Source organism: Hordeum vulgare, chromosome 2H (genome assembly GCF_904849725.1).
Source record: "Hordeum vulgare subsp. vulgare chromosome 2H, MorexV3_pseudomolecules_assembly, whole genome shotgun sequence".
Lineage (NCBI taxonomy): Eukaryota > Viridiplantae > Streptophyta > Magnoliopsida > Poales > Poaceae > Hordeum > Hordeum vulgare.
In genome coordinates, this window is record NC_058519.1 from 339,908,028 (window position 1) to 339,980,116 (window position 72,089).

Sequence of the window (72,089 nt, forward strand, 5' to 3'; positions counted from 1 at the left end):
CATTTTTTGTTTTCCATTTAATTCTTTTTCATTTAAAACATATCTTACGCTGCGTACTACATATTGTACACGTTATGCATATATAAAAATAGAATTTCTCGTATAACCGATCATATATATATATATATATATATAAGTATATATATATTTCCTAAAATTTGCAGTTCATTACATGGAGGCATTACAGCTTGTAATGGTATTCTACTTCGGGATCAATGACCTGGTTGAGCAAAAATCCCGCTATTTCCTCTTGAATATTGCTCGTACACGGTCCGTTGGTAGGAGCCGATCACGCATGCCTTTCATCTTTATTAAAAAATAAGATCAATATGAATATATTAGTTGTGTGTATATATATTAGATCATGATAAAAAGAATTGTGAATGATAAAAATGCTTGGATTGTGATTTCTTATATACGAGGAACCTTTAGTCCCTAGCTAGGAATAGAATTCAGAATCATAACGGATTCTCTTAACCTTAAAGGGATTTAACAAAATGGCGACATTCTGGATGTGCATAAAATGGTCCATATTTTTCCTGATCTCATCTACCTTCTATATGTTACGTTGTCTATTGTCTAAGGATTCAATAAAACCATGACTTCATCATTAGCTAGAAGTAATAGGTGCATGATGCTATGAAGCTCTCCAAAGTTGTTTTGGAACGGAGTCCCGAATAGGCTAATTAGCTTTTTGGTACGATGCTCAACAAGAGCCATCCGAATATCGCTATTTGGAAGGACTTTGCTAAACTTCGTACCAAAAAACGAATTATCCTATGAGGAACTCCGTTCCAAAACAACTTTCGAGAGCTTCATAGCATCATGCGTCTATTACTACCAGCTAATGATGAAGCCATGGATTTCTTCAATACTTTGACATACAATGTGACATATAGAAGCTAGCTAGCTAGGGTACGTAGATTAGATAAAAAAAATTGGATCAACTTGTACACATGCATAATGGGGACATTCTTGATAAATCCATTATTAAAGGACTAAGAGAATCTATTGTCTACATATATGTACTAATTAATTGCAAATTTCAAAATTCATCAACATTTTTCTATACATTGTATTCATACATACCCTCTCAATTCCTAAATATTGTATACATTTCTTAACTATAGACAACACAAAACAAAACTTAACTGTATTATTTTTTCAAATAGTGAAACTTGTCAAAATTTAATTATAAATCATTATATGTTTTGCTATAATGTTGGTCAAACATAGACACGCTTTAACTTTTTTAGCCGGATACAAAAATTTCTGAAATGTCAAAATTCCTTAACTTTTCTCTATACATCTAATCATCTAGTGAAAAAAATATCAAAATTCTTCTGAAAAAGGTTCTTCTATGGTTTAGCTACATTAACCTCTTTTTCTTAAGCCAGGTTATTTTCCTAAACAATGTTTGATCACAATGGAATTATATCTCTTTTCAAAATTCCTATTGATTTTCAAAATTCTTTTAATAAGTGGTTTAAATATTTTTGCAAACCTGGAAAAAAATCATGTTGGGGTTACAAATATTTTCTGGTATTTATAAAATCGAAACTAACTTTTTATCAAGTATTTTGGTGCCTTAAAACATTTATAACAGAGGCCAACACTATTATTTAATTGCCTTTTAAGTTATAAAAATGCAAGACAGTTTCATTTGCCCTCAAACTTTTTATGGTACTATCTATTATTGCATTCGTAATTATCCATAAGTTACCTAAATTTTTGCATAAAACAAATATGGCAGTCAGCTGGTATCTCAATACCAAAGTTGTGCCTCATCTTGAGCTTGTCGTTCCTTATATCAACGCTAGCAAAACGTATGCCGCTGCGAAGGAAGTCCATGAGTACTGGACACTGCTTGTCATTTGTGCAACAACAATAAACTAAAATGGAACAAATGTTACATACTGCTGCAACAAGGATAATTGTTTCACTACAACTAAAGAGAAATTGATATTTAGGATTCAAATGAAACATATTGCTATCCTATGCAATTTTCATATCTTATGAATTGATGAAGAAACCCTAAATTAATTATGACATATATATATATATATATGTTCTCCCACGGTTTTTCCAATATGCAACAAGGAAAATTGTTTCACTACAACTAAAGAGAAATTGATCTTTAGCATTCCAATGGAACATATTGGTATCCTATGCAACTTTCATATCTTATGAATTGATGAAGAAACCCTAAATTAACTATGACATATATATATGTTCTCCCACGGTTTTACCAATATGCAACAAGGAAAATTGTTTCACTACAACTAAAGAGAAATTTATCTTTAGGATTCAAATGGAACATATTGCTATCCTATATGCAACTTTCGTAACCTTTGATCAAAGAAAAGCCTCAAAACTTACCTTGCCCATTGGAAGACCAAGACATTTCTCTTGAGACAAAGTTGGATGACGGCAACACCTTCTTGATTGGCCGTGTACTTGAGATCAGGCCCCATGAACTTGTCTTTCTCCTCCGCATCTTCAAGTCGTTCCTCGAAATAGGAAAAACAAACGCGGCACCATGGCGTTGTTGTCTGTGTAGACGCCACTGAGTTCAGTCGTGCCATGTGTGAGCACCTCTTCGTAGCGAGTGATTGGATCATTCATGGTGGAAGAAGATAGGGGAAGAAGAGAGAGCGAGAGAGGAGACGAACATAGCGAGAGAGAATACTCTGCCTCGCGGTACGGTTCTGTTTTCAACGCGTGAAACGACGCGGAATGCAAACCGTTTGGACCTTTAGTCCCGGGTTATGCCACCAACCGGGACTAAAGGGGCAGCCGAATGGTCTCCACGACCCCTTAAGTCCCGGTTTGAGACACTAACCGGGACTAAAGGGTCTCGCATCAGGCGAACGGTTGCCACCAAACATTTAGTCCCCGTTCGTGGCACAACCCGGGACTAAAGACCCTTAACGAATCGAGACAAAAGCCTAGCTTCTCGAACCGGGACTAATGGTGACATTAATCCCGGTCCAAAACCAAACCGGGACTAAAGGGCCCAACATAAGACTAGTTTTCTACTAGTGTTAGTTGCTCCCAAAGAAATCGGTATCAATCCCTACCTGAAAATTTTACACGCCTCTAGGATATCATAAGGGCCACGAGTAGTTCGGTAGTTCCCTTGAGAACGGAGCGTTCTCTAATTAAGTTTTTCATTAAGTATATTACAAATAATGTAGCCAAATAATTATTTTAGATCTAATAATACCAAAAGAGCCCTTGCAACGGGAGAAGATAATAATAAGTGCCAATGGCTATGGTCATATTTTGCTGCATCACCGGGATACTCTATCTCTCTTTCTTGTTGAGACATAATGTATTCACAAACAACGTGCAGGTATGAAATTCTACACTTCAATCATAAAAGCATGGAACGGCTTCCCGTGCATTATATTGTGTTGTTATCCATTGCATCCTTAGGCATGGACTAACAAAAAGAAAAGGTGGCATTTCCATTCCCACTGTATATAATTGGTTAGTTTAAATATCTAAATTGCCTTTTGAGTTAGTTAACCAAGTGTAAGGAGGCATTACCATCATTACCTTGTATATTATTTAGAGCCTAAAATCATGAGGATTGTACATTTATGTGTAGAAATTAAAGAAATAAATGAATATATGATAACTTGATGTTTAATTGGTAAGTTACCAAATGTCTATTAGTGATTACAAATTTTGTTTCCTGCCTTTTTTGCACATCAGTCCTATAAAGCTCAATGTACAATTCTATTTTCTTTGGGACAATAGGAAATATAATAAGTAAATCTGCACGCGCCATGGATAACAATTTTTCTCTTTGAGGAGCGTGCAAAGAGTATTACCCTACTTATACTAGGTTAACTGAATATCACCTGCTAAACTTAATCAAATAGCAAGGTTTCATGCTTGGACGGTAAAGAAAGGCAAAGTATTTCAGGCTTTGTACCAACAAGGATTGTTCATATTGTTGATAGGTTACAACAGAACCATGGGAAAAAAATATAACCCACAAGTGGCCTCAAGAGGATTGCGACTCGGGATTGACACTGGCTAGAGACCATAAAGAAAGGCGACGGCATGGGATACGCTGTCGACTGGCCGTTCGTAGCCGAAGCGTCATGATAGTGCTTCTTAGGTCAACTTCACCGCACGACCCTAAATGGACGTCCGTTTTGCTTGGATTCTGTCCGTTTGGATAGGGCGATCGGGTCATGTCCGGGCCTGTCCTGGGATGCGGTGGCCGTACGCCCAGCGCGCGACCGCATCCTTTGGCCCCATCTTGTCCGCCTCCAAAAGAACAACGCTTCAAATACCAGCAGCCTAGTTCACGCCGACAACACAGCCACCGGCCTACACGTACTCGCCGGGAACAAAGCCAGCGGCCGGTAACACAGCCAGCCTACAAAATGAATAGTTTTGTTCGCCGGCAACACAGCCAGCGGGCGGCACCCTTGCCAGCCTCCAAAAAAGAACGGCCACGGCCAATCGGACGACCTAGTTCAGGCCGTCGGCGTCGAGCATCTCCTTGTGCATGGCCTCGAACCAGCTTCTCGTCTTCTCGCTCATCTTGGTCAAGTCCACACTCATGATCGCAAGGACCACCTCCTTCGCTTCGGTTGCGGCATTCGTGGCCTCGATGTCGAGCTGCCTCTTCCTGGCCTCTACATTGGCGGCCTCGATGTCGAGCTGCCTTTACCGGGCCGCCTCCGTCAGGTCGATCTTCCTCTTCTGGGCCGCCTCCTCCATCTCAATCTTCTTCCTTTGAAGCTCCAGGTACTGCTCTCGTTCAAAAAACTAGGCCCTTTTGTTGCGCTCCCGTCCTCAGATCTTGGCTAATCTCCATGCAACAATTGTAAATCAACTTGTCCTCATCTTGTGTGTATGAACTCGTGCAAATGCTCTTCTTCCTCTTTTGTGCTTCCGCTCTTTGGATGAGCTCGTCGATGAACAATGGCTCACCACTAATATCAATGTCATTGCCTTCATCTTCATCACCATCACCATCACCTTCGCAATAGATGTCATGGTCTTCATGCCACGAGTCACCATGGTCGTAGTCAGCACGGTCATCGGCCTCTTCATCGGCAACGAACTGGGCGTGGCCATCCTGACTTTGGGTCTCCTCGGGATCGTAGGTAGGGACATGCCCACCGTTGTAGATCACATCCTCCATGAACTGGGTGCAGTAGGGGTCATTGACCAGTGCCATTGGTGTTGGCATTTTTTCGAACAAGACACGGGGGGACGACATGGTGCCCGCAAACGGCGGTCGTGCTTGCTTTCTTTGCATCTTGACGGACAGCCGGCCGCCGCTGCTGGATCCAGGTGTGACATTGAGGTCGATGCAGGCCGAGGGGCGTGGGGTGGAAGGCGCGATCACGCTCATGTACGGCGACCCCGAGAAACGGGTGTGGGCGTCGTGCCTTGGCGGGGGGAAGCCGGGCGACATAGGCGTGGTCCGCGACGTCGGCGACTGGTAGTGCGGAGACCGGGCGACCGATGAGCCTGTGCTTGCCGGGCCGATGGCCGCTGCAGAGAAACCGGCCGGATGACAAATGCCAAGCATGAGGAGGGCGTGTGCTTTGTTGACGATGGCCTCCTTCTCCTCGACCTCGGCCTTGCGTCGCGCGGCCTCAATCGCATTGCGCTCGGCAGCGAACTTGCGCGCGACGGCGTTGTCCTTCACAACCGCCCTCCGGTTCCTCCTCTTCGCCGATTCCGCGTCCAACTCGGCGATCTCCTCCGGCGTGCACTCCACCAGCGGCTTCCTTGGCGCCTTGACCTTCTTCTTCTTGGCCATTCCGGGCGGGTCGACGAACGGGCCACCGGAATTCGACTGGGCGTCGGCCATGGACGGGGGAGAGAGGGGGACGGCGGGACGTGGGACAGTTTGGGGGGAAATGTCTCCAAAGGGGGTGGGGTGGGTTTTCCTCTCGTAATAAAATATAGCTTGAGGCATCTATATTAACTTTTTCTCTCCAATGCAAGCTATCATGAGGGATTTTTTCACTGTTCTGACCTATGGTTTGAAGTTGAGCACAAAATGAACCCAGTTTGAAAAGATTTCACGATCTAACCCTTTCTGCAACACCATAAGCCATGGCGTTTCTGCCCTACAAAGAAACGCCAGTCTAGTGTCGCGTTTCCTACCACCACCAAAACGCCTGTCTACCATGGCGTTTTCATTTCCCTGAAACACCACACAGCTTGGCGTTTCTGAGAAGAGCTGCAACGCCATCTCTGTTGGCGTTTCTTAACGACAGAAGCTCTCAACGTCGGTGCCCTCTGGCGTTTCTGGATCACCTTGAAAAGCCAAGGTGCCTGGCGTTTCTTCCTCACATCCAAACGCCATGTTGGCTGGCGTTTCCTTAGAACAGAACATAGAAAGAATTCTCCTTGGCAAAGAATGATCATAGTTCAACAGACATCACAGCATAGAAAGAATTCTCCTTGAAATAATTCACAGCATAACACCATAATTCAAAGCATAACACTCAGCATAACATCATAGTTCATAGTTCAACAGACATAGTTCATAGTTCATACTTCATACTTAAGAAGATAAAAACTTCATAGTTCAACACACAACATCATAACACTCAGAATACTACATAGGTCATAACACTTCACTTCCTCCCTCTCTTCGCAGCCATCTTGCCCTTAGTAACGTAGCCCTCTGGAGTGTTCTGCCAGCCAGGACGTCTGACGTTTCTTGAGCTAGCTCGACGTGTTTCTTCCGTCGGCTGAGTGGGTTGACTTGGCTGTGGAGCATCTTCCATCTATGAAGCCCCAAACTCAATGAAGTTCGGATCCGCGGCCTCGTTGTCTCACTCCTCTTCTTCTTCAATCTCCTCAACATGTGCTCGGCTAGAAGAAGCATGTGCTCGACTCGAATACGGACGAGTGGAAGAGGCCTGTGGCCGGCTGGAAGACGGACGAGCGGAAGACTGCACATCCATCGTGTAATGCACACGTGCCCTCACATCGGTGGGCGAAACACCGTGGCAAGAAAGTAAAGCCGCTAGTATGCGACACCGATTGGCGACCTTCTGCGCAAGGAAAAGATAATGACATGTTAATATGCTAACAAAGGTACAACAAAACAAAGGTTAACAAGGCATCAAACCTGCAGAGTAGTTCTAACAAGTCCGTCCGTTTGTGGACATGGGGCACGGCCAAGGACCACGTTACTCTCGTTGATACATCTCCATAGCTCCGTGCCCTGGATAAAACACATGTGACATACCACCCACGAATAAATGACACTTGTTTATATTTTAAAGGAGGGACGTACCACTCGGTCATGGAGAGGACCATAGTCAAGATGCGCTCCAACTGTCTCCCTAATTGAATTGTTGAATGCAGCATCAGCAGCCTCACTCGGCAGTAAGTCCAAGCAATCGGAATGAGTCCAGGAAGCCTTATGGATAACTCTGTACTCTGTACGCATCCACTCCAAATGCCTTAAGTATGCCGCCTCGTCAGTGTCGGGTGTTTGATCATTTTCAACTCAATGTTGTCTCTAAGCATTCCACATGTCCACCCAAGTCATGTGGTGCTCCTCCCAATTGATGACAGTCTTATTGCTTTGCCCATTTGTCCTACAAAGCATTAGAGTACAACATCAGTTTCATTTTTTCATGTTAGACATTGATCAACAGGAGAAACACGTGATACAAAATACTCACTTATGTAGCTTCACACTTGTCTCAACGTAATCCGGCGGGGTGTGTTTTTGCACCCCGAACTGCTTTGAAACACGATGAGGAAGATGTCACTCCACCGCATAAAAGCATATCATGGGGCACCGCACACGCCAAAGATGCTGGTCACGAAGGCACATGTTGCTCAGAGGGAACTGCCTAAGTACCATGTACGGCCTCCAATTAACCTACATAACAACAAGTCACTCAACCATCCATGAAAAAAATCAGCAAATTTGATAAAGCATTTACCTGTTCGTAAGTTAGCATGTCAAGCTCGCTTATGTATGCCTTATACCGCCCCATAGCCGCGATACTCGTCCATTGGACATTAGCCCATGTGTATGCGATAGTGGGGTATCGCTCCTCATCCCCGTCAAATGGGTACTTCCAGGGTTCTTCCGGAGCAAGCCTAAAGTTCCGGCTAACAGGGATACGCTCCCACATCCAAACCTGTAGGGCCCAGACGAAACCTCCAAGACTGGACGTCGGCTTACTCCTCATACATGCTCCATCCAACTACAGATTTAATAAAATGAAAATGCATCATATCCCATTGAATAAAATGAAAATGCATGATATTAAGCTATACCTGACGGTACAAGAAGGCTAGTGACGCCGAACCCTAACTCCACTTAACATCCCAGTCACGAAGAGGATCCAAGAACATCCATGAGGCTGTGTCCCCAGTGCCATCCGGAAACACCACTTGGGTCAAAAGATTCCAGAGATAAGCTCTTGCGAACCTCTCCACAACAAGCGGACTAGCATCCTTTGGGCATCTGCGAAAATGTCTCTGTATCCAAGAGAACAACACACCGGATGGCCTAGGATCCTTCCTAGTTTCATCAGTCCATGGCTCGGATTCAACACCAACCAATGCTGCAACCCGTTGTCGCCACCCATTTGACCTAACCTTCCCTGTAAGAGCCCTGCCCTCGATAGGAAGCCCGGTGATCATAGCAATATCCTCCAAGGTTATGCTCATCTCACCAAGAGGAAGGTGAAAAGAGTGCGTCTCCGGCCTCCAACGATCCGTAAGTGCGGTTAGGGCCGTGGCGTTCAACCATGGTGGTGTGCCTTTAAAGTTGAGCACAAATTGAAGAAGATCCATTCTTCTAAAATAAGGCTCGTAACGAGGGTCATATAAAAGAGTTTCATTCGGGTTGTGCCCCCTCAAACGAAGTAGTGGAGGAGTATATAAAAATAATCATCAACACCATCATAATTACCTCTCCTCTTTCAACTAGCACCGCATGATGCTTCTGCTCGTAGTACTCATCAAGACCCGGATATTTATCCGGCTGAAACATCCTACATAATATGGACAAAATTCTTACCGGCCTCTTCAAATAATATGAACTAAACCTAGGCATAAACCTAATGCGAATAATATGAACAAAACCTAGGTTATACCTATAGCCACCAAAAACTACACCTAGACACACCAGAAACTACACCTATTAACAATCACAAAATAAATTTTACTTCAAAACATACGTACACCTAGTGCAAGAAAAAGCTACACACATACAAAGTTATTGCAAAAACTAATTGGAAGGATTGGAGGAGCTTACCGGCCTCTTCGATTTGCCCCAAAGAACCAACAAAACGGTTGGGGGAGGAGGGAGATCGAAGGGGGGATCTGGAGGAGGAGGGAGAGCTTTTTTGTGAAGAGGAAGAAGGAAAGAACAGGAGGTGGACGAAGGGGCGTGGTCCAGGAAGTCAAAAGGTATGAGACTGGTTCATTTGTTTTTAGAACAATGAGACGAGTTCGTGGGCAGAAAATCCTACATGATGCTCAAAACAACACACACACATAGCACAACGAGCAATTTAAAATGAGCCGGCCCATTTTGTTCATATATTTAGAAAGGGATCATAATTTTAATTATTTAGGAAATTTCAAGTTTTGTGAAATAAAAAAATGTTCGTGTTTTCATGTAGTGTTCAGAATTTAAAAAAAACGTGTTTTTAACTAAGAATTTTCAAAAAAGTTTCATGTTTTCAATTTTTTGTTCACAAATTCAAAAGGTGTATGATAAGATCAAAACGGTTTGCATGCTTAAAAAATGTTTGCTTTTAAAAAAAGAAACTTTTAAAAACGACCCGCTTCTAAATTTAGTCCGCAAATTCAGAAAAATGTTCCCATTTTTAAAACTTGTTCAGAAATACAAAAAAAACCCAGGATTTTTAATTTATTCACAAATTTAAACATTTTTTAATGCAAAAAATGTTCAGAATTAAAAAGAAATTATGTTGAAATTCAAGAAATGTTTTGAAAAAAGTCAAATAATGTTCCAATCTCTGCCTGATGTTAATTCCTAAACTTTCACGCGTCATGATATCCACAAAGCAGTACAAGAGAGTGACGTTTTGACTCCTAGGTGCATATACATCTATTATGAAAAAATATATAACACATTTCAAAATGTTAAAAAAATTCGAGAAAAGTCCTGCATGCGTATCCGAACATCCTTGGTTCGCACATAAAATTTTAATGAAAAAGGACATTTTTTTGTGGCATGTATAAAAAGGACTAATAAATGTCTCATTAACAACTGTAATCAAGCATTAAAAATTGTGTTTTACACAAGCCATAGAAAATGTTTTTTTCATCGAAACTTGATGCACAAATATATAATGTCCGGATTTACATGCGGGACTTTTTTTAAAAAAAAAGTTAATATTTTAAAATATGAATTTAGAGAATGGGTTCATATACACCTACGAGCCAAGGTGAATTTGCGGACATCCTGTTGTTGAAAACCATACAAAATTCTATTCCTAGACACAAAGTGTAATTTTCAAGACACTGGGAAGACATGATGGTTTTATGGGAATGCATTCCAATCCATCCTACAATTCCTCGAGCATATTACTAGTCGTCCTTTGGGCGGTTGAAAACTCATCATATCCGGTGGCCTCTTGGTGCAAAGTAGAGTATATGCATGCATCACGGGGTCCGGCTTGAGCTGTTGCTGTACACTTGGCCTGAGAATACCATGTCTAATCCTTCCCTTGAGCCATGATGCTTGATGGAGAATCATAATGTATTTTTCTGAGCCTGCAAGATGCCCCAGACCCAGAGCATGTCATTTCAGAATTCAGATCCTGATTGTACATTCTCTGATCAACATTCGGAATCGGAAGTAGTAGGAAGTTAAGTTAGATGTGCAGGTGGCAAAGAGTATGTAGAAAAAAGGCACGTACGTGGAAAGTGCTCTTCTACTCCCAACTCAAATGAGCTCCGTGAACAGTAAAATAAAAAAAATTCTTTTTGTGACCAACATTGATAAAAGTTTTAAGTGCTTGCATAAAATCGCCATGAAATAACATTCCTATAAGAGGTGGCAAAAAATACATAATCGATGCCCTGAAAATGGTCGAAAAAAATAAGGTCTTTTTGGTTATTATTTTTAAAATTTTCTGTTCACAAAGCTCAAATGAACACGGGAGAAGAAACTATGCGTTCCATGTGCGTACTTATTTTTTTGAGCTGAAAGGCACGTACGTACCTGGCCTAGCGCCAGTGGTCAGTCCTCTGCGGATTGTGCATGGAGCTGCTGCGAGGGTGAGAGCGGGGACTCCTCGCTGCTCCGGGAGTCATCCTGCACCTGGGCTGCAAACTGCAGGTTCCAGAGCATGTCTTCGACTGAAGGCCTCTGCGTTGGCTCCTTGGCAAGGCAGCGCAGGCAGATTTCCATGACGGTCCTCATGGAGTCGTCGGAGCAGCCCTTGCTGACCGCCGGGTCCACCAAGTTCCACCTCTTGCTCGGGCCTTGTGCTGTCAGCGCCGATTGCAACTTTTTCGATCCACAAACTTGGGTTTAGACTTTTTTTTCCATATAGTATTGTACTGTACTCCCATAATATAAGTATATTCTCTTATATTATGAGACCGAGACAAGAAAATGAAAAGGAAAGCAAGCATATATACGAACCTGTTCTTTCATTATCTCCACCTCGTATATGGAACTAATGGGCCTGCCGGAGACAACCTCCAGCAGTATCACACCAAAATCGTACATGTCAATCTTATCACCATTAGGAACCCTGCAAATTCGATAGTTTTCAGCAACAGCAGCGGACCGGCCAAACCGAAATTGGGATAAAAAATATTGTCATGTGTTTCGAGTAGCTAACTACCTATCCGATGGATACTTGCTTCCAGCTCCTCCCTGCATCACCTCCCAGAACAACAACAACAACAACAACATAATAGTTAGTTAAGAGGGGTTAGTTAATTAGTCCCAGTAACCTAACATACTTCCTCTGTTTCTAAATATAATCATTTATAAAGATTCCACTATAAACTACTTCCTCCGTTCCTAAATATAAGTCTTTTAGGATATTTCACTAGAAGTTTACATACGAAGCAAAATGAGTGAATCTACACTCTAAAGTATGTCTATATATACATCTGTATGTAGTCCAGTAATGAAACATCTTTAAAGACTTATATTTAGGAACGGAGGGAGTACGTATGAATGTATATTGACATATTTTAAAATGTGGTTCACTCATTTTACTCCATAGAAAGACTTATATTTAGGAACGGAGGAAACAAGTCTTTTTACTTATTCCACTACGGATTAGATACGAAACAAAATGAGTACTTTAAAATATGTCTATATACATCCGTATGTAACCCGTAGTGAAATCTGTAAAATTTATATTTAAAAACGGAGGGAGTGCATTACGACACAGACGGCAGGGCTGGGTTGGGAGTACCTCTGATTTCATGGTCTCGGACAGAATGGGGATGTTGTAGCTGCCGATTTTGGCGACCTGATTCTGGTCCATAAGAATGTTGGTGATCTTGAGGTTATTCGCAAATAGGCCTGGTATGATCCCTCCATGCAGGAACTGAATGCCCTTGGCGACACCAATGGTGGTTGATATTCTTTGGCCCCAGGACAGCCTCCGCCCTTCCGTTCCTTCTGAAGATGAAGATGAAGATGACAAAAACACTAGATTGGAGTAGCTGAGTAGGTAATTATTTAAGACCCAATGGGAGGCGGGATTGAGAAGAAAACTTGCGTGAAATTCTGCCCCTGAGGTTTCCATTGTGCACGTATTCGAAGACGAGGTAGAGCTGCGTGACGGTGGAATCGTCGAGGTTGTACTGGAAGCAGTGCCCCAGCGCGCTCACTAGGTGCCGATGCCTCAGCTTGGATATCATTTCGATGTGGCGGGTGAAGCTCTGGGAGGACTGGCTCTTTTTCACTTTGAGGGACCTGATTGTCACCGGGGTCCCATTACTTAGCCGTCCACGGTACATCTGACAATCAACAAATATACTTGGATGATTTGAGAGCAATTCCACCATTTATACCGAAAATAATATTGTAATAACAGAGGGTTGTAGTACCTGGCCATGAGCATCTTGCCCCATGAGGCTAGACACTTGGAAGTTATCGGTAGCCGCCTCCAGCTCCACCAAGGAGAATGATCTGTATGCCGGAATGCCAAGAGCCCCCAGCTTCACCGTCTGAGATATGTAACCTGCTTGTTTGTTTGTTGTATACATAAACCAAAACAAGTTAGCAACTCTCAAACATTTTTGCTAAAAAAAACTTGATTCTTCTTACGCGCATCGGCCAGCAAATTCGAAGGGTAGGCGCTGGACGCGTGCTCCACCAGTCGCCGTGCAGGCCTCGCCTTGGGCGCGCTCGCCTTCCTCACCACAAACAACACCGCCGCGCTGACAACCAATGTTCCCACAAGAAGGCCGGCCACAATGCCGGCCTTGGCGCGAAGGCCGGTCTTCTTGTGTCCCTGCCCAGGCACGATCCCGACGGCCAATGCCTGGTTCCGGCAGAACGGCGACGGGTGCTGGGAGTCGTCGCCGGTGGATGTGGAAAGGCAGTTTGCCGCGAAGAGCACTGTCTTGGTCTTGACGGGGGCGGCGAGGCAGCCGGGGAGGCTCCCCGTCAGGAGATTCGACGAGAGGTCCACGAACTGGAGGTTCTCGCCGCACGAGGCGTTACCTGAGAGCCGCCCGGTGAACCTGTTCTTGGCGATGCTCAGGTACTCGATGGACGGCAGCGAGAGCAGCGCCGCCGGGAAAGGCCCCACGAACCTGTTGCCCGACACGTCCAGCCGCTCCAGGAGGTAGCACGAGGCGAGCATGTCGGCAGGGAGGCCGTCGCTGAACTTATTGCCGGCGAGCACCAAGCTGGCCACCTTCCGCCCCAGCCGCGGGAACGCCGGCCCTAGCGCGTTGTTGGCCATGTCAATCACCTGGAGGTTCTTCAGACCGCTCAAGTCCGGCAGGTTCCCGGAGAGGTTATTAGACGCGAGCACCAGCGACCTCAGCGACGGCATGCCCTTGAGCGACTCCGGCAGCGTCCCCTGCAGCGTGTTGTTCCGGAGGCTCAGGACCGCCAGCAGCGGCACGCCGCCGCCGAGCCACCCCGGCAGCTTGCCTCCCAGCATGTTGTCGTCCGCGACCAGCGTCTGGAGGCTAGCGAGCTGGGAGAGCCCCCGCGGGAGCTCGCCGTAGAGGTAGTTGGAGCTGACGTTGAGGATCTCCAGCCTCTGGAGGCGGGAGATCTTCCCCGGCAGTGGCCCCCATAGGCCGAGGTTGGTGAGCGTGAGCACCTTGAGGTCTGGCAGCCTGGACAGCGTGGTGAAGAGCGCGTCGATGGAGAAGGTGTTGGGGAGCGGGCGGGCCCCGGGGTCTCCCATGATGTGGAGCTGCGTGACGCTATCTTCGTAGCACTCCACCAAGGCGGAGGCGGTCTTGTAGTCGCCGCCGTAGCAGAAGTCGGTGTAGTTGAGCCAGGTGCCGAGCACCGGCGGGTCGCCCAGGAGTTGCCGGAGCTTGAAGAGAGACCAGGACTGTGAGGGCTGCAGCGGCGTGGCTCCCGGCAGCAATGCTAGAGACGCCACCGACAGCAAGATGAGCAGACCATGGCCTTGGCCATGGATTATTCCACCCATTCTTTTTTACAAGATTTCTTGGGCCTGATGCTAATCTCTTGTCTTTCAGACTCCTTGTCCTGGATCAACAACTCCCGCAACCAAGAATTATTCCGGGATTCTGGTTCTGGAGTAGGAGCAGAAGCGAAGTTGTGCGAGGAAAAGTTGAGTTTGAGAGCATGGATGGAGGCTCAGAGAAGTTTTAATGTGAGAATAGCTTGTACAGTTATTGGAGATAGGTACTGGTCACCAGAAAAAACAATGTGCACAGGGATCTGACCTGACCAACTGCTGGGATGGGTAACCAGTGGTCCTCGGTATTACGGACTATTTTTACTAAATGCCCCCAAGGATCTTATATGGCGCATTAATCCTTTCAAAAAACTTTTCATCTCATAGCATCTTTAATAAACGGTACATATGTAAAAATACCTAACTTTTAAATCTTGGCGAGCAAAAAACGCTACTCCAACGAATGGTTCATATGTAAACAAAATTACATCAGCGTCTCCGAAGATGTAAAAATGAAAACTTAATGATGCAAATTTACATCACGAATACAACTCATGTAAAACCGCGGCTGCCCGCCAAATGACCAACCGCTAGTTCATTCCCCTTTCGCATCACGATCGCTCGCCCGCGATCGAGCACCAGCCGCCAAAAGTCGTCGCCGGCACCGCCCAAGTCGTTGTCGCCCTCGTCGCCACCGCCGCCCTAGCCCGCGTCGCCTCCCCCGCCGGAGGGCGTCTCGCAGCTGCCCTGCCGCCGCCTTTTCGCGAACCAACCACAGCTGGATTCGCCAACTCCGGGGGTCCGACGGCCCATATGGCTCCACTCCGCCGGCCGCCGTGCTCCGTTCTCCTCCGCGTCGCAGTCCGCAGCCGTCTGCAATAGCGACCAATCCAACCGCCGACCATCTTCTTCCACCACGCGCACAAGTTGTTCGACGGAATTCCCCAAGGTAAAAAAAGACGAAACTTGGTGATTTAAATTGGGTTTGGATAGTATGTTTGACGGTGGTTGTGTGCATCGTAGATGAGTTCGGTTGACTCCTCATTCGTGGACGATTCATCGTGGGACGAAGAATTTGATTTGCATGAAGAAGAAGACATTGCTATGCTAGTGGCCATGCACAAGGGGAAGAAGCCAAGCACGGTGGTTCCGTCTATGGTCATGCGTATATTGCGGACATGTATAATTTGTATGTTGTTTTTAGATGTTTTTGCAATGTGTGCGACTGTACAGTGGATGAACAGCAGCCCCGCGGACACCAGCTGGTTTTGCATCTTCGTTTTGGACCATCTGTTGGAGTTGCTCTTTTTTTTGCATCTTTGTTTTGGACCATCTATTGGAATTGAGCCTTTTTCGGAGATGTAAAAAGCACTTATTAGTGCTCCAAATTTGGACCATCAAAATATACATCATCTATTGGAGATGCTCTTAACTTCTTTGATCGTTAATGACGACCGACCGTTAGCATGACAAACACCTAACACATCAGCCTGGTCTGCGTAGCGCGTCGTTTATTACGGCGTGTTTACTTTAGATGCTGTCGCACGTATTCATTTGACATATGCACAACGCAACTCAAGATGCCAGATCAAAAGGCGTACCACTTGGATGTGCCTCCTTATTGTTTGTCGCTACAAACGGCTAAATTTTCCTTCAACTAGAGGAACATGAAAGCGGATATTAAGTTGGCGTGATTGGTGTGGCTAACGAATCTTTGACTCCACAGCCCCCACCAAGCATTGTTTGATGATTCTGCCATTGAAACTCCGTCTCCCCCACTCTCCTTCCCACTATGTCAGACGAAGAAAAGTTTTATAAAGCCAGGGAGACGCGTCAGTTGTTTGTCGGTACAGCTGCATGGAAGAGACAAAAGAAAATCCACCGCTCTTCGCCTCACCCACACTACCTGTAACGCCCAAGATGCAACTCTATCCTTATATTGGCGCGAGGACCTCGACATGGATATAAGTGCATCTCGTCGTTTTGCAAGAATGGATATCGGTACAAGTACACGTACATATTATATGAGTATATGGAATTGGTTTACACTCGCCACAAGCTACATCAAGTTCACAACAATACAACAATATATAGTCATCATGAAAAAGAGCAGGGTCTGACTACGGACAAAAACAAACGATGTCCATCCTTGCTATCCCAGGTTGCCGGCCTGAAACCCATCCTAGTTCGATGAATAAGAAGGAGAAGAAGAAACTCCAAATAGAACAATCATCGTGCTCACGTCAAAGTATCTCCTTACCTGTACCTGCAATTGGTGTTGTAGTAATCCGTGAGCCACAGGGACTCAGCAGTCTCATTTCCAAAGGTATCAAGACTAGCAAAGCTTAATGAGTGAGGTATGGTTAAGTGGTGAGGCTGCAGCAAGCGACTAAGCATTTATTTGAGGTGGCTAACTTACGATTACAGGAATAAGAGGGGAATGATCTACGCAGAGAGAACATGAACTGTTGATCCTGAACACCTACTTACGTCAAACATAACCCCACCGTGTCCTCTTCCGGATACAGAACTTACGAGAAGAGACAGTCATGGTTACGCACACAGTTGGCAAGTTTTTAATTAAGTTTACTTCAAGTTATATATAACCGTATGTTAAACAAGGTTTCCAAGTTTGCCACATAACCACGGGCACGGCTTTCCGAAAGATTTAACCCTGCATGGGTGCTCCAACTAATCCATCACAAATTAACACAAGTCGCATAGAAAGCCTCGATCACGAAACTCGTGATCTCCTCGGATTCCTTAGTGGAAAACCTCAACTCTGAGATAGCCCAAAGCATCACCGAAATCCTGATGCACAAGATATTTCGTCGAAGGTAAAACTAATCCAGCAAGGCCACCCCGTGTGTCGACGACCCCGATAGGAGTCGCGTATCTCGTTCTCGGGACACGACGGATTGTCCAAAATTCCGGTAGGCCAATCACAGAGTTGCCCCTGGTAGCCACCAACGGTTGATAGGTTGTACCAACACTCATGCGGAGCACTGGCCCGGGGGGTTGATTAATTATCCACGGGGTCCGAAAAGTCCCTATGCAATTTTATTAGGTTATTAGGCAAATGTAGTACCAATGTTGGGCCTTGTGAGACCAGTCTTAATCTAAAATGAATTATCAAGGGGGTCCCCATAACAACCCCGATCGTGTTAGGAGCGCTCAATTATGGAACATAACACGTGTAGCCGAAACTAAGGCGGGAAAGGTGGAACAAAACACCAGGCTAGAAAGTCAAGCCTTCCACCTTTTACCAAGTATATTGGTCCACTAAATTAATTAGCAATTATATGGTGATATAACAAGGAACCCATGTTATCACATGGAAGCGTCTGCACCTGCAACTAGCAATGCTAACACATGATTAAGCAAGCAGTAACATAGCCAATCAGTGATTTGCTAGGTTGATGAAGGTTGAAGGTTTCATGGCAATGTTGAGAGGCTAACATATAACAGGTGGTAGGCAACGAGACATAACGAAAGAAATGAGACAACTAGCATAATGTTGATAGTAATGGTATCTAGGGAAATGTTCATCTTGCCTGTGATCCTGCTTGGAAGAAGAACGAATCCGTGAAGCAGGCGAACCGACGTAGTCGAACGGATCCTCACATTCCGACACACTTGCGGAACTCTATCGAGAAAAAACAAACTGGAACAACAATCAACACGCAATAACACCACCACAAATGCACGATATGATGCACAACCAAATATGATGCATGCCAATTTCAATTATGCAAGACATGGCATGGAAATTCACAACAACCAAACACTACACCACATACGAATTATTTAGTTCACTCCCGTTTAGGTACACGACAATATTAAATGTTGTTTAAACATGACACGAGGTGAAGCACAAATAAACTACCTATCTAGGCATTTTAAATGAGGTCGAAAACAACTTATAGCATCTCCGAAATGACCCCATACGTTAACTTCGAAATCTATCTAGATGTGTCCTGAACACATTTTATGTTTGTTAAACGACAAAATAAAGTGGTTCACGTAAAACAATGCGTCATTCTAGTCAGTTTACATATATAGCTCATCTCCAACGGAGCTACGGTTAACTAGCTACGAATCAAACCGTTGTAGCATGAGATCACGCAAAACGAGGCAACAACAAGGTTAACAGTTTTAAATATGCATGCGAGTTGGAAAATATTAATCTACACGAAATTCTACACGTTTTACATATCTATGGTTTTTGCATATAACGCAAGTTACAAGCATTTTTTAAAATATGCAACTAATGTGTAATTTTAAAAAACCTGAGGTAATTAGACAAATTCGCACGCGGAAACAAAAACACAACCGGGCCGAATTGCACCATACTGCAGCAGTTCAGGAGTGGATTAGGCCCAAGCGGCTGGGTGAGCACGATTGAAAAAGAAAACACAGGAAATAAATAAAGAGGCTCCCTCGGATTTGATCCGAGGACCTCAGGTGCAAAGCATACACGCTAACCAGCTGGGCTAGCTACAAGTTCTAAAACAAAGGCGTGTTGGAGTCTACTTAAACATCAGCCAAAGCTCGAGCTTGGCCATGGCGTCTCGAATATTCTGCCGGCGAGAGGAGAAAGCATCGACGACAATAGAATAAAAGGGGACCTTCTGAAGCGTCGATCTCGGGCTGTTACACTATCCCACCCCGCATTCGTCCCCTCCCATCTGGTTCTCATGCCGCCCACCCCCACCCTCCACATTGCGTAACTGGTTTTCCCATCCCATGGGCGAGGACCTCGCGAAGGATGCGGAGCTCCGTGCGAAGGACGTGCAACACCTGACAGAGGAGTTCCTCTTGGCGAAGTATGTGGAGCTCCTGGGGAAGGATGTTGAGCTCCATGCCAAGGATGGCGAGGTCGTCTCTCAGGAGAGAGAGAGTTGGCGGTGCTTCGTAAGCTGCTTGAGTCGAATACCAACTAGGAAGTCGTTCTTCGATAAGCGGCGGATGCGTTGGACAACCATATGTCCCTGCTGCTTAGCTAGGTAGAGAGCAAGCGGTGCGAGAAGGAGTAGGCCCAGGATCGCTTGAATCGCTTGCTACACAAAGTTTCCTCGCAAGTGTTGCGGCTGCGCTATGTGTAGTGTCGTGTAGGCACCACCTTGTCGGCTGTGAGGCTAACACCTTACAACCACCCCGTTGACTTTAACGAGATGCGGCTTTCGGGCTTGATTTTTTTGACCTACATGGCCGAAGAGCTGAATTGTCTTGACTCGAAGGTTCGTGTGTTGATGCACCCGGAGCATCCAACTAATGAAATGATATGTGCTCGATTGTGAGCTTCTTCCTTGTCATCCACAAGTTCCTCGATGATGGCGGTCAACTTCTCCACCGAGTCATTGGTATGCTTGTACACCTCCATCTAGCGGACTATGTGGTGTTGCTGACAGGTCCATGCACAACTGCTCCCTGTTGGCCATGACAGTTTCGACGGTCGCCTTCCACTTCTTCTTCTTCTTCTTCTTTCGCTTCCCCTTGTGATTATCACCATGATCACTGCCGAGGTACCAATCGAAAGAGCAATATGGATCCACCTGTATCTGCTCATTGCCGGAGCTGTATGTTGCGTCCTCCCAATTCTCCTCCAAGGGCGGGAGGAATCCCACCAGCCGATGTACTGCTCGCCTTTGCTCCCTTTTGACTTTAATTGTAAATCTCACTTACTGTTTCACTAAAATGCAGGCAGCTAGCAGATGCTCATTAGTATCATGTGGGACATTGACGACAAATAGCTACACCCGGATTCGCCATAGCATGGTTGTTGTTTGGTGAGTCACCAATTTAAGAATGAATTAACTAGATTCAGTTCAGAACTGCATGTGCTATAGAATTGCTAAATGACAAATCTAAATACAAAGCGACAACTAGACCAGTCTCGATGAGCAATCTATGCATTCAAAATATATTAAAAAAGACCCGACTGAATGTTTAAATACCCGAATATTAACGACTTGAAATCTTGATGCGAGACGTGTATATATTTCGGATCAGAACAAGATTGATACATATGTATGGACTCACACAAAGAATCCGGGTCATCCCCCACACCTATGATTTAAACTATGCATGCGCAAGAATAGTAACCACCAAAATTACATAGATCCTACCAATTTGAAACCACTGAACGATACGTATGGTGGGTCGGGATTACTTACATGAGTACAAGGATTGCTCGATCCTCCCTCCATGGGGGTTGCACGAACAACCTCCTTTTTGGCCATCTTTGCGCGAACTTGCCACTTTAGTTGTTCGAAGTACTCATGGATCAACTCATTCCTTGATTTTGTGGACGGATTCAACTTGTCCGTCGTCAAGACAGATTCCTGCACGTGTAGGCGGCTACGCTGGCGACGATGAAGAGGAGGACGCATGGATGCAGGGAAGAGGAGAATGAGGGACGACGGACAGTCGGCGATGAGTAATGCCAAATGGCTTAATGGAAAAAGGTTTCGAAATCTCAATAGGACAAACTAAATGGCATCGGGGACCCACACAACAGTGAGAGAATAATGAAGAGCCACGACATCTAAAACTTAAGCCATCCTTGCAAGTTTTCCTATTGCAGTTAAGCCCCTACTATGCATGCGCAGCGACGTGCGACGCATGCCCACAAAGTTGTATCATGCCTAATGGATATGCGTGTCTTTGAAGCACACGAGACTATCCAATATGTTCGTCTGCTGCATTCACAAGAACAACTAGTAGTTTGATATATGAGACGTGTGAATGTGGTGACGCATACAAACACGGATCATCCGACCATATCACGCCGACCGGGCTAGCATGTTCGGTGTTTGCCAAGCCGGCGGCTGATCGTCGTTGACGATCAAAGACGCTAAGATAAAAGACGCGCATATGTGTACGTGACACGCCGAACTGGAAGGCGCGATAGGGGATGCGAAGCGACGAAATAAGTTTTTGAAAGGGCAGTGCGCGACATAAGATCTTTCAGGGGCCATTTAATAAAAATAATACCGGTCCTCGACACCGCAAAGCAATCAAGAACAAGATACTATTACTACTAGGAATGCCGGTTCAATTTCTCTCCCTCACTCAAGAAACATCACACGATTTGCATTCCTTTCTTGAAGAACTGGCAAGAGAAATTAACCACAGTATGTTAGCATGATGAAGTGGCGGTATAACCTAACCTAAAGAAAGTGCAAGAAATTAAAACGGAACTCACCTCACCTTTTAGCTTGCCACTCAAACAGCATGCGAGTCAAGTGCTGCTGACAATTGCTAGCCGAACAGTGCTGATAATGGAGACGAGTGCATGCAGGTGAATCGAACAGCTTGAAAAAGGTTTTTTTTTTTGAAAGTTAGCAGTAGAGGTGCTGATATTCCATTGCAAAAGGGATGAAAAAACTTTCTTAGTTTTTGGGGTTTGTGAAGGCAAGGAATCATATGCTTAGTGTCGTCTACTGCTCTACTCTACTGCTCAGTGACAGTAAGTAGAGTAGTATACTCCACTGTCGCAGTCGCAGAGGGAGGGAGGCGGAGCATCACGGGATGGCACATCCACGGGGGCAAAGGGACAAGACGGATTCTTTGCTCTCAGACTCTGAATGATTGAGCTGGAGAGAAATGGAGGCTGGCAAAGGGACAAGGGGTTGTGAGTCCGGTGCGGCTTCCTCGAAATAAAATCAGCACTTTCCACTGTCATCAAATTCAGCTTCATCGAATAAAATCCGCACTTCCCGGCAGGAAAAGAGTTGAGCAGGCAAATAGTTGCCCTTTTCTGTCATCTATTTTTTTTTTTTTGGTTTCCTCATCCTTAAGTTTCTGCTAAAGCACAAATATATGTCTTGTTTTCTGGTTGGTTGGTTCATGTTGCTCAGACTTGCTAAAGCTCCAGCGTAAGTAAGCAATCTGTTGTTTTCTGGCATATATGACGACAATTGAGCTGGTGGAGGAGCAACGCCCAATCATAGTGTGATTTACTGCTGCTTTAGTACACTTTGATGCCTGCTTTTCTTGTTTCCAAGCTTAAATCAAAAGAAAGAATTGTATTAGTGTCAACACTGCTTAGCGTGAACTTCTCCACACATTCTTAAAACTATCTAAAATCATGTTGTCCTGGAAGCAGAAATGGATGAGTGAACTAGTAAAAAATATTGAGATGGAGTGAACTAGTAAATTGAGTGTGTGTGTGTTTTACTGTTTTAGCAAGAAAATCTTTTTCACGATAAATAGTCAGAAAATAACATCAATAAGAAAAACGAGTGTGCTCCTTTTGAAAAAAGGCATATGCTTAATGTGTTACAACTTCGTATGTTGTAACTGTGTGCCTTTTATATATTTTTTTCTCTACTGTTTTTGCCACAAAATTCATTTGCTTTACTCAAAGGAAAAAAGACAACGGAAGCATCACTTTCTCTCAGGTGGCAACCATGCACCAACCCTCCTCACTTCAGGTTACACAAACACCGTTTAACATTGAGCAAGAGACACGCAAAGAGAAAGTTGAAATACTCGAAGCATGTGAGCGCTAAGCCACACCCCCCTTTATTTTTTGAATTTTCAAGGTGGAAGGGTTTTTACTAATTGATTATTTTTATTAAAAGTAGAAGAAAGAGCTGTCGGATTTCGGGTTCCATAAAACCTAAAGATTGGAACTCAGGGCGTGTACGAAGATCTCGCGTGGCTCGCCTCACCTAGCTCGCTACTCGCAGAGGATGACAAAAAACTTACTCGATGGTAAGAAAGACACAGAACACATCATTTTACCCAGGTTTGAGCCGCTGAGAAGCGTAATACCCTACTTCTGCTTTGGTGCATTATCTCTCGTTGAGGTGAGTGGATGAACTAGTACAGTGTTCGAGAGGCCTCCGGAGGCTGATTGGCCTTTTTGTGATGTGGGTGTGTGAATGAATGAATCGGGCCGATCGGATGGGATCGGATCTCCCTCTACGAAGTAACCTATCCTCTCTCTATAGTGGCGGCCCGAGTCCTCTTCCCTCATCGCAAGGGCGGGAAGGGATCCCACAACGGCCAATCTTTGAAGGGGAACAAGGGAACATGCCCCCTGCCCAAAGGTGGTCTTCGCCTGCAAAAGTGGCTGCCAGCGCTGCATGGAGGGGATCCAGGTATGACATTTGTCCTGTTGGCTGGCGACGATGGCTTTCTTGCACCAGAATGGAAACCTTTGCGAGATGCCTTGGGAACCCGCGTACGTTCTTCTCTCCTTTGCACGAAAGGGGAAACTGCACCGTCCTGCAATCCGCTGCTCCCGCGTGCTTTCTCCGCGTCATCCTTGACTCCTAAAGTCGGGCCTTGCCTCGAAATATCCGCCGCTCCAGAGGGGTCCTGAGGAGGCCCCCTGCGGGTCTTGAAGCTGTTCGTCCTCGCGAGGCTTGGCCCCTTGCGAGGGCCTTCCCTTGAGTGGTGTCGGGCCTATTGGTTTTGGGTCGATGAAGTGGGCCAACCCTGGGACGCAGGCAGGCATGTCTGTGTACCCCCATTCCCAGAACGCCGACAGTAGCCCCCGGACCCAAGGCGCGCCTGGGTTGGCTTCTTGGTGAAGCCTTGGGACAGGCCCGAAGCGTCGCGGGTCCTAATTGCTTGCGGACCAGGCGGCACATGTGTCCAACGGTCATGCGGCAAATGGCACGATCTCTAAGAGCCGCACCGGCCATCATTGTTACTCATTGAATGGCATCGGCGCGGCCTGCCCACGCCCGGCGGCCCTCATGGACGTGGCCGCTCGGTTGACAGGTGAGGCGACGTGCGCTGCAACACTCCCATCGGCCCACCTCGCAGCCCCTGAGGGGCGCGCGACGCTCGCGCTCCCGCGACGGTTGGTGGCTGTGGTTCGCCTATAAATCTGCCCCGCCCTGGCAAGGGGGAGGCAACGCGATCTTGAGCTTCCTCTTTGCTTCCTTTTCTCCACTGAGAAAAAACCTCTTCTCCCCTACATTTCTTCGTCTTCCATGGCGTCTCCAGGAGGCGATCCTGGCAGGGGGAAACGCGCGGCTTCGTCCGCGCCCTCGTTCGCCCTCGGGGGCAGCAGCGGAGGCCCCGCAGGGTTGCCGAGCGTCCGCCGCCGATGGATCCTGAGTGATGAGTAAGTCCCTCGTCTGCAACCTCTCTCCATGTTGTCTCGTTTGCTGCTTGGTGGCTGATCTTCCCCTTCCTCGAGAGCGCCCGTGGCCAAGAAGCTCGAATCAGCGAGCTTTAGGAGGAGGCGGAGGGGTTGCGGGCTCAGCTCGAGAGTGTTGAGGCCGCCTGCCACGGCGAAGCGGAGGCCAAGGCGGAGTTGACGTCACTGCAGAGGTAGGTCCAGGAGGCGCCGACGCCATTCAGGCCGCCCAGGACGAGGCGGCGTAGGCCCGTATGATGGCGTCGCAGCGCGCCAAGCAGTTCGCGGGCATCGCCGGCTGGGCGGCAGGCGCGACGCGCCAATTTGTCAGGGATGCCCCGACACTCCCAAGGGTGAAGAACAACGGAGGCTACCTCGCCTTCTTCTAGAAGGTGGTGGAGACGCTGGAGGCCGGCGTCTCCCGCGTGGAGGAGGACAACGCGTCCGTCGTGCGCGAGCTTCTGGGCCTTGCCTTGACGCTCGTCTTCTCCAACCTGCGCCGCCTCGTCCCGGAGCTTAATCTCCAGCGCGTCCTCGAGCCGGTGTCTGCGAGTCCCGGCGTCTTCTTCGGGACGAAGTCCGCCCTGCATGGACGCCCTGGTGGAGCGGTACATCCGGGTGCTCGTCTCAAGTGAGGAGGAGGGCTCCGACACCGAGCATGCTGGCGCCAAGGGCAGTGGTGGCGACCTCTCCCCCTAGACGTCCCCTAGGTTCTGTTTTCCTGTTCCTGTAATAGTTGACCATGAACTCTGCCCTGTTGGCGTTAAACTTTTGCGTGTTACCTTCAACGTTCTCCTTTTTTCCTTTCGCTCTTCAATCAAAGGCTTGCTTGGTACTAGTCGTTGCGGCTTGGCTTCCTTGCATAGGGCCCATCGATGACCCAACCGTTGCTCTGGGGCAATGGCAGCTAGGGCCTTCAGGAGGTCCCATCCTCCCAAGGCATCGTTCGTGCTGCTGCACGCTTGGCCGATGGCCTCGTTCTTTTCCATAACTTAATACCTAGGCCCTGCATTCTCTCGTTAGTACGTGCGCTTTTAATTCGTTCCTGGTTCGACGCAAAACTAGATGGTCCCCGTCTGACATAGCGGGGTACTTAGCTCATGGGTTTGCGCAGGTCCCTTCCGCAACTCCTTTTGAGTAGCTCCTGCTTTGTTGGTGGGACGAGGTGAAGACCCTTTGGTCATCACCCCAGGGATCCATGAGCCCCCTCGAGACTCTTTGTGGTGGTATCGTGCTTCGATCTGAGCCCACGAGCGGGGGTCGACCGCTGAAAGTGTTTGCCTCTGGGACGGTGATACGTCCATTTTGCATCATGCTTTCATGTTGATATTTATTGCTTTATGGGATGTTATATTACTTTGTGGTACCATATTTATGCCTTTTCTCTCTTATTTTGCAAGGTTTATTTGAATTTGCAAAATATTACTTTGTGGTACCATATTTGCTGGAATTCTGGACTGGAAAAGGAGCAAATCTCAGTCCACTATTCTGCACATCTCCAAATGCCCTGCAAAGTTACGTGGATTTTTTTGGGATTATATAAAAAATACTAGGCGAAAGAAGTACCAGAGGGAGGCTGCCAGGGCGCCACAAGCCCTGCCACCGCCACCCCCTGGTGGCGGAGTGGGGGCTTGCGGGCTCCCTAACGGCCCACTAGCCCCCCACTTTTGCTATATGAAGGGTTTTGGTCCAGAAAAAAATTCATTCGGGAGCTTTTTCGTGGTTTCGCCGCCGCCACGAGGCGGAATTTGAGCAGATCCAATCTAGAGCTCCGGCAGGACGATCCTGCCGGGGAAACTTCCCTCCCGGAGGGGGAAATCGTCGCCATCGTCATCACCAACACTCCTCTCGTCGGAGGGGAGGCATCTCCATCAACATCTTCATCAACACCATCTCCTCTCCAATCCCTAGTTCATCTCTTGTAACCAATCTCCGTCTCACGACTCCGATTGGTACTTGTAAGGTTACAAGTAGTGTTGATTACTCTTTGTAGTTGATGCTAGTTGGGTTACTTGGTGGAAGAGTTTATGTTCATATCCTTGATGCTATTCATTACACCTCTGATCATGATTATGATTATGCTTTGTGAGTAGTTACTTTTGTTCCTCAGGACATGTGATAAGTCATGCTGATAAAAGTCATGTGAATTTGATATTCGTTCGGTATTTTGATATGCTGTATGTTGTCTTTTCCTCTAGTGGTGTTATGTGAATGTCGACTACATAACACTTCACCATATTTGGGCTTAGAGGAAGGCATTGGGAAGTAGTAAGTCGATGACGGGTTGCTGGAGTGACAGAAGCTTAAACCCTAGTCTATGCGTTGCTTCGTAAGAGGCTGATTTGGATCCACTAGTTTAATGCTATGGTTAGACATTGTCTTAATTCTTCTTTTGTAGTTGCGGATGCTTGCGAGAGAGGTTAATCATAAGTGGGATTCTTGTCCAAGTAAGGGCAGTACCCAAGCGCCGGTTCACCCACATACCAAACTATCAAACGAACGTGAATCATATGAACATGATGAAACTAGCATGACAGAAATCCCCGTGTGTCCTCGGGAGCGTTTTTCCTCCTATAAGACTTTGTTCAGGCTTGTCCTTTGATGAAAAAGGGATTGGGACACTTGCTGCACCGTTTCTACTACTTTTTACTTGTTACTCTTTGCTTGCTACGTTTCACCTCACTACACCATCACTTGTTACCGCTACTTTCAGTGCTTGCAGTTATTACCTTGCTGAAAGCCGCTTATCAGAGCCTTCTGCTCCTCGCTGGGTTCGACACTCTTACTTATCGAAAGGACTACGATTGATCCCCTATACTTGTGGGTCATCAAGACTCTTTTCTGGCGCCATTGCCGGGGAGTGAAGCGCCTTTGGTAAGTGGAAATTGGTAAGGAAACATTTTTATACCGTGCTGAAATTTATTGTCACTTGTCACTATGGAAACTGTTCTTTTGAGGAGTTTGTTCGGGGTATCTTCACAACGAACGGAAGCACGAGGAGTTGTTCCTCAACCGGTGGTACCTACTGAAAATATCTTTTATGAAATTCCTTCGGGTATGCTTGAGAAACTGCTGGCTAATCCCTTCACAGGAGATGGATCTTCACATCCAGACTTGCATCTGATCTACGTAGATGAAGTTTGTGGTTTATTTAAGCTTGCAGGTTTGCCCTAGGATGAGGTAAAGAAGAAAGTCTTTCCTTTATCTTTGAAGGATAAGGCGTTGACATGGTATAGGCTATGTGATGATACTGGATCACTGGGCTACAATTGGTTGAAATTGGAATTTCATCAAAATTTCTATCCTATGCATTTAGTACATCGTGATCGGAACTTTATTTATAACTTTTGGCCTCGTGACAGGGAAAGCATAGCTCAAGCTTGGGGGAGGCTTAAATCAATGCTATATTCATGCCCCAATCATGAGCTCTCGAGAGAAATCATCACTCAAAACTTTTATGCTCGGCTTTCTCATGAAGATCGTACCATGTTTGACACTTCTTGTACTGGTTCTTTTATGAAGAAGGATATTGATCACAAGTGGAATTTATTAGAGAGAATCAAACGCAACTCTGAAGATTGGGAGCTGGAGGAAGGTAAGGAGTCAGGTATGAATTTCCAGTTTGATTGCGTTAAATCTTTTGTTGAGACAAACACTTCTAGAGATTTTAGCGCTAAGTATGGACTTGACTCTGAGATAGTAGCTTCTCTATGTGAATCTTTTGCTGCTCATGTTGATCTTCCCAAACAGAAGTGGTTTAAATATCATCCTCCTGTAGAAAGCAACATAGCCAAAACCAATCTAGTTGAGGAGAAAGTCATTGCTTTTAGTGATCCTGTTGTTCCTTGTGCTTAGACTGAGAAACCACCATACCCTGCTAGGACAAAGGATTATTCTAAAGCTCCAACTGTGATACGTAGGGGTTACATTAGAGCAGTTGCACCCCCTGAGGAGATTAGAGTTGAACATAGTGTCGCTATTATCAAAGATCTCTTAGCCGAAGACATAGACGTGCATGTTATTAAATTCTGTGAGGACTCCGCTAGAATTGCTAAACCTCACGCAAAAGAAAAACACGAACCTGTAGTTGGCCTGCCCGTTGTTTCTTTCAAGATAGAAGATCACTGTTACCATGGTTTATGTGATATGGGAGCTAGTGTTAGTGCAATACCCCGTTCTCTATATGATGAAATCAAAGATGAGATTGCACCTGCTGAGTTAGAACCCATTGATGTCACTATTACGCTAGCTAATAGAGACACTATCTTCCCTCCGGGAATTGTGAGAGACGTAGAAGTCCTGTGTGGTAAGACGAAGTATCCTACTGATTTCCTCATCCTTGGTACTGCACAAGATAGCTTTTGTCCCATCATATTTGGTAGACCCTTTCGCTACACTGTCAATGCTCACATTGATTGCATTAAGTAGACTATCACAGTTAGTTTCGAGGGTGTGTCTCATGAATTTAACTTCTCTAAGTTTGGAAGACAACCCCATGAAAAAGAGTCGTTTGGTAGGGATGAAATCATTGCTCTTGCCTCTATTGCCGTACCTCCTACGGATCCTTTAGAGCAATATCTGCTTGAGCATGAAAATGATATGCATATGGAGGAGAGAGATGAGATAGATAAAATTGTCTTAGAACAATACCCTATTCTCAAGAATAATCTGTCCGTTGAATTTCTTGGGGATCCTCCCCCACCAAAGGGTGATCCCGTGTTCGAGCTTAAACGGTTGCCTGATACTTTTAAGTATGCCTATGTTGATGAAAAGGAGATATATCCTGTCATTATTAGTGCTCTCCTCTCAGAGCACGAAGAGAAGAAGTTACTAAGACCTATGAGGAAGCACCGTGCTACTATTGGATATACTCTTGATGATCTTAAGGGTATTAGTCCTACTCTATGTCATCACAAGATTAAAACCGATCCTGACTTTAAACTAGTTGCTGATCATCAAAGGAGATTAAATCCTAAGATGAAAGAGGTCGTGAGAAAAGAAATATTAAAGCTTCTGGAAGCAGGAATCATTTATCCTGTTGCTCACAGAAATATTAAAGCTTCTGGAAGCAGGTATCACCGTCGTTCCTAATGATAAGGATGAACTAATCCCACAAAGGATTATTACCGGCTATAGGATGGTGATAGACTTCCGGAAACTGAACAGGGCAACCAGGAAAGGTCATTATCCTCTGCCGTTTATCGACCAAATGCTAGAAAGGCTATCAAAACACACACACTTCTGCTTTCTAGACGGTTATTCAGGTTTCTCACAAATACCTGTTGCACAATCTGATCAGGAGAAAACCACTTTCACCTGCCCCTTCAGTACCTTTGCCTATAGACGTATGCCTTTTGGCTTATGCAATGCACCTGCCACCTTTCAAAGATGTATGATGGCTATATTCTCTGACTTTTGTGAAAAGATTGTCGAGGTTTTCATGGATGACTTCTCAGTTTACGGGTCTTCCTTTGATGATTGCCTCAGCAACCTTGATCGAGTCTTACAGAGATGCGAAGAAACCGACCTCGTCTTGAATTGGGAGAAGTGCCACTTTATGGTTAATGAAGGTATCGTCTTAGGACACAAAATTTCTGAGAGAGGCATTGAAGTTGATAAGGCTAAGGTTGATGCAATTGAGAAAATGCCTTGCCCCACAAATATCAGAGGTATACGAAGTTTCCTTGGTCATGCTGGTTTCTATAGAAGGTTCATTAAAGACTTCTCTAAGATTTCTAGGCCTCTTACCAACCTCTTGCAGAAGGATGTTCCTTTTGTTTTTGATGAGGATTGTGAGGAAGCTTTGGAAATACTTAAGAAGGCTTTGATAACCGCACCTATTGTTCAACCACCTGACTGGAACTTGCCCTTTGAAATCATGTGCGATGCTAGTGATTATGCTGTTGGTGCTGTTCTAGGACAGAGAGTTGACAAAAGGTTGAATGTTATTCACTACGCTAGTAAAACTCTAGATAGTGCCCAAGAAACTATGCCACTACGGAGAAGAAATTTTTAGCAGTCGTGTTTGCATGTGAGAAGTTCAGATCTTATATAGTTGACTCCAAAGTCACTATTCACTCTGATCATGCTGCTATTAAGTACCTTATGGAGAAGAAGGACACTAAGCCTAGGCTAATCAGATGGGTTCTCCTACTACAGGAATTTGATTTGCACGTCGTTGACCGAAAGGGTGCTGATAACCCCGTAGCAGATAACTTGTCTAGGCTAGAGAATGTCCTTGATGACCCACTACCTACTAATGACAGCTTTCCTGATGACAATTAAATGTCATCCGCACTTCACATAGTGCACTATGGTATGCCGATTATGCAAATTATATCGTAGCCAAATACATACCACCCAGTTTCACCTATCAGCAAAAGAAGAAATTCTTCTTTGATTTGAGACACTACTTTTGGGATGATCCTCACCTTTATAAGGAAGGAGTAGATGGTGTTATTAGACGTTGTGTGCCTGAACATGAACAGGGACAGATCTTGCAGAAGTGTCATTCCGAAGCCTACGGAGGACACCACGCTGGAGATAGAACTACCCATAAGGTATTGCAATCAGGTTTCTATTGGCCCACTCTCTTCAAGGATGCCCGTAAGTTTGTCTTGTCTTGTGACGAATGCCAAAGAATAGGGAATATCAGTAAGCGTCAGGAAATGCCTATGAACTATTCACTTGTCATTGAACCATTTGATGTCTGGGGCTTTGATTATATGGGACCCTTCCCGAGTTCCAATGGGTACACTCACATCTTAGTTGCCGTGGATTACGTTACTAAGTGGGTAGAGGCTATCCCCACTAAAAATGCTGATCACCACACCTCTATTAAGATGCTTAAAGAAGTCATATTCCCAAGATTTGGAGTCCCTAGATATTTGATGACTGATGGCGGTTCACACTTCATTCATGGTGTTTTCCGCAAGATGCTCGCTAAGTATGATGTCAACCATAGAGTTGCATATCCTTATCATCCTCAGTCTAGTGGTCAAGTGGAGTTGAGTAATAGGGAGATCAAATTGATCCTACAAAATACCGTCAATAGATCTCGAAAGAATTGGTCTAGCAAACTTGACGATGCACTATGGGCTTATAGAACTTCTTATAAGAATCCCATGGGCATGTCACCGTATAAAATGGTTTACGGTAAGGCCTGTCATTTACCTCTTGAGCTGGAACACAAAGATTATTGGGCAATCAAAGAGCTCAACTTTGATTTCAAACTTGCCGGTGATAAGCGGTTGTTTGATATGAGCTCGTTAGATGAATGGAGGGCCCAGGCATATGAGAATGCCAAGTTGTTCAAGGAAAAAGTTAAGAGATGGCACGATAAACGAATACAGAAACGAGAGTTCAATGTAGGTGATTATGTCCTGCTATACAATTCTTGTTTGAGATTCTTTGCAGGCAAGCTTCTCTCTAAATGGGAAGGTCCCTATGTTATCGAGGAATTATATCGTTCCGGTGCCATCAAAATCAATAACACAGAAGGAAATTTTCCTAGAGTGGTAAATGGGCAAAGAATCAAGCATTACATCTCTGGTACTCCCATAAATGTTGAGACCAATATCATCAATGTCATAACTCCAGAGGAGTACATAAGGGATGTTTATCAGCCTGTTTCAGACCCTGAAAACGAAGAAGTATCTCTTTCGGTAAGAAATTGGACTCCGATGCTTTTCCAATAGGAAATTTCCTCCGTTTTGGAATTTTTGGAAAATTAGAAAAATAAAAAGCAGTTCGGAGAGCGCACGAGGCGGCCACAAGCCCTGCCACCGCCCCCTACCCCTGGTGGCGGAGGGCAAGCTTGTGGGCATCTCATGTGCCTCCCGGACTCCGTTTTCTTGCGGAGCACTCCTTCTGGTCCAGAAAAAAATCAATATATACTCGCCCGAAGGTTTTGATCTCCGCATCGCGCAGTTTTCTTGTGTTTTCGTTTCGATTTTGTTTCTGCCGCAGATCTAGGTCAAGCAGTCGTCTCAGGATTCAGAGGGGGAGAGCTATGTGGCTGACTACCTTGCTAACCCCAAGGTCTATGGGGACTTGGAACCATATGGCTGGACCATTGATGAGGAAGAGGACTATGAGCCCGAAGGGAAGGAGCAAACGAGTTCCGATGAAGAGGAGGCTCCTCTACCTAAACCTGCAAACACCCATGTGGAGTTCAAGAAGTCAAGCCTCCATGACCATAGGAAGAAGCCTAAGACCTTGTTTATCCCTTCTCATTTCTTGCAGGAGAGTAAGCAGGAACTTTGCCATAGAGTGTTGAAACTTGAGGAAGAAAATGACGATCTAAGGGAGCAGAACTTTTTGCTCAAGTGGAAATTACACAAGCTCAAGACTGCTCCAACAACTCCACCACCATCACCACCGAAGGAAGACAACTAAGCATTGGTATGGGCAATCCCCTTGGCTTCTGCCAAGCTTGGGGGAGTTGCCCTGGTATCATATCACCTTTATATATTTTGCTTTTACCTTTGTTTTAGTTCTTTCCTTTTCAGTTTTTATTTCTTCTCTTAGAGGAATAAGTCTTTAGTATTTAGTTTGAGTCTTTTGCTTTTGTCTCTCCCCCGATGTATTCGAGCTTACGAGCTATATAATAAAGAGTATCTTAGTCGAGGGCTTTGCTTTGTGCCGTGATCAATAGTATGAAAAGAACGATAGCATGAAAGATCATGAGATGATCTTATGGAAAGTGATAACTTCACTTATGACACGTATGATGATTGAAACTTGTTGAGAATAAATCAACATAGACCTCAGTCATTGTTGCAATTAATAAGAAGTAATAAGGAAAGAGAGGTTCACGTATAAATATATCATCTTAGACACTTTTTTCAATTGTGAGCACTCACCAAACTATTACATGCTTAGGAGTAGATGTTGGACAAGGAAGACAACATAATGAATTGTGTTTGCTTGGTTCCAAACAATGTTATATGATTAGAGATCTCTTAGCATGTGACGATTGCTTCCACCTCATATTATCCAAAACTCCCGCACCAAGTAGAGATACTACTTGTGCATCCACAAACCTTCAACCCAGTTTTTCCATGAGAGTCCACCATACCTACCTATGGATTGAATAAGATCCTTCAAGTAAGTTGTCATCGGTGCAAGCAATAAAAATTGTTCTCTAATATGTATGATCTATTAGTGTGTGGAAAATAAGCTTTGTACGAACCTGTGATGAGGAAGGCATAAAAGAGACAGACTGTATAATAAAGTTCTTTATCATAGGAGGCAATATAAAGTGACGTTCCTCCGCACTAATAGGACACACATTCAAACCTCAAAAGCGCATGACAACCTCTGCTTCCCTCTACGAAGGGCTTATCTTGTACCTTTACTTTTTTCCCTTGTAAGAGTCTTGGTGATCTTCACCAATTCCCTATTTTGCCTTTGTCTTGGCTACCGTCACATGCTTGGGAAAGATCTATATTCATATATAAACTTGGAGTTGAGTACTCATGCTTTATTATTGTTGATGTTACCCTTGAGGTAAATCATTGGGAGGCAAAACTATAAGCCCCTATCTTCCTCTGTGTCCAGCTGAAACTTTGACACCATGAGTACCACGTGAGTTGTAACAATTGTGGAAAACAAAAGAGATGATTGAGTATGTGGATTTGCCTTACAAGCTCTTATTTGACTCTTTCTGATGTTGTGATAAATTGCAATTGCTTCAATGACTATGGACTATTCTTGGTTACTTCTCGGTAAGGTTTTTTGCTTCATGCTTTGCTTTGTGAAGGAATTGTTACTTTCCCATAAGAATCTTTATGATGTATTGCTGTTCTATGTGTGATCATGATGCCCTCATGTCCGTATTACGCTTTATCGACACCTTCGTCCCTAAACATGTGAACATGTTTATGGAACATGGTTTTCGCTTGAGGACAAGCGAGTTCTAAGCTTGGGGAGTTGATACGTCCATTTTGCATCATGCTTTCATTTTGATATTTATTTATTTAAGGGCTGTTATATTATTTTGTGGTACCATATTTATGCCTTTTCTCTCTTATTTTGCAAGGTTTATTTGAAGAGGGAGAATTCAGGCAGCTGGAATTCTGGACTGGAAAAGGAGCAAATCTTAGTCCACTATTCTGCACATCTCCAAATTCCCTAAAAAGTTACGTGGATTTTTTTGGGATTATATAAAAAATACCTGGCGAAAGAAGTACCGGAGGGGGGCTGCCAGGGTGCCACAAGCCCTGCCACCGCCACCCCCTGGTGGCGTAGTGGGGGCTTGTGGGCTCCCTGACGGCCCACTAGCCCCCTCTTTTGCTATATGAAGGGTTTTGGTCCAGAAAAAAAATCATTCGGGAGCTTTTTCGTGGTTTCGCCGCCGCCACGAGGCGGAATTTGAGCAGATCCAATCTAGAGCTCCGGCAGGACGATCCTGCCGGGGAAACTTCCCCCCCGGAGGGGGAAATCATCGCCATCGTCATCACCAACACTCCTCTCGTCGGAGGGGAGGCATCTTCATCAACATCTTCATCAGCACCATCTCCTCTCCAATCCCTAGTTCATCTCTTGTAACCAATCTCCGTCTCACGACTCCGATTGGTACTTGTAAGGTTACTAGTAGTGTTGATTACTCTTTGTAGTTGATGCTAGTTGGATTACTTGGTGGACGAGTTTATGTTCATATCCTTGATGCTATTCATTACACCTCTGATCATGATTATGATTATGCTTTGTGAGTAGTTACTTTTGTTCCTGAGGACATGGGATAAGTCATGCTGATAATAGTCATGGGAATTTGATATTCGTTCGGTATTTTGATATGCTGTATGTCGTCTTTTCCTCTAGTGGTGTTATGTGAATGTCGACTACATAACACTTCACCATATTTGGGCCTAGAGGAAGGCATAGGGAAGTAGTAAGTAGATGATGGGTTGCTGGAGTGACAGAAGCTTAAACCCCAGTCTATGCGTTGCTTCGTAAGGGGCTGATTTGGATCCACTAGTTTAATGCTATGGTTAGACGTTGTCTTAATTCTTCTTTTGTAGTTGCGGATTCTTGCAAGAGAGGTTAATCATAAGTGGGATGCTTGTCCAAGTAAGGGCAGTACCCAAGCGCCGGTCCACCGACATATCAAACTATCAAAGTAACGAACGCGAATCATATGAACATGATGAAACTAGCATGACAGAAATTCCCGTGTGTCCTCGGGAGCGTTTTTCCTCCTATAAGACTTTGTTCAGGCTTGTCCCTTGCTACAGAAGGGATTGGGCCACTTGCCGCACCGTTGCTTCTACTTGTTACTTGTTACTCTTTTCTTGCTACGTTTCACCTCACTACACCATCACTTGTTACCGCTACTTTCAGTGCTTGCAGTTATTACCTTGCTGAAAACCGCTTATCAGAGCCTTCTGCTCCTCGTTGGGTTCGACACACTTACTTATCGAAAGGACTACGATTGATCCCCTATACTTGTGGGTCATCAAATGGCAAGTCATTGCTTTCATGCTCCTTGGTGCCTAGGGGCAGTGCGGAGGATTCAGCTCCTCGGAAAATGTAATCCAGAAAAGGAGGCTTCAAAGCTGGCAAAACGAGACAGTGCAAGAGAAAACCACTCCCATTTTGTTTTTCAAACATCAACTCTGAAATCGGCAGATTTAAGTTCAGCAGAGGATAATTCAAACTCGAGGAAGAAGCAAGCAAACGCCGCGTCCGGGACCTAGGCTAATCTCCGCCACCATCTCCCCCAGCTGCTGGCATAGTCATTGGCGGACTGAGTTGATTGCCTCCGTCTTCTCCCCAGAGCGGAGCCTAGGGCTGCCACTAGGTGTGGGATGGACCCTATCGTGTCCTCGAGGGGCTCTGGGCATATAAAACCTTGTCTCATTATTACGTGAGAGTGTCATGGTGGGGGTGTATCTGGGAGGTAGCGAGGCTGCTTTGGCCTCACGAGTCTCCCTACCCCCGAGGCATAGGCGCCTGATTCCTTTGGGTCATTGGTGGACCGTGTTGATTGCCTCCGTCTTTACCCAGCGCAGAGCATAGGTCATCCACTCGGCATGGGATGGTCCCCTTCCGTGTCCTCGGGGGGACTTGGGCATATACAACCTCGACTCGTTATTACGTAAGAGTGTCACGGGATGAAGTAGCTTCCGGAAGGATTGAAGGACAATGCAGAGGTGCCGCGGGTTGATGCAGGTCCGGCGAAGACTGTAGGGCGAATGCGAGGGTGCTCCGGTCTCGCGATGTCTCCTCCTTGGGGGAGGTTTGCTCCTTTTCCTAAGACTGGTTGAGGGCTTTTCTGTTGCTCTACGTCGGCAGGTCCCAGTCCCGCACTTTTCCCTGTCGTCGTGAGGTGCCTCATGGGGCAAGGCCCTGACACCCGTGACACCGACCAAATGTGCCTGGATGGCACCAGGGTGGCCAAGTGGCTTTGTGACCTATAAGGCTCCTGTGGCGCGATGCTCAGGAGCCTCCTTTGACGTTCGAGCGGCTCTGCGTCGCCAAGACCCGGTCCCGCACATTTCCCAACCGCCGTTGCTTGCGACCGAATGGACGAACGCAGCTACAGGGTCAAGCCCTGCCACCCTTGATAACGACCGAATGTCCGTGGACGGCATCAAGGGTGGCAGATGGCCTTATGATTGGTAAGGCTCCTCAGGCTCGATGCTTAGGAGCCCCCTTTTGACGCTCAAGCGGCCCCCATTTCATCCTGTTGATTGTGGCCCTTGGGAATCGCGGGGCCTTCCCCGGTCCCGCGACGGGGCGACGCGCATCGGCCGGAGCCCCCGAGCAGGGGGTAGATCGCCCTCGCATAACTTCTTCGCGCCTGAGGGGCGCCTCGTGAGGCCCAAGCCTCGACGCCCACACCAACACCGTAGTCGCCTCGGGTGACCCACGCCACTTGTGTCCCGCTTATTTCTCCGACTCATTCTCCTGAGGCCGGGGACCCGGTTCTTCGTAGTTCCTCCGCAGGGGCGGCGGCTGGCGTCATTCCCCACGACTTGGGGGCGCCTCCTTGCCCGCACCTCTTGGGCCCAGTGCTCCTCCATTGGGAGCCCTAGGGTGCGGCTCAAGGGGGACCCCCAGAGCATTCCTTACTCCTGAGGGGGACTGGCGCCTGGGGTGGATGCATGAGGCTCTTCCTCGTTGGGAGGGTCAGGTGGTGTTACATAGCACGATACCTAAGGCTCCGCGTAGGTGTTCGATTGACCTCCAAAGCCGTTCAGCAGCGCGATGTTGGCGGTCCCTCTCGGCAGCTGGGGGAGGTCCCCTCGGTCGCGTTGCTCGGAGTTGTTCTTGCGATGGGCCTCTGCACTAAGCCGCTTGTTCCTGTTGCATTGCTCGGTGCAGACTCCTCCCTTGGTACCTTGGTGTGTTTCCATTGCCGTGGTTCGCCCATGCCGGTGCCTTCGCCGCCTGCTAATGGCTGCGCCTGAGGGAGCACTCCTGCCTGGCCGCCCTGGGTTGTCGGGAGCCGACCTGGTCTTGGTGACGCGTGTCGGTGTGTGCATCGAATGTCCTGTCGTTCTCATCGCGCCCGTGGTGGTTGCCGGCGTGCTGCGCCTCAAGGTCGGCCACCGAAATCTGGGGCAGCAAGTGACGCATCTCTCTCGGCCCCGTCCAGCGCCGGAGGGGCCCTGCCGCTTGCAGGACCGAGGGCAGGTAGGGGGTGCAAGCCCCTGGTGCCTAGTGCATGTGTCCCTGAAGAAGAGTGGGGTCGGATGGCCTTCTAGGCAATGGCGATCAGCTCCATGAAGTGGTCCACCCAGGCGTCGAAGCCCCCTTGCATCGGTCGCTGGCGGAGCATCTCGCTCGCCATCTGCAGCGCATCGTGCACTCTGAGGTCCCCCAAGTTAATGCGGCGCGTCGTGGATGCCGAGGGCGCCTCCCAGCCGCCGTGCGCCTGGGCGGCGCTAGTGGTTGCGGCGGTGGAGACGATGTTGACGATATGGTACGAGCCGCTTGGTACCATAACGCCGATACACGTGCTTCCGGCCGCTGTGGTATGACGGTTAGAAGCCAGCTGGACGAGGCTCGAAGAAGCTTGTTGGGCGCCGGCCTTCGGATCAGTGGGGCTTAGGAAAGATGAAACCCGAAGAAGACCTTGACATGCCCCCTATCTGGCGCGCCAAATGTGTGATTTCGAGCTCCGCAAAACCATAAATATTCGAACTCAGGGGCATGTACAAAGATCTCTCGCGGCTCGCCTCACCTAGCTCGCTACTCGCAGGGGATGGCAAAGAACTCACTCGATGGTGATAAAGACACAGAACACGGTAGTTTATCCAGGTTCGGGCCACTGAGAAGCGTAATACCCTACTCCTGCTTTGGTGGATTACCTCTCGTGGAGGTGTTTGGATGAACTAGTACATTCTTCGAGAGTCCTCTGGAGGCTGGTTGGCCTTTTTGTGATGTGGGTGTGTGAATGAATGAATCGGGCCAATCAGATGGGATTGGATCCCCCTCTACGAAGTAACCTATCCTCTATATATAACGGTGGCCCGGGTCCTCTTCCCTCATCGCAAGGGCGGAAAGGGATCCCACAACGACCAATCTTTGAAGGGGAACAGGGGAATATGCCCCCTGTTGGAATTATGCCCTAGAGGCAATAATAAATATAGTTATTATTATAATTCCTGTATCAAGATAATCGTTTATTATCCATGCTATAATTGTATTGAATGAAGACTTATATACATGTGTGGATACATAGACAAAACACTGTCCCTAGCAAGCCTCTAGTTGGCTAGCGAGTTGATCAAAGATAGTCAGTGTCTTCTGATTATGAACAAGGTGTTGTTGCTTGATGAATGGATCACATCATTAGGAGAATCACGTGATGGACTAGACCCAAACTAATAGACGTAGCATGTTGATCGTGTCATTTTGTTGCTACTGTTTTCTGCGTGTCAAGTATTTTTTCCTATGACCATGAGATCATATAACTCACTGACACTGGAGGAATACTTTGTGTGTATCAAACGTCGCAACGTAACTGGGTGACTATAAAGATGCTCTACAGGTATCTCCGAAGGTGTTCGTTGAGTTAGTATGGATCGAGACTGGGATTTGTCACTCCGTGTGACGGAGAGGTATCTCGGGGCCCACTCGGTAATACAACATCACACACAAGCCTTGCAAGCAATGTGACTTAGTGTAAGTTGCGGGATCTTGTATTACAGAACGAGTAAAGAGACTTGCCGGTAAACGAGATTGAAATAGGTATGCGGATACTGACGATCGAATCTCGGGCAAGTAACATACCGAAGGACAAAGGGAATGCCATACGGGATTATATGAATCCTTGGCACTGAGGTTCAAACGATAAGATCTTCGTAGAATATGTAGGATCCAATATGGGCATCCAGGTCCCGCTATTGGATATTGACCGAGGAGTCTCTCGGGTCATGTCTACATAGTTCTCGAACCCGCTGGGTCTGCACACTTAAGGTTCGACGTTGTTTTATGCGTATTTGAGTTATATGGTTGGTTACCGAATGTTGTTCAGAGTCCCGGATGAGATCACAGACATCACGAGGGTTTCTGGAATGGTCCAGAAACGAGGATTGATATATAGGATGACCTCATTTGATTACCGGAAGGTTTTCGGAGTTACCGGGAATGTACCGGGAATGACGAATGGGTTCCGGGAGTTCACCGGGGGGGGGGGGGCAACCCACCCCGGGGAAGCCCATAGGCCATGGGGGTGGCGCACCAGCCCTTAGTGGGCTGGTTGGACAGCCCAAGAAGGCCCTATGCGCCATAGGAAGAAAATCAAAGAGAAAAGAAAAAAAAGGAGGAGGTGGGAAAAAGGGGAAGGACTCCTCCTTCCAAACCTAGTTGGACTCGGTTTGGAAGGGGAGGGTTGCCCCCCTTGGCTCGGCCGAACCCCTTGGGGGTCCTTGGACCCCAAGGCAAGGCTTCCCCTCTTCCCCCTATATATATGGAGGTTTTAGGGCTGATTTGACATAAGTTTGCCACGGCAGCCCGACCACATATCTCCACGGTTTTACCTCTAGATCGCGTTTCTGCAGAGCTCGGGCGGAGCCCTGCCGAGACAAGATCATCACCAACCTCCAGAGCGCCGTCACGCTGCCGGAGAACTCTTCTACCTCTCCATCTCTCTTGCTGGATCAAGAAGGCCGAGATCATCGTCGAGCTGTACGTGTGCTGAACGAGGAGGTGCCGTCCGTTCGGCACTAGATCGTGGGACTGATCGCGGGACGGTTCGCGGGGCGGATCGAGGGACGTGAGGAAGTTCCACTACATCAACCGCGTTCACTAACGCTTCTGCTGTACGGTCTACAAGGGTACGTAGATCACACATCCCCTCTCGTAGATGGACATCACCATGATAGGTCTTCGTGCGCATAGGAAATTTTTTGTTTCCCATGCGACGTTCCCCAACAGTGGCATCATGAGCTAGGTTCATGCGTAGATGTCTTCTCGAGTAGAACACAAAAGTTTTTGTGGGCGGTGATGTGCATTTTGCTGCCCTCCTTAGTCTTTTCTTGATTCCGCGGTATTGTTGGATTGAAGCGGCTCGGACCGACATTACTCGTACGCTTACGAGAGACTGGTTTCATCGCTACGAGTAACTCCGTTGCTCAAAGATGACCGGCGGGTGTCAGTTTCTCCAACTTTAGTTGAATCGGATTTGACCGAGGAGGTCCTTGGATGAGGTTAAATAGCAACTCATATATCTCCGTTGTGGTGATTGCGTAAGTAAGATGCGATCCTACTAGATACCCATGGTCACCACGTAAAACATGCAACAACAAAATTAGAGTACATTCTTCGAGACTCCTCTGGAGGCTGGTTGGCCTTTTTGTGATGTGGGTGTGTGAATGAATGAATCGGGCCAATCAGATGGGATTGGATCCCCCTCTACGAAGTAACCTGTCCTCTATATATAGCGGCGGCCCGGGTCCTCTTCCCTCATCGCAAGGGCGGGAAGGGATCCCACAACGACCAATCTTTGAAGGGGAACAGGGGAACATGCCCCCTGTTGGAATTATGCCCTAGAGGCAATAATAAATATAGTTATTATTATAATTCCTGTATCAAGATAATCGTTTATTATCCGTGCTATAATTGTATTGAATGAAGACTTATATACATGTGTGGATACATAGACAAAACACTGTCCCTAGCAAGCCTCTAGTTGGCTAGCGAGTTGATCAAAGATAGTCAGTGTCTTCTGATTATGAACAAGGTGTTGTTGCTTGATGAATGGATCACGTCATTAGGAGAATCACGTGATGGACTAGACCCAAACTAATAGACGTAGCATGTTGATCGTGTCATTTTGTTGCTACTGTTTTTTGCGTGTCAAGTATTTGTTCCTATGACCATGAGATCATATAACTCACAGACACTGGAGGAATACTTTGTGTGTATCAAACGTCGCAACGTAACTGGGTGACTATAAAGATGCTCTACAGGTATCTCCGAAGGTGTTCGTTGAGTTAGTATGGATCGAGACTGGGATTTGTCACTCCGTGTGACGGAGAGGTATCTCGGGGCCCACTCGGTAATACAACATCACACACAAGCCTTGCAAGCAATGTGAGTTAGTGTAAGTTGTGGGATCTTGTATTACGGAACGAGTAAAGATATTTGCCGGTAAGCGAGATTGAAATAGGTATGCGGATACTGACGATCGAATCTCGGGCAAGTAACATACCGAAGGACAAAGGGAATGACATACGGGATTATATGAATCCTTGGCACTGAGGTTCAAACGATAAGATCTTCGTAGAATATGTAGGATCCAATATGGGCATGCAGGTCCCGCTATGGGATATTGACCGAGGAGTCTCTCGGGTCATGTCTACATAGTTCTCGAACCCGCAGGGTCTGCACACTTAAGGTTCGACGTTGTTTTATGCGTATTTGAGTTATATGGTTGGTTACCGAATGTTGTTCGGAGTCCCGGATGAGATCACGGACGTCATGAGGGTTTCCGAAATGGTCCGGAAACGAAGATTGATATATAGGATGATCTCATTTGATTACCGGAAGGTTTTCGGAGTTACCGGGAATGTACCGGGAATGACGAATGGGTTCCGGGAGTTCACCGGGGGGGGGGGGGGGCAACCCACCCCGGGGAAGCCCATAGGCCATGGGGATGGCGCACCAGCCCTTAGTGGGCTGGTGGGACAGCCCAAGAAGGCCCTATGCGCCATAGGAAGAAAATCAAAGAGAAAAGAAAAAAAAAGGAGGAGGTGGGAAAAAGGGGAAGGACTCCTCCTTCCAAACCTAGTTGGACTCGGTTTGGAAGGGGAGGGTTGCCCCCCTTGGCTCGGCCGAACCCCTTGGGGGTCCTTGGACCCCAAGGCAAGGCTTCCCCTCTTCCCCCTATATATACGGAGGTTTTAGGGCTGATTTGACATAAGTTTGCCACGGCAGCCCGACCACATATCTCCACGGTTTTACTTCTAGATCGCGTTTCTGCGGAGCTCAGGCGGAGCCCTGCCGAGACAAGATCATCACCAACCTCTGGAGCGCCGTCACGCTGCCGGAGAACTCTTCTACCTCTCCGTCTCTCTTGCTGGATCAAGAAGGCCGAGATCATCGTCGAGCTGTACGTGTGCTGAACGAGGAGGTGCCGTCCGTTCGGCACTAGATCGTGGGACTGATCGCGGGACGGTTCGCAGGGCGGATCGAGGGACGTGAGGACGTTCCACTACATCAACCGCGTTCACTAACGCTTCTGCTGTACGGTCTACAAGGGTACGTAGATCACACATCCCCTCTCGTAGATGGACATCACCATGATAGGTCTTCGTGCGCGTAGGAAATTTTTTGTTTCCCATGCGACGTTCCCCAACAGTGGCATCATGAGCTAGGTTCATGCATAGATGTCTTCTTGAGTAGAACACAAAAGTTTCTGTGGGCGGTGATGTGCGTTTTTCTGCCCTCCTTAGTCTTTTCTTGATTCCGCGGTATTGTTGGATCGAAGCGGCTTGGACCGACATTACTCGTACGCTTACGAGAGACTGGTTTCATCGCTATGAGTAACTCCGTTGCTCAAAGATGACTGGCGGGTGTCAGTTTCTCCAACTTTAGTTGAATCGGATTTGACCGAGGAGGTCCTTGGATGAGGTTAAATAGCAACTCATATATCTCCGTTGTGGTGTTTGCGTAAGTAAGATGCGATCCTACTAGATACCCATGGTCACCACGTAAAACATGCAACAACAAAATTAGAGGACGTCTAACTTGTTTTTGCATGGTATGCTTGTGATGTGATATGGCCAACGATGTGATGTGATATATTGGATGTATGAGATAATCATGTTGTAATAGATAATATCGACTTGCACGTCGATGGTACGACAACCGACAGGAGCCATAGGGTTGTCTTTATACTAATGTTTGTGCTTGCAGATGCGTTTACTATTTTGCTAGGATGTAGCTTTAGTAGTAATAGCATGAGTAGCACGACAACCCCGATGGCGACACGTTGATGGAGATCATGGTGTGGCGCCGGTGACAAGAAGATCGTGCCGGTGCTTTGGTGATGGAGATCAAGGAGCACGTGATGATGGCCATATCATGTCACTTATGAATTGCATGTGATGTTAATCCTTTTATGCACCTTATTTTGCTTAGAACGACGGTAGCATTATGAGGTGATCTCTCACTAAAATTTCAAGACGAAATTGTGTTCTCCCGACTGTGCACCGTTGCTACAGTTCGTCGTTTCGAGACACCACGTGATGATCGGGTGTGATAGACTCAACGTTCACATACAACGGGTGCAAAACAGTTGCGCACGCGGAACACTCGGGTTAAGCTTGACGAGCCTAGCATGTGCAGACATGGCCTCGGAACACATGAGACCGAAAGGTCGATCATGAATCATATAGATTATATGATTAGCATGGGGATGCTTACCACTGAAACTATGCTCAACTCACGTGATGATCGGACTTGAGCTAGTGTAAGTGGATCATGAACCACTCAAATGACTAGAGAGTTGTACTTTTTGAGTGGGAGTTTAGCGAGTAATTTGATTAAGTTAAACTCTAATTATCCTGAACATAGTCTAAGTCCACTTTGAATATATTTGTGTTGTAGATCATGGCTCACGCGACAGTCACCCTGAATTTTAATACGTTCCTAGAGAAAGCTAAGTTGAAAGATGATGGAAGCAACTTTGTAGACTGGGCTCGTAATCTTAAGCTAATCTTACAAGCTGGGAAGAAGGATTATGTCCTTAATGCTGCGCTAGGAGATGAACCACCCGCTACGGCTGATCAGGATGTTAGAACGCTTGGTTAGCACGTAAGGAGGACTACTCAGTAGTTCAATGTGCAGTCTTGTATGGCTTAGAACCGGGACTTCAACATCGCTTTGAGCGTCATGGAGCATTTGAGATGTTCTAGGAGTTGAAGTTTATCTTTTAGAAGAACGCCCGGATCGAGAGGTATGAGACCTCCGATAAATTCTATGCTTGCAAGATGGAGGAGAACTCGTCTGTCAGTGAACATGTGCTCAAAATGTCTGGGTACTCAAACCGTCTAGCTGAGTTGGGGATTGAACTCCCGCAAGAAGCTATCACTGACAGAATCCTTCAATCACTGCCGCCAAGCTATAAAGGCTTTGTGTTGAACTACAACATGCAAGGGATGAACAAGTCTCCCGGCGAGTTGTTTGCGATGCTGAAAGTCGCAGAGTCTGAACTCCGTAAAGAGCATCAAGTGTTGATGGTGAATAAGACCACTAGTTTCAAGAGAAACGACAAAGGCAAGAAGGGTAATTCAAAGAAGAGCGGCAAGCCTGTTGCGAATCTGACAAAGAAACCCAAAGCTGGACCTAAGCCTGAAACAGAGTGTTACTATTGCAAGGGTATGGGTCACTCGAAGCGCAATTGCCCCAAGTATCTGGCTGATAAGAAGGCGGCCAAAGAAAAATCAGGTATATTTGATATACATGTTATTGATGTGTACTTAACCGGCTCTCGTAGTAGTGCGTGGGTATTCGATACCGGTTCTGTTGCTCATATTTGCAACTCGAAACAGGAACTGCGGAATAGACGAAGGCTGGCGAAAGATGAAGTGACGATGCACGTAGGAAATGGTTCCAAGGTTGATGCAATCACCGTCGGCAAAGTTTCACTTCATTTACCATCAGGATTAGTTATGAACTTGAATCATTGTTATTTAGTGCGTGCGTTGAGCGTGAAAATTATATCTGGATCTTGTTTATTGCGAGACGGTTACTCTTTTAAGTCAGAGAATAATGGTTGTTCTATTTCTACGAGTAACATCTGTTATGGTCATGCACCCAATGTGAGAGGATTGTTAATATTGAATCTTGATAGTGATACACACATACATAACATTGAGACCAAAAGAGTTAGAGTTAACAATGATAGCGCCATATTTTTGTGGCACTGCCGCTTAGGTCATATTGGTGTAAAGCGCATGAAGAAACTCTATGCCGATGGACTTTTGGAGTCACTTGACTTTGATTCACTTGACACGTGCGAACCATGCCTCATGGGCAAGATGACTAAAACTCCGTTCTCCGGAACAATGGAGCGTGCAAGTGACTTGTTGGAAATCATACATACCGATGTGTGTGGTCCGATGAGTGTAGAGGCACGCGGCGGATATCGTTATTTTCTAACCTTCACTGACGATTTGAGTAGATATGGTTATGTCTACTTAATGAAGCACAAGTCTGAAACATTTGAAAAGTTCAAGCAATTTCAGAGTGAAGTTGAAAATCATCGTAACAAGAAGATCAAGTTCCTACGGTCTGATCGTGGGGGTGAATATCTGAGTTTCGAGTTTGGTCCTCACTTAAGACAATGTGGAATTGTTTCACAGTTGACACCGCCTGGAAGACCACAGTGTAATGGTGTGTCCGAACGTCGTAATCGTACTTTATTAGAGATGGTGCTATCTATGATGTCTCTTACCGATTTGCCGTTATCGTTTTGGGGTTATGCATTAGAAACAGCTGCATTCACTTTAAATAGGGCACCATCAAAATCCGTTGAGACGACACCATACGAACTATGGTATGGCAAAAGGCCAAAGTTGTCGTTTCTTAAAGTTTGGGGATGTGATGCTTATGTCAAAAAGCTTCAGCCTGAAAAGCTGGAACCCAAAGCGGGAAAGTGCGTCTTCATAGGTTACCCAAAAGAGACAGTTGGGTACACCTTCTATCTCAAATCCGAGGGCAAAGTGTTTGTTGCTAAAAACGGAGCTTTTCTCGAGAAGGAGTTTCTCTCGAGAGAATTGAGTGGGAGGAAGATAGAACTTGATGAGGTTGTCGAACCTCTCATCCCTCTGGATGGTGCGCAGGGCAAGGGGAAACCTCTGTCGTTGCGACGCCGGTTTAGGAGGAAGTTAATGATGATGATCATGAAACTCCGGTTCAAGTTTCTGTCGAACCACGCAGGTCGACGAGACCACGTGCTGCTCTAGAGTGGTACGGTGATCCCGTCTTGTCAATCATGTTGTTAGAGAACAATGAACCTGCAAATTATGAAGAAGCAATGGTGGGCCCAGATTCCAACAAATGGCTAAAAGCCATGAAGTCCGAGATAGGATCCATGTATGAGAACAAAGTGTGGACTTTGGAAGTACTACCTGAGGGCCGCAAGGCTATTCAGAACAAATGGATCTTTAAGAGGAAGACGGATGCTGACGGCAATGTGACCGTTTATAAAGCTCGACTTGTGGCAAAGGGTTTTTCACAAGTTCAAGGAGTTGACTACGATGAGACATTCTCACCCGTAGCGATGCTTAAGTCCGTCAGAATCATGTTAGCAATAGCTGCATTTTTCGATTATGAAATCTGGCATATGGATGTCAAAACGGCGTTCCTTAACGGTTTCCTTAAGGAAGAGTTGTTTATGATGCAACCGGAAGGTTTTGTCGATCCTAAGAATGCTAACAAGGTGTGCAAGCTCCAGCGATCCATTTATGTACTGGTGCAAGCATCTCGGAGTTGGAACAAATGCTTTGATGAGGTGATCAAAGCATTTGGGTTTATACAAGTGGTTGGAGAATCTTGTATTTACAAGAAAGTGAGTGGGAGCTCTGTGGCGTTTCTAATATTACATGTGGATGACATATTGCTGATTGGAAACAACGTAGAGTTTTTGGAGAGCATAAAGAATTACTTGAATAAAAGTTTCTCTATGAAGGACCTAGGAGAAGCTGCTTACATTCTAGGCATTAAGATCTACAGGGATAGATCAAAATGCCTGATAGGACTTTCACAAAGCACATACCTTGATAAAGTTTTGAAGAGGTTCAAAATGGAACAGTCCAAGAAAGGGTTCTTGCCAGTTTTACAAGGTACGAGATTGAGTAAGACTTAGTGCCCAGCAACTGATGAGATAGAGAGCATATGAGCACCGTCCCCTATGCTTCAGCCATAGGTTCTATCATGTACGCAATGTTGTGCACTAGACCGGACGTTAGCCTGGCCATAAGTATGGCAGGCAGGTTCCAGAGTAATCCAGGAGTGGATCACTGGACGGCGGTCAAGAATATCCTGAAGTACCTGAAAAGGACTAAGGAGATGTTTCTCGTGTATGGAGGTGACGAAGAGCTCGCCGTAAAGGGTTACGTCGATGCAAGCTTTGACACAGATCCGGACGACTCTAAGTCGCAGACCGGATACGTATTTATTCTTAATGGGGGTGCGGTAAGCTGGTGCAGTTCCAAGCAAAGCGTTGTAGCAGATTCTACATGTGAAGCAGAGTACATGGCTGCCTCGGAGGCGGCTAAGGAGGGTGTCTGGATGAAGCAATTCATGAAGGATCTTGGAGTGGTGCCAAGTGCACTGAATCCAATAACCTTGTTCTCTGACAACACGGGTGCCGTTGCCCTAGCAAAGGAACCACGGTTTCAGAAGAAGTCCAAACACATCAAAAGACGCTTCGACCTCATCCGCGACTACGTCGAAGGGGAGGACGTGAATATATGCAAAGTGCACACGGATCTGAATGTCGCAGACCCGCTGACTAAACCTCTTCCACGGGCAAAGCATGATCAACACCAGAACTGTATGGGTGTTAGATTTATTACAATGCAATTCGCATGATGATGTGAGGGCTAGGTTATTGACTCTAGTGCAAGTGGGAGACTGTTGGAATTATGCCCTAGAGGCAATAATAAATATAGTTATTATTATAATTCCTGTATCAAGATAATCGTTTATTATCCATGCTATAATTGTATTGAATGAAGACTTATATACATGTGTGGATACATAGACAAAACACTGTCCCTAGCAAGCCTCTAGTTGTCTAGACAGTTGATCAAAGATAGTCAGTGTCTTCTGATTATGAACAAGGTGTTGTTGCTTGATGACTGGATCACGTCATTAGGAGAATCACGTGATGGACTAGACCCAAACTAATAGACGTAGCATGTTGATCGTGTCATTTTGTTGCTACTGTTTTCTGCGTGTCAAGTATTTGTTCCTATGACCATGAGATCATATAACTCACTGACACTGGAGGAATACTTTGTGTGTATCAAATGTCGCAACGTAACTGGGTGACTATAAAGATGCTCTACAGGTATCTCCGAAGGTGTTCGTTGAGTTAGTATGGATCGAGACTCGGATTTGTCACTCCGTGTGACGGAGAGGTATCTCGGGGCCCACTCGGTAATACAACATCACACACAAGCCTTGAAAGCACTGTGAGCTAGTGTAAGTTGCGGGATCTTGTATTACGGAACGAGTAAAGAGACTTACCGGTAAACGAGATTGAAATAGGTATGCGGATACTGACGATCGAATCTCGGGCAAGTAACATACCGAAGGACAAAGGGAATGACATACGGGATTATATGAATCCTTGGCACTGAGGTTCAAACGATAAGATCTTCGTAGAATATGTAGGATCCAATATGGGCATTCATGTCCTGCTATTGGATATTGACCGAGGAGTCTCTCGGGTCATGTCTACATAGTTCTCGAACCCGCAGGGTCTGCACACTTAAGGTTCGACGTTGTTTTATGCGTATTTGAGTTATATGGTTGGTTACCGAATGTTGTTCGGAGTCCCGGATGAGATCACGGACGTCACGAGGGTTTCCGGAAGGGTCCGGAAAAGAAGATTGATATATAGGATGACCTCATTTGATTACCGGAAGGTTTTTGGAGTTACCGGGAATGTACCGGGAATGACGAATGGGTTCCGGGAGTTCACCGGGGGGGGGGGGGGGGCAACCCACCCCGGGGGAGCCCATAGGCCTTGGGGGTGGCGCACCAGCCCTTAGTGGGCTGGTGGGACAGCCCAAGAAGGCCCTATGCGCCATAGGAAGAAAATCAAAGAGAAAAAAAGGAGGAGGTGGGAAAAAGGGGAAGGACTCCTCCTTCCAAACCTTGTTGGACTCGGTTTGGAAGGGGAGGGTTGCCCCCCTTGGCTCGGCCGAACCCCTTGGGTGTCCTTGCACCCCAAGGCAAGGCTTCCCCTCTTCCCCCTATATATACGGAGGTTTTAGGGCTGATTTGACATAAGTTTGCCTCGGCAGCCCGACCACATATCTCCACGGTTTTACCTCTATATCGCGTTTCTGCGGAGCTTGGGCGGAGCTTGGGCGGAGCCCTGCCGAGACAAGATCATCACCAACCTCCGGAGCACCGTCACGCTGCGGGAGAACTCTTCTACCTCTCCGTCTATCTTGCTGGATCAAGAAGGCCGAGATCATCGTCGAGTTGTACGTGTGCTGAACGCGGAGATGCCGTCCGTTCGGCACTAGATCGTGGGACTGATCGCGGGGCGGATCGAGGGACGTGAGGATGTTCTAGTAGATCAACCGCGTTCACTAATGCTTCTGCTGTACGGTCTACAAGGGTACGTAGATCACACATCCCCTCTCGTAGATGGACATCACCATGATAGGTCTTCGTGCGAGTAGGAAAAAATTTGTTTCCCATGCGACGTTCCCCAACACCCCCTGCCCAAAGGTGGTCTTCGCCTGAAAAAGTGACTGCCAACACTGCATGGAGGGGTCCAGGTATGACGATTGTCTAGTTGGCTAGCGACGATGGCTTTATTGCACCAGAATGGAAACCTTTGGGAGATGCCTTGGGAACTGATACGTCTCAAACGTATCTATAATTTTTGATGGTTTCACGCTGTTATCTTGTCATATTTGGATGTTTTATGTACCTTTTATATCTTTTTTGGGACTAACTTATTAATTCAATGCCAAGTGCGAGTTCGTGTTTTTTCTGTGTTTTTGACTCTTTTCAGATCTGATTTTGGAACGGAGTCCAAACAGAATAAAAACCCCGAAATGATTTTTTCCCGAACGAAAGAAGATCAGGGGGCCTATGGGCCAAGCCAGGCGGGCTCTAGGGAGCCCACAAGCTCCCACTCCGCCACCAGGGTGGGAGGCGGCGGTGTCAGGGCTTGTGGCCTCCCTGGCCGCCCCCTCACCTAGATCCTTGGCCTATATATTCCCAAAAATTCAGCAAAAAATCAGGGGAGCCTCGAAAATACTTTTCCGCCGCCGCAAGCTTGTGTTTCTGCGAGATCTCATCTGGAGACCCTTCCCGGCGCCCTGCCGGAGGGGACTTTGGAGTTGGAGGGCTTTTTCTTCATCATCATCGCCCCTCCAATGACTCATGAGTAGTTCACTTCAGACCTACGGGTCCATAGTTAGTAGCTAGATGGCTTCTTCTCTCTCTTGGATCTTCAATACAAAGTTCTCCATGATCATCATGGAGATCTATCCCATGTAATCTTCTTTGGCGGTGTGTTTGTCGAGATCCGATGAATTGTGGATTTGTGATCAGGTTATCTTTGATATATATTTGAGTCTTTGCTGATTTCTTTTATGCATGATTTGATATCCTTGCAAGTCTCTCCGAGTCTTGGGTTTTGTTTGGCCAACTAGATCTATGATTCTTGCAATGGGAGAAGTGCTTGGTTTTGGGTTCTACCATGTGGTGACCTTTCCCAGTGACAGTAGGGGCAGCAAGGCATACATTAAGTAGTTGCCATCAATGGTAAAACGATGGAGTTTTCATCATTGGTTTGAGATTATCCCTCTACATCATGTCATCTTGCTTAAGGCATTATTCTGTTCTTATGGACTTAATACACTAGATGCATGCTGGATAGCGGTCGACGTGTGGAGTAATAGTAGTAGATGCAGAAAGTATCGGTCTACTTGTTTTGGACGTGATGCCTATAGATATAATCATTGCCATCGATATCGTCACGACTTTGCGTGGTTCTATCAATTGCTCGACAGTAATTTGTTCACCCACCGTCTACTTGCTTTCATGAGAGAAGCCACTAGTAAACACTACGGCCCCCAGGTCTATTCACATCCATCATTTACGCCTCCGCTTTTACTTTGCTTTGTTACTTTGTTGCTTTCAGTTCTCACTTGGCAAACAATCTATAAGGGATTGACAACCCCTTCATAGCGCTGGGAGGAAGTTTTTTGTGTTTGTGCAGGCTCTTGTGATACTTCTCCACTGGATTGATACCTTGGTTCTCAAACTGAGGGAAATACTTACCACCGCTACGCTACATCACCCTTTTCGCTTCGAGGGAACACCAACGCAAGGCTCCAAGGCCACGGGGGAAATCCTTTGCATACTTTCCTAGGAAGTCCCTTAAGGCGTAGCCGCAGCAGAAGGATTCCTGGTGCCGTTGCTGAGGAGTATCAAGTTAAGTATTCCCCCGTCAACGTGCCTATTTCTGGCGCCATTGGAAGGTCTTTTTGTTGCAGTAGCAGAAGTATTTCTGGTGCTGTTGCCGGGGAGGAGAAATCAAGATCTATCCAAGTAGGTCTCACAAACTCATCTCTTGCATTTACTTTTGTTGCGAGTTGCCTCTCGTTTTCCTCTCCCCCTCTTCACATTTGCCTTTCTCTTTTGCCGTTTTCATTTGCCTTTCTCCTTTGTTGTTTTCTTTTGCCTTTTTGCCGTTCCCTTTCGCCCGCCCGCTCTTAGGTTTTTTCGTGAGAGAGCCTTCCTCATGGCCAAACCAAACTATTTCAGAAAGTTGGAGGAGATTGAAACTAATGTCAAAGGTTTCATGTCTTCTCAGTTTGACCAAAATAGTTACTTCCATAGGGAATTAAAAGAGCAAAATTCCTTTTTGGTCTGTTTGAATAAAGAGGTTGATGATATGGCCAATGATTTCCTTGCACTTAATTCTCAGCTCGCTCACGTTGAAAAATTGGTGGGCCAAATTTCTGACAAGCAGGCTACCTTAGTCAATAAGATGGCAGCTAAACCTGAAATTTGTGATGAAAATCACGAAGATCTTAAAGTGCTTGGTGTGTCTCCTCTTGAATCTTTGTTTTCACATGTCACACCTATTTATGGAGGGGCTGGATATGAATCCACTTTGGTTGAAAAACGCCCCAATGATTCGGAGACCACCTATCTTGATGATAAAGGTGTGGAGAGTGGAGTAGAAGAAGTCAAAATTTTGGGTAGTAATGAAACTCCCACTTTGGATTTCAAGGAATTCAATTATGATAATTGCTCCTTGTTTGAATGCATTTCTTTGATGCAATTCATTGCAAACTCTCCACATGCTTATAACAAAAGCAAAGCCTTTACCGCGCATATCGTAGATGCTATGATGAAATCTCTTGAAGAGAAGCTCGAACTAGAAGTCTCTATACCTAGAAAAATTCATGATGAGTGGTAACCTACTATCAAAATCAAGATAAAAAACTATGAGTGTAATGCTTTGTGTGGTTTGGGTGCTAGTGTTTCCGCGATTCCAAAGTCTTTATGTGTTATTCTTGGTTTTCATGAGATTGAAGAGTGTTCTCTTAATTTGCATGTTGCGAATTCTACCATCAAGAAACCCATGGGGAGGATCGATGATGTTCTTATTGTTGCAAATAAGAACTATGTACCCGTGGATTTCATTGTACTTGACATAGATTGCAGTCCTTCATGCCCCATTATTCTTGGTAGACCTTTCCTAAGGACTATTGGTGCTATCATCGATATGAAGGAAGGGAATATTAGATTTCAATTTCCTTTAAAGAAGGGCATGGAGCACTTTCCTAGAAAGAAAATAAGATTTCCTTATGAATCTATGATGATGGCTACCTATGGTTTGAGCACCAAAGATGACTCTACGTGATTTCATCACCTTTTGCCTAGCTAAGGGCGTTAAACAAAAGCGCTTGTTGGGAGGAAACCCAACGAATCTATCAATTTTCTTTCTGTTTTGTGTTTTCCACACTAACATAATTCTGTTATGATTGTGTTTTTTGTGTTTCTTTTTGCGTTTGTGCCAAGCAAAACCGTTATGATTAGTCTTGGGGATGATCGTTTGGTCATGCTGGAAAAGACAGAAACTTTCTGCTTACGAAAAGAATTTTAATTTTTTTTTCTGTAAGAGATTTTGAGTTGATTCTTTTTGCTGCTGATTTCTACGCAAATTCTTCAGACTGTCATAATGTTTCAGAATTGTTTAAGTACCAGAGGTGTATGAAATATACAAATTGCTACAGACGGGGTCTGCTGTTAACAGATTCTGTTTTTGTTGTGTAGGTTGCTTATTTTGATGAAACTATAGATAGTATCGGGGGGTATTAGCCATGGAAGATTGAAAATACAGTAACCCAACATCAGCAAAGTAGAATTTAAGTTTTGTACAGTACCTAAGGAAGTGGTGATTTGCTTTCTTGTACTAAAGTTATCACGAGTTTCTGTTTAAGTTTCGTGTTGTGAAGCTTTCAAGTTTTGGGTGAAGTTCTTATGGACAAAAAGATAAAGAGTGGAAAGAGCTCAAGCTTGGGGATGCCCAAGGCACCCCAAGAGATTCAAGGATGTCGTAAAAGCCTAAGCTTGGGGATGCCCCGGGAATGCATCCCCTCTCTCGTCTTCAATCCATCGGTAGCGTTACTTGGGGCTATATTTTTATTCACCACATGTTATGTGTTTTTTCTTGGAGCGTCTTGTATCGTAGGAGTCTTTTTTTTGTGTCACAATCATCCTTTCTGCACACCTAGAGAGATAGACATGCACTCACCGTGATTTTGTCGAGCTTCACTTATATCTTTTGGTAGACAAGTCAGCTCACATGTGCTTCACTTATATCTTTTGATCTAGATACTTTTGCTCTATGTGCTTCACTTGTATCTTTTAGAGCACAGCGGTGCATGGCTTGGTAGTTGATCTATGCTTTGAAAGTAGTCTCAAAAGGGGTAGTTATCCAAAGGGATATGAAAACTTCCACCTTCATGTGCATTGAATAGTTAGAGAAGTTTGATTCATCTCAATTAGTTTTGAGTTGTGGTTATAGTAATATTGAAGTTATGCTAGTAAGGTGTTGTGGATCTAGAAATACTTGTGTTGAAGTTAGTGATTCCCGTAGCATGCATGTATGGTGAACCGCTATGTGATGAAATCTGAGCATGGTTAGTATATTGATTGTCATCCTTTGCGTGGCGGTCGGGATCGCGCGATGGTTTATACCTACCAACCTTTCCCCTAGGAGTATGCGTTGAATGCTTAGTTTCGATTACTAATAAAACTTATGCAACAAGTATATGAGTTCTTCATGACTAATGTTGAGTCCATGGTTTAGATGTACTTTCACCTTCCACCATCACTATCTTCTTAGTATCGTGCAACTTTCGCCGGTGCACAAAACCCACCATTAGCCTCCCTCAAAACAGCCACCATACCTACCTATTATGGCTTTTCCAAAGTTATTCCGAGATATATTGCCATGCAACTACCACCATGACATGTGCCATCACGTCTACATTTCCATTGCATGATTTTAAGATAGCTAGCATGATGTTTCCATTAATGTCTATGCCATGCTAGATCATTGCCACGGTACGCTACCGAAGGCATTCCATATAGAGTCATACTTGCTCTATGTTTTGATTTGAAAGTGTGATGATCATCATTAATGGAGCATTGTCCCATGTGAGGAAATAAAAGAGGCCAAAGAATCCCACCAAAAAAAGAGGCCAAAGAGGCAACCAAAAAAATGAGAGAATAAGAGAGAAGGGACAATGCTACCACTTTTTCCACACTTGTGCATATAAAGCACCATGATCTTCATGATTGAGAGTTTCTCGTTTTGTCACCACCATATAGCTAGTGGGAAATTTTCATTATATAACTTGGCTTGTATATTCCAATGATAGGCTTCCTCAAAATTGCCTTAGGTCTTCGTGAGCAAGCAAGTTAGATGCACACACACTAGTTTTCTTTAAGAGCTTTCACGTACTCATAGCTCTAGTGCATCAGTTGTATGGCAATCCCTACTCATTCACATTGATATCTATTGATGAGCATCTCCACAGCTCATTGATATGCCTAGTTAATGTGACTATCTTCTCCTTTTTTGTCTTGCAACCTCCTCCACATTCCACACCATCTGTAGTGCTATAACCATGGCTCACGCTCATGTATTGCGTGAGAGTTGATAAGGTTTGAGAAAGTAAAGGTGTGAAACAATTACTTGGCCAATACCGGGGTTTTGCATGATTTAAATTCGTTGTGCAACGATGATAGAGCATAGCTAGACTATATGCTTTTGTAGGGATAACTTTCTTTTGGCCTTGTTATTTTGAAAGTTCATGATTACCTTGCTAGTTTGCTTGAATTATTATTGTTTCCACGTCAATACAAACTATTGTTTTGAATCTAATGGATCTGAACATTCACGTCACATAAGAGGAATTACAAAGGACATCTATGCTAGGTAGCATGAAAGCATCAAAAACTCATTCTTTATCACTTCCCTACTCGAGAACGAGCAGGAGTTAAGCTTGGGGATGCTTGATACGTCTCAAACGTATCTATAATTTTTGATGGTTTCATGCTGTTATCTTGTCTTCTTTGGATGTTTTATGTACCTTTTATATATTTTTTGGGACTAACTTATTAATTCAGTGCCAAGTGCCAGTTCCTGTTTTTTCTGTGTTTTTGACTCTTTTCAGATCTGATTTTGGAACGGAGTCCAAATGGAATAAAAACCCCGAAATGATTTTTTCCCGAACGGAAGAAGATCAGGGGGCCTCTGGGCCAAACCAGGTGGGCTCCAGGGAGCCCACAAGCTCCCACGCCGCCACCAGGGTGGGAGGCGGCGGTGTGAGGGCTTGTGGCCTCCCTGGCCGCCCCCTGACCTAGATCCTTGGCCTATATATTCCCAAAAATTCAGCAAAAAATCAGGGGAGCCTCGAAAATACTTTTCCGCCGCCGCAAGCTTCCGTTTCCGCGAGATCTCCTCTGGAGACCCTTCTCGGCGCCCTGCCGGAGGGGACTTTGGAGTTCGAGGGCTTCTTCATCATCATCATCGCCCCTCCAATGACTCGTGAGTAGTTCACTTCAGACCTACAGGTCCGTAGTTAGTAGCTAGATGGCTTCTTCTCTCTCTTGGATCTTCAATACAAAGTTCTCCATGATCTTCATGGAGATCTATCCGATGTAATCTTCTTTGGCGGTGTGTTTGTTGAGATCCGATGAATTGTGGATTTGTGATCAGATTATCTATGATATATATTTGAGTCTTTGCTGATTTCTTTTATGCATGATTTGATATCCTTGTAAGTCTCTCCGAGTCTTGGGTTTTGTTTGGCCAACTTGATCTATGATTCTTGCAATGGGAGAAGTGCTTGGTTTTGGGTTCAACCATGTGATGACCTTTCCAAGTGACAGTAGGGGCAGCAAGGCACACATCAAGTAGTTGCCATCAAGGATAGAAAGATGGGGTTTTTATCATTGGTTTGAGATTATCCCTCTACATCCTGTCATCTTGCTTAAGGCGTTACTCTGTTCTTATGGACTTAATACACTAGATGCATGCTGGATAGCGATCGACGTGTGGAGTAATAGTAGTAGATGTAGAAAGTATCGGTTTACTTGTTTTGGACGTGATGCCTATAGATATAATCATTGCCATAGATATCGTCACGACTTTTCGCGGTTGTGTCAATTGCTCGACAGTAATTTGTTCACCCACCGTCTACTTGCTTTCATGAGAGAAGCCACTAGTAAACACTACGACCCCCGGGTCTATTCACATCCATCGTTTACACCTCCGCTTTTACTTTGCTTTGTCACTTTGTTGCTTTCAGTTCTCACTTGGCAAACAATCTATATGGGATTGACAACCTCTTCATAGCATTGGGAGCAAGCTTTTTGTGTTTGTGCAGGCTCTTGTGATACTCCTCCATTGGATCGATACCTTGGTTCTCAAACAGAGGGAAATACTTACCACCGCTATGCTACATCACCCTTTCTGCTTCGAGGGAACACCAATGCAAGACTCCAAGGCCACGGGGGAAATCCTTTGCATACTTGCCTAGGAAGTCCCTTAAGGCGTAGGTGCAGCAGAAGGATTCCTAGTGCCGTCGCTGAGGAGTATCAAGTTAAGTATTCTCCCGTCAACGTGCCTATTTCTAGCGCCATTGGAAGGTCTTTTGTTGCAGTAGCAGGAACCCGCGTACGTTCTTCTCTCCTTTGCACGAAAGGGGAAACTGCACCGTCCTGCAATCCGCTGCTCGCCTGTCCTTTCTCCGTGTCATCCTTGACTCCTAAGGCTGGGCCTTGCCTCGGAATATCCGCCGCTCCGGAGGGGTCCTCAGGAGGCCCCGTGCGGGTCTTGAAGCCATTCCTCCTTGTGAGGCTTGGCACCTGACGAGGGCCTTGCCTTGAGTGGTGCCGGGCCTGTTGGTTTTCGGTCGATGAAGTGGGCCAACCCTAGGCCGCAGGCAGGCAGGTTTGGGTACCCCTATTCCCAGAACACCGACAAGAGCGGCTCATGACCGTTTGATGTACATCAATATAAACATGTACACATGTACATCAATTAGAACATGTACAAAGGTTTCATGGGGCATTGGGTTCCCAGTGGGTGTGAGCGGTGTTGTAGAAGCAAGTCAATCAACCATCATGAACACAACAAAGTGCAACAGGAAGGCGGTCGTCCTAGTGAGCCATGTTATCTTGATAGAGCTTTAGTGTGTGGACTAGTGAGGGCTCCATTCCTTCGAACAGAGTCGAGTTTCGATGCTTCCGTGGGTGCTAGCAGCATAGTAGGAGGAAGGAGGTGTGGGGTGCCAGGGCAAGAACTACGGGTGCCGAGAGACAATTGTGGGAGGCAAACTTCAGTCATGTCATGATCACACATCCCCACTTCTGCCCAAAAATACCCGAGCAAAGGGGCACTAGAGGATGAGGAAGTCGATCGTATGAGGCTTGCAACAAAGAGGGCAGACTGTTGTGGCCATGTCGATGATTTTCTTGCGCATGCACATGAAAACATCTCTCGTGTGGATACGCGCCAAAATCAGCATCCAGGCGAAGAAACGCACTCGGTTGAGAGCATGGACCGACAAAACAAACTTCGCAATCGATACCGTCAGAACGCCAAAGCGGCAAAGTCCATAAAGCTTGGTAAAGGATGATCAACCATTCTTAGCAGTAGCGTGGCTTAAGGTCATGTGATCCAGCTGTAGGGACAACTCAACCGATTCAAGTATGTCCAAGAGGAGGTGACATTTCGTCAAACCTGAGTGGTTCAAGCGGGGGGCGAGCACATGATCGAGTCCATTCACCATGAAGAAGGCGACAAAGACGTCTAGACAACTAGAGTGGGAGAATATTGACGACATGACCGTCGGTGCAATATGGTGGCATGAGGTTGACCTATGATGACTAGTGGGGACGAGGAGTCTAACCATAATGCAATCCTTGCCCCGTCGTCAACCACGACTGTCGAGATGGCATGATATGGTGGCATGAGGCTGACCTGTGATGAATAGTGGGGACCAAAGTGGCCAAATGCCTTCGTGATCCAGTGTAACAACCGTCCGTCTAGGCACACTGACACCTAGCTAACCAAAGATGAGTTGAGTTGTGTGTGGATGCGACGCAACATCTCCGTCAGCAAACAACCGTTCTGCGCCTAGATAGAACAGACTATGAGCCCCCACAAGTTTCGCGCGTCACAACCAGTCCTAGGAGGCGAGACATTGAACCCTTGGAAAATTGTCTCATGTGACCCCAAGAAGGAGCATGAGAAGGTTTCTATATCGCAAACCACCAAGGGTGGAAACTCCATCGCCCCATGGCATAGGTGAGGAGGGTGTTAAACACCACATTTATAGCACAAAGCGCCCACCAAACGACAACACCTAGGTGCACCATAGAGAAATGTAGCGCTCAACCTTTGGCAATGAGGGGTGGGTAATCTTTGGACTTCTAGTTCTGGAATACTAAGGCAAGCGAAAATACACTTAGAGGAAGGGCTCCACGCAATAACCAAGCACCATGGTCGTGACCACAAGGTCACCCTGTGGGACATGCATGGGGATGAGAGTGCTCTTGTGGAAGTTGATTACAAGTCTGGAGGCCACCGCAAAGTTATTAAGGATCCTCTTCCTGCGCCCAATCGTCTAGAGGTCGGCATGCATGAGATGATGATGGTGTCATTGGCGTATTGAAGGACCAGGGGCATGCCGTCCACTAGAGGGTGGGAGAGGACATCGTCCTGATTGATCATCTCCTAAAGCACAACGTTGACTAGCATGGAGAGGTATAGTGATAGGAGACCCCCCTGTCCACCGGTTTGTGACTCCGTTAAGGAGGGAGTCCATCCAGTCGCACCATTGCCCCATAAAGATACTAAACTCCATGACCTATTGCCTGCTTTGCCAATTGAAGGAGTTGAAGGCTTTGGCAGAGTCGAGCTTGAGGACCAGCACGAGGCTTCCCTCTTGAAGCAGCACTCGACAACCTTGAAGATATATAAGAAGGTTTCTAAGATGCATCTTCAGCAATGAATCCCAACTAATCAACATCGATCATAGCATCAATATGTTGATGTAGCCAGGAGGACATCACTGATAACTTGCAAGTGCACATGGTTTAGTTATACCCTTTTCGAAGTAAGAGTATCGATCCCACAAGGAGCACAAGAATCACACTTTGCCTATTGTAGAGAATTATATATTTTTATGTCTACAAATGATTGTAGACTCATAGTAGAGTGATAGCAGATATAAAGGGTGCTTGACTAGTGTAATGACTTGTAACTAAACAACATGAAAGTAAATAAAGAATAAGGATTGTAGTGACACTTGGAACAACAGAATAAAAAGACATTCTTAGGGAGTCCAGAATCCCCATTGGTATGTTTCTAGATCTCCTATGCATATGCATAGTATGGAACGGATACTTGAGCCAGTGTTGACGATTATGCTAGGAGGAGCCGAGTGTAGTACACGTCCTACTCGTAGTAGACTTCGTGCCACGCACGCCACTAGGGATGTAAATGGAGTTGGGACCCACTAGTCCCACATATGCCATCCATCAAAATAAATCTTAAATGGCTTTCATGGACACCTAAAAAAATTAAATGGCATAAATGGGCAGCCCAGAAAAGCCTAGTGGCAGTCCACCTCAACTTTGCCAATGCCTTGCTCTAGGACATACGTTGCTGATGCATACGTCGATTCCTTGGCGAGACAGCTTTCTCAACATCGTGACTTGACCGAAGTAACTGATACCGCTGACTTGTGTAAAGGAGTTTCTCATGAATTTGACACACATCGTGCAGCCACCCAGATCAACTCCTATGTGTCACCATGGAGATTTGGCGTATCCAGATGATCTATGTACTCCCATTTTGGAATCTGATTTTTTAGCTATATGTACAGTTACTGAAAGTGGCCATGAACTGAACCGCTGCTGTTACTAGGAACTGCTTTTACTGAAAGTGCTATATTTTGTGGTCATACGTGGGCGCCATATATGCCACATAAATGTTAACTAGACAATTACATAATCCCGTATAAGATATTGTGGACAATCCGGACAAATCCCATAATTTCCAATAAACTGTCCACTTACATGCCTACACGCCACCATAATAGTCTCCCCTTGAGGGTTACAACTCATGATAATTAGGGGTTACCCCATGGACATTGTGGGATCGATAGAAGATGTGTTAAGAGGGGGGGGGGGGTGAATAGACTACTTGTCAAGATAAAATTCCTAACCTAACCCAAGTTCAAGGAAGGTAGAAATTCAGCAGTTCTAACAAGTCTAGTACACCCTACACATGCTAGTCAACGTATATGGCAACGAAAAAGTAAAGAATTTGCACATGTAAAGGAGTAGAGTTTAGGAGATCAAACATAAAAAGGTTGACACATCGATTTTTGGCATGGTTCCGATAGGTGGCGCTTGAGAGAGCCCCAATGCAATTCTCCCCCTTTTTAATCTTTCCTTCTATGGCAACCTTGGGATGTTAATGAGATGTGGTGAGCCTAACTTTGCGTCATCATTTCTTTTGCATCATGCATCATGCTTAGCATCATATTATTGTCTTCTTTGTTTTGATCTTTGTGTAGTTGTGTCACCTTGGTGGTGTATGTGAGTGCATGTGTGAATGGGTTGATCTTGGCATGAGAGTGAGTGCAACAAGAGCAACTTCAAATTCCCTTGTGGCACCATGACCATAAACCGCCCCTCTCTTCCAATTGTTTTGTGGCTGTTTTAAAGTTTCGGGTTTGGCCCCATTAAAAATGTTCATCTTTTGTGAAAAATCCTTTTATTAATTGTGGGTGGCAACACTCTCTTGTTTGGTTTTATTCTCCCTATGTTTCTATTTTAAAACAGAGCCAATTTCAAATAAAAACCATTTATTTTCTTTACTCTAAAAATGCCCCATCTATTTTTATAAATAGGAGGAACTTTTTAGAAGCTTAATTTTATTTTTAGTTTTATTCCTTATCTTTTTTTCCACCTTGGCTTTTAATTCAAAAGCTGTTTTGGTTTTTTTTTTAAAAACACCTGTGTGTTTTACGTGAGAGAGAGAGAGGCTGAGTAGATTAGTTCGGCCCAGCCACCTCCACGACCCTTCTTTCGCCTCACGACGTCACCCTGTATGACCAAAGGAGAGCCGTTGATCCGCTTCCACCCTCCATCAGACGGCCCTAATGCTAGCCCCGAGGCTATATCGAGCCCCTGCGAGTCTAGGGTTCCGAGCAATTCCCTCCTCCACCGCCATCTCCTTCTTCCCCCTCTTCTTCCCTCTCTCAGGTGAGAATTTGTAGTCTTCCGAGAAGTTCAGAGAGAGCAGAGGATCGTCGCCGCCATCTCCCTCGTCGCCGACAGCTACCCCGTGGAGACCAAGATGGGTACGAGATTGCTGGTGACGTGCTCGTTCCATTCCCGTCGCTAGGAGGGAGGTGTTGGAATTATGCCCTAGAGGCAATAATAAATATGGTTATTATTATAATTCCTGTATCAAGATAATAGTTTATTATCCATGCTATAATTCTATTGAATGAAGACTCATTTACATGTGTGGATACATAGACAAAACACCGTCCCTAGCATGCCTCTAGTTGGCTAGCCAGTTGGTCAATGATAGTCAGTGTCTTCTGATTATGAACAAGGTGTTGTTGCTTGGATCACGTCATTGGGAGAATCACGTGATGGACTAGACCCAAACTAATAGACGTAGCATGTTGATCGTGTCATTTTGTTGCTACTGTTTTCTGCGTGTCAAGTATTTATTCCTATGACCATGAGATCATATAACTCACTGACACCGGAGGAATGCTTTGTGTGTATCAAACGTCGCAACGTAACTGGGTGACTATAAAGATGCTCTACAGGTATCTCCGAAGGTGTTAGTTGAGTTAGTATGGATCAAGACTGGGATTTGTCACTCCGTGTGACGGAGAGGTATCTCGGGGCCCACTCGGTGATACAACATCACACACAAGCCTTGCAAGCAATGTAACTTAGTGTAAGTTGCGGGATCTTGTAATACGGAACGAGTAAAGAGACTTGCCAGTAAACGAGATTGAAATAGGTATGCGGATACTGACGATCGAATCTCGGGCAAGTAACATACCGAAGGACAAAGGGAATGACATACGGGATTATACGAATCCTTGGCACTGAGGTTCAAACGATAAGATCTTCGTAGAATATGTAGGATCCAATATGGGCATCCAGGTCCCGCTATTGGATATTGACCGAGGAGTCTCTCGGGTCATGTCTACATAGTTCTCGAACCCGCAGGGTCTGCACACTTAAGGTTCGACGTTGTTTTATGCGTATTTGAGTTATATGGTTGGTTACCGAATGTTGTTCGGAGTCCCAGATGAGATCACGGACGTCACGAGGGTTTTCGGAATGGTCCGGAAACGAAGATTGATATATAGGATGACCTCATTTGATTACCGGAAGGTTTTGGGAGTTAGCGGGAATGTACCGGGAATGACGAATGGGTTCCGGGAGTTCACCGGGGGGGGGGGGGGGGGCAACCCACCCCGGGGAAACCCATAGGCCTTGGGGGAGACACACCAGCCCTTAGTGTTCTGGTGGGACAGCCCACAAGTGCTCTATGCACCAACAGAAGAAAAATCAAGAGGAAAAGAAAAAAAAGGGAGGAAGTGGGAAGGGAGGGGGACTCCCTCCCACCAAACCTAGTCCAACTCGGTTTGGGGGGGGGGGAGAGTCCTCCCCCTTGGCTCGGCCGACCCCCTTGAGGGTCCTTGGACCCCAAGGCAAGGCCCCCTCCCTCCCACCTATATGTACGGAGGTTTTATGGCTGATTTGAGACGACTTTTCCACGGCAGCCCGACCACATACCTCCACGGTTTTTCCTCTAGATCGTGTTTCTACAGAGCTCGGGCGGAGCCCTGCTGAGACAAGGTCATCACCAACCTCCAGAGCGCCGTCACGCTGCCGGAGAACTCTTCTACCTCTCCATCTCTCTTGCTGGATCAAGAAGGCCGAGATCATTGTCGAGCTGTACGTGTGCTGAACGCGGAGGTGCCGTCCGTTCGGTACTAGATCGTGGGACTGATCGCGGGATTGTTCGCGGGGCGGATCGAGGGACGTGAGGACGTTCCAGTACATCAACCGCGTTCTCTAACGCTTCTTCTGTACGGTCTACGAGGGTACGTAGATCACTCATCCCCTCTCGTAGATGGACATCACCATGATAGGTCTTCGTGCGCGTAGGAAAATTTTTGTTTCCCATGCGACGTTCCCCAACAGGAGGATCCCCCTCCTTGGCATCGCCTCCGCCATCGCTATTGCCGGAGCGGAAGCAGCTTCGCGCGGAGCTGCCCCGAGCCTCTTCTTCCTCTCCTCTACGCAAGACCTCCTTCTTGTCAGACCCGATGATCATAGGGACACATTCATAGAAGAACCGAGTGTATTCGAGGTGATTTCAGAGGCGAATTGCCAATGTTTGGTTACAAAAAGAGGAACCTAAGCCGGCCAGGAGCACTGGCGGCGCAAAGGGGGAAACCCTAGAGGAATAACATAAGCTCCACGAGTTGGGAATCCATGGCTTTATAGCCTTATAATGTAGTAAAAACGAGAAAAAGCAGGGTAGAAAGGTGGGCGGCGCTCGGCGCTCGTTGTCGGACGGCTACAGCGACGCGGGAGTGCCTCGCAGCCGTCGGATCCATCATCGAGGGCTCCAGGAGTAACTGGCACGCGCGAACCGGTACAGGTGACTTGAGGGTGTTAGATCCGAGATTGACGGCTGCGGTTGCTTGGCGCCTTCGTTTGAATTTGAATGCCGCAGGCTTCGTCTTCGCTGGGTCCTGACAACTCCCCCCGCGCAACATCAGACCCGTCCTCAGGGATGAATTGCGGAAAAACTTTTTGAATGAAAGCGGGGTCATCCCATGTGGCCTCGCTCTCCTCCAAGTTGGTCCATTTAATGAGCCATCGAACTAGTGGAACTTGAATGTCCCCTTGTGTTCTGGGAATGAGCTTCCTCTGCAATAGCTTCTCTGGTTCTAGGAGGATGGAACCATTCTCATAGAGAAGGGTAAGGTTGGGGTTGGGTATTGCTCTTGGGCCCAAGTGTAACTTGAGCTGACTTACATGGAAGGTGGGGTGTAGTTTGCAATGATCTGGTAGGAGTAGTTTATATGCCACTGGCCCACCTTCTGTATGATCCTGAAGGGGCCATATTACTTGGAATGAAGCTTGAGGCACCCGTGGACACTCAAAGTGGTGTGTCTATATGGTTGTAGCTTTAGGTAGACCATATCACCCACTGCAAGTGATCTCTCTGATCTCTTTTTATCAGCAAAATGCTTCATTCTTTCTTGAGCCTTGATCAGGTTGGTTTTAATTTGAGCAGCCACTTGTTCTGCAGTTAGGATGGAGCTGAACTCTTGGGTGTGCTCAGGTGGATATAATGCAACTTCAGCCAACATAGATGGGGGCCTATTGTACAGTGCTTGGAATGGAGTAATCTTCACGGAGGTGTGGTAGCTGGTATTGTACCACCATTCTGCTAATGAGAGCCAGTGCATCCATTTCTTTGGCTGAAGGAAAGCCATGCACCTGAGATAATTTTCCAAACACTGGTTCACTCTTTCTGTTTGGCCATCAGATGGGGGATGGTAGGAAGTGCTCATCTGTAGTTTAATGCCAAGCTTTCTGAATAATTCTTGCCACAGATGGCTGGTGAAGATTCTGTCTCTGTCAGTAACAATGACAGGGGGAAGCCCATGAAGTTTGAATATGTTATCTGTGAATGCAGTGGCCACAATGCTAACAGTGATTGGGTGCTTCATTGCAATAAAGTGCCCATACTTGGTGAATCTATCCACAACCACCAATATCATATCATTGTTTTGTGATGTGGGCAAGCCTTCAGTGAAATCCATACTGATGTGACACCAAGCAAAATCAGGGACAGGAAGTGGTTGAAGCAGTCCAGGGTACTTGCAATGTTCTGGTTTGTTGATTTGGCATGTGGGGCATTGTTTGATGAAATCCACAATAAACTGCTTCATGCCAGGCCAATGGAACAGCAGCTTGACTCTCTGGTAGGTGGCCCTGTGCCCAGAATGTCCACCTAGTTCAGAATTGTGCAGAGCAGCTACTAACTTGTTTCTGAGGTTAAGATCACTCCCAGTAACTATTCTATTCTTGTATCTTATAATTCCTTGCTGAAGAGTATAGTTTGGGAGTGAAGCATCAGAAGTGGCCAGTTGGGTTAATAAGTCTTTGCATTTCTGGTCTTGGACATAGCTGTTGGTTACATCAGAAATCCACACAGGCTGTGCTTTAGAAGCAATCAAAGAGTGAAGTTTATATTGGACTCTGGATAATGCATCAACTACCTTGTTGTTTTTGCCTTGTTTATATTCCACCCTGAAATTGTAACCTAGCAGCTTGACCAGTAGTTTGTGTTGTATTCCTTCGGTCAACTTTTGCTCTTGAATGTATTTGAGGCTCTGTTGGTCTGTTCTGATGATCAAGGCAGATGCAACAAAGTAATGCTTCCAGTGCTTTAGTGCTTCAATGATGGCCATTGCTTCTTTATCATAAGTAGACATAGCAGCAACTTTTGGTCCAATGGTTTTACTAAAGAAGGAGAGAGGTTTTCCTTCTTGCATTAATACAGCCCCTATACCATAAGCACATGCATCAGTTTGCAGAACAAAGGGAAGTTTGAAATTTGGTAGAGAAAGCACATGAGCCTGGGTCATCTTGTGCTTTAGTAAGTTGAAAGCTTCCATTTGCTCACGGCCCCATTTATAATTATCCTTTTTGAGGGACTGATACAAGGGTTTACAGATGTAGCCATAGTTCTGGATAAATCTTCTGTAGTACCCAGTGAGTCCCAGGAAGCTTCTTAACTGTGTAACATTTGCAGGAGTAGGCCACTGCACAATAGCTTCAATTTTGGAAGGGTCAGTAGTAACACCATCACCTCTGATAACATGTCCCAAGTACTCAACTTGTGGTTGTGCAAAGGAACACTTGCTGAGCTTAGCACATAATTGGTTATCTTGTAAAACTTTCAGAACTAGTTGCAAGTGTAACAAGTGCTCTTTCATATTTCTACTGAAGATAAGTATATCATCAAAGAATACTAGCACAAACTTCCTTAAGTAAGGGGCTAGGATGGTGTTCATTAACATTTGGAAAGTTGCAGGTGCATTAGTTAATCCAAAGGGCATGACCAGGTATTCATAGTGTCCACAGTGGGTACTAAATGCAGTTTTTGGGATATCTTCCTCATTCATTCTTATCTGGTGATAGCCACTTCTAAGATCAAGTTTGGAGAAAACAGTAGCTCCTTTTAACTCATCCAACAAATCCTCAATGACATGAATGGGGTATTTGTTTTTGATAGTTTGTTCATTCACTTTTCTGAAATCATTGACCAACCTCCATGTCATGTCCTTCTTCTTAACCAACAGAGCAAGGGATGAATAAGGACTGTTGCTGTCTCTGATCACTTGATTCTTGATCATGTCTTTCACTATGCCTTCCATAACATCCTTTTGGTGGTGAGGAAGCCTATAAGGTCGTTGATTGATGATTTTAGCCTGAGGAGTGAAAGTGATCACATGATCAATGGATCTTTTTGGAGGGAGGGTTGTGGGTGCACTGAAAACAGGGGAGAACTTATCTAATATTTGTTGTACTGGTTCAGGCACCACAGGTTCGAGCTGTTCCAGCATTGAGATTCTATTAAGGAATAAAACAACTCCACACACTGGCTCCTCAGAAAGGCTCTCTTTGATTGCTAGTTCAGGAACAGGAGCAGTAGGAAAACTTTCATCTTTGAGAATCAACTTTTCTCCATATTTTAGTGTGAGCTTTACTTGCATCTCATCAAAGTCAAGTTCTACAGGGCTGAAAGATGCCATCCAATCGGCCCCTAAAATAACATCATACCCTTGGAGTTTGAGAACTCTGAAGTCTGTGGAGAATTGTGTTCCTTGCAAGGAAAATGGTGCTTGCAGAGCAATGAATTCTGACCATAGTGTTTCACCATTAGCAACTAGGACTTGTTTTCTCTTGGTGGGAGTTTAGGGGCACTTAGCTAGAGCTGCTATCTTAGGTGTGATAAAAGTGGCAGTGCTACCACTGTCAATTAGGGCAGTAGCAGGAGTTGAGCCCATCATCACAGTTATTGTGAAACTCAACTTTCTAGCAGTGCTCAGGCCCATCAAAGCATGCATAGATATTTGGAGAGGGGTATCATCAGCTTCAGGGAAGGGAGGTGGTTCACAATCTTCAGTGATTTCAGTGTAATACACTAGTTCAGCATCATCAGGGTAAGATTCTTGGAGAGCATTTATCTGACCCTGATTAGCTAACTTGCACACTTTCTTATGACCAGGGATCCAAGTTTCCTTGCACTTGTAGCAGATACCTTTAACTCTAGCCTGTTGAATTATGGATGCGGTGTTAGTTGGACTAGGTTTGCCAGGGTCAAACTGTAATTGTTTCCTTGCTTGGGAGGGGTAAATAGGAGCAGGGGAAACTCTTTTCTGTGGTTGAGCCTGTTCCATTCTTCTGGCTAGCCAGATAGCTTTTTGTAGATCAGGGGCTCATGACACTTCACATGATGCTGGATGTTATCATTTAATCCTGAATTGAAACAATGTTTGTAGTAATCATTTGGCAGTACTGGATTACCCCTTCTCATCAAGTTCATAGCTTGTTCAAACTGGAGAACATAGTCATTAACAGTACCAACCTAAGACAGGTTATGAAAAGCTCTCACATTGTCACAAACAGAGGTTTCAGAGAATCTATCACCTACAAACGTGCAAAATCTGTAGCAGGGGATAGTATTTGCCACCATACCAGTGCCTCTCCACCATTCAATAGCTGGTCCCTTAAGGTAAGTTACAACAATCTCTGTTTTCTGCTCCATTGGTGTTCTAGCAGCCTCAAAGTACATCTCAATTATTTGGATCCAAGAATCAGTGCCAACACCATCAAACTCAGGGATATTGTATTTAGCAGGCTTAATTAGAGTGAGTGGCCTTCTGTTATCCTGTGGTGTTTGCAATCTCCTGTCCATGTTAGCATCTCTATGCTCTGGATCTAACTGAAGAACTTGCTGAGGCTGAATAGCTGCAGGCTGTGACCTAGCATCTTGTGGTTGTTGCTTCCGAGCAAAGTGAGGATGCCTGTAAGGGTTTTTAAGGCTGCCATCTAAATTTAACTCTTTTCCTGTATGCTTATCCACTAAAGTTGCTGAACCCACTGTATCAGGGGATTTAAGATGATCCTGCCCTCTCTGGACTGGTCCTTGTGGTGTGTGGATCACAACACTAGCTTGGGGAACATCCATAGGGTTGGGAGGGTTTTCTCTGGGCTTTGGGAAACCAGATAAGAATCCTGATAAGGTACCCTGTAGATCAGCTAAGGATTTTTGGACAGAACCAAAATTTGTGTGCACATACTCTCTGAATTCATCAAACTCCATACGGTCCTGTTCTCTATTCTTTTGGAGCAACTGGACATCGAGCTGGAGGGAGGAGAACTCTAGCTGGTCTGTGGAGGTAGAATCACCCGGAGTCGCCATAGGATGAACTACAGAAGGTTTTCTTGCTGGCAGACACCAGGTTACCTTGCTGTAGAGATTTACAGGCGCAAAGGGAGGAATTTTACCACAGCCGGAGCTGCAACCCGACCCTTGTGCTGTGAATCCTGCCGCCGCTTGCACCGTCGCCTACGCCCGCCACCAAGTACACCGGATCTGGGTGGGAGGTGGGATTGTAACGCGCAAGCAGGGAGCTTGGGCAACCACTTACCGGCACGAGACCTGTACCGAACTTCACCGCCGCCAGCGCCACCAACATCATGTTGGGGAACGTCGCATGGGAAACAAAAAATTTCCTACGCGCACGAAGACCTATCATGGTGACGTCCATCTATGAGAGGGGATGTTCGATCTACGTACCCTTGTAGACCGCACAACAGAAGCGTTAAGAAATGCAGTTGATGTAGTGGAACGTCCTCACGTCCCTCGATCCGCCCCGCGAACCGTCCCGCGATCGGTCCCACGATCTAGTGCCGAACGGACGGCACCTCCGCGTCCAGCACACGTACAGCTCGACGATGATCTCGGCCTTCTTGATCCAGCAAGAGAGACGGAGAGGTAGATGAGTTCTCCGGCAGCGTGACGGCGCTCCGGAGGCTGGTGACGATCTTATCTCAGCAGGGCTTCGCCCGAGCTCCGCAGAAACGCGATCTAGAGGTAAAACCGTGGAGGTATGTGGTCGGGCTGCCGTGGCAAAGTCGTCTCAAATCAGCCCTAAAACCTCCGTATATATAGGTGGGAGAGGGGGGGGGGCCTTGCCTTGGGGCTCAAGGAGCCCCAAGGGGGTCAGCCGAGCCAAAGGGGTGAAGGTCTCCCCTTCCAAACCGAATCCAACTTGGTTTGGAAGGTGGAGTCCTTCTTCCCTTTCCCACCTCCTCCTTTTTGTTTTCTTTTCTCTTTGATTTTCTTCCTATGGCACATAGGGCCTTCTTAGGCTGTCCCACCAGCCCAATGAGGGCTGGTGCACCACCCCCAAGGCCTTTGAGCTTCCCCGGGGTGGGTTGCCCCCCCGGTGAACACACGGAACCCATTCGTCATTCCCGGTACATTCCCGGTAACTCTGAAAACCTTCCGGTAATCAAATGAGGTCATCCTATATATCAATCTTCGTTTCAGGACCATTCCGGAAACCCTCGTGACGTCCGTGATCTCATCCGGGACTCCGAACAACATTCGGTAACCAACCATATAACTCAAATACGCATAAAACAACGTCGAACCTTAAGTGTGCAGACCCTGCGGGTTCGAGAACTATGTAGACATGACCCGAGTGACTCCTCGGTCAATATCCAATAGTGGGACCTGGATGCCCATATTGGACCCCACATATTCTATGAAGATCTTATCGTTTGAACCTCTGTGCCAAGGATTCATATAATCCCGTATGTCATTCCCTTTGTCCTTCGGTATGTTACTTGCCCGAGATTCGATCGTCAGTATCCGCATACCTATTTCAATCTCGTTTACCGGCAAGTCTCTTTACTCGTTCCGTAATACAAGATCCCGCGACTTACACTAAGTCACATTGCTTGCAAGGCTTGTGTGTGATGTTGTATTACCGAGTGGGCCCCGAGATACCTCTCTGTCACACGGAGTGACAAATCCCACTCTCGATCCATACTAACTCAACGAACACATTCGGAGATATCTGTAGAGCATCTTTATAGTCACCCAGTTACGTTGCGACGTTTGATACACACGAAGTATTCCTCCGGTGTCAGTGAGTTATATGATCTCATGGTCATAGGAACAAATACTTGACACGCAGAAAACAGTAGAAACAAAATGACACGATCAACATGCTACGTCTATTAGTTTGGGTCTAGTCCATCGCATGATTCTCCTAATGATGTGATCCGTTATCAAGTGACAACACTTGCCTATGGTCAGGAAACCTTGACCATCTTTGATCAACGAGCTAGTCAACTAGAGGCTTAATAGGGACATTGTTTTGTCTATGTATCCACACATGCACTCTGTTTCCAATCAATACAATTATAGCATGGATAATAAACGATTA

The 72,089-nt window shown here is 46.0% G+C and overlaps 1 protein-coding gene and 1 long non-coding RNA gene across 5 annotated transcripts; both read right to left on the reverse strand.

The window, feature by feature from the left end:
* Positions 1–6,491: 6,491 nt before the first annotated feature.
* On the reverse strand, positions 6,492–7,879 carry LOC123430061. The gene is made up of 4 exons (XR_006622841.1): positions 7,686–7,879; positions 7,292–7,598; positions 7,124–7,219; positions 6,492–7,046 (listed from the first exon to the last, which is right to left on the reverse strand). It is a non-coding gene; the product is annotated as an uncharacterized LOC123430061 (long non-coding RNA).
* A 2,605-nt stretch (positions 7,880–10,484) lies between these two features.
* Positions 10,485–14,876, reverse strand: LOC123426215 (probable inactive leucine-rich repeat receptor-like protein kinase At3g03770). Of its 4 annotated transcripts, none has more exons than XM_045110003.1 (8): positions 13,295–14,876; positions 13,075–13,208; positions 12,744–12,984; positions 12,435–12,643; positions 11,850–11,890; positions 11,645–11,756; positions 11,219–11,506; positions 10,485–10,829 (listed from the first exon to the last, which is right to left on the reverse strand). In XM_045110003.1, exons 1-7 carry the CDS (start codon positions 14,646–14,648, stop codon positions 11,237–11,239), a joined length of 2,361 nt encoding a protein of 786 aa, XP_044965938.1. In that variant the 5' UTR covers positions 14,649–14,876; the 3' UTR covers positions 10,485–10,829; positions 11,219–11,236. The 4 variants fall into 4 exon arrangements, with proteins under 4 accessions (XP_044965938.1, XP_044965939.1, XP_044965940.1 ...); XM_045110004.1 differs by having other exon boundaries at positions 10,485–10,767; positions 13,295–14,875; XM_045110005.1 differs by having other exon boundaries at positions 11,850–11,881; positions 13,295–14,874.
* Positions 14,877–72,089: the final 57,213 nt, after the last annotated feature.

Excerpts from the sequence above, each read along its gene's own strand:
- LOC123426215 (XM_045110003.1), bottom strand. The coding sequence starts at position 14,648 with ATGGGTGGAATAATCCATGGCCAAGGCCATGGTCTGCTCATCTTGCTG. Across the intron at positions 12,644-12,743 it reads CCTCAGGGGCAGAATTTCAC|AAGGAACGGAAGGGCGGAGG; the intron begins GCAAGTTTTCTT and ends CTTCATCTTCAG. Across the intron at positions 11,891-12,434 it reads CCGAGACCATGAAATCAGAG|GTGATGCAGGGAGGAGCTGG; the intron begins GTACTCCCAACC and ends TTGTTCTGGGAG.